The following is a 72,089-nucleotide window of genomic DNA, read 5'->3' as shown; positions in this document are numbered from 1 at the left end:
CTTCAGAAGTCAACACTCAGCTCAGATATGCCATGAAAAGTTGTAACATGTTTTTTTGAGAACAGAAAAAGTAAGAATTTTCCACTGTGATACAGAACTAAAGAAGGACAAAGGAGCCCAAGAGAAATGCTTTATTTTGTAAACAATGTCTGGTGATATAGCCTTCTAGGAGAAAAATCCCACACCTAACCCACTTTTCTGAAAGAATGAGTGAAAAAATCTCTCTGATCAAGATTTTGAATATAATGTAAGCCTTGAAATTTGTTAATTTTGATTAAGCCTTAACAAATTGAAAGATCCAGTTAATTTATTTCAAGAGAATTGTCTCTATGCCTTCAATATCACAGTCACACAGTCTTAATTTAATTAGAATGGAATCTGGAATCACCATGTTAATATCACAAGGATTATTTTGGCTTTATAAGATTATCCAGAAAATCAGAATGAGATTAAGTATGTCACCAACACACATAATCAGTGCTGCATGGATTATGAAGGGAGCAAACATCTTTCCTACCCAACAGCTTCACTCACTAAAAATAGTGCCTGGGAGAAATTTGGTGTTATATCAGAGAAACACTATCTCAAATGTGAGATTTTAATAGCACTGAAGAGAATGGCAGCAACAGAAATAAGTGAAAAGACTTGCTCCTTTATGGTTTACAGTTTCACACTTTCTCCCTCTACTTCTGGCTAATGAAAATGGGAACTACAGAGCAGTTCTTAAAATTACCTAGCAATAGAAACTACTTTTGCTGGTCTCAGGAGCCAAGGAGATTGCTATGGTGTTTTATGCACTTTATTACTTTAGAGATCTTATTTTGGCCTGTTAAAGGTCTTGGCAAGTCTTTAGTGACCTTCTTCACCAGCTGTGTGCATCAACTTCAGGATAATTTCATGTGTTCTATTAATAGCCACAGAATCTCAGAATTCAAGACTATAGGGCAAAGCTCTGTGCTCTTAGGAATCCTGGGTTGATTTTTCAAGCTGATGAGATGTGAAGCCTCAAAATGTATGTCTTTGTCTCAAACTCTTTATGGAGGGAAGGAATTATTTTAAGGCTTTGCAGGAGTTCATAGAAGCATAGAATAGTTTGGGCTGAAAGGGATCTTAAAGATTGTCTGGTTCCAACCCCCACTCTGTGGGTGGGAACACATTCCACTTGACCAGATTGCTCAGAGCCTCATCCAAGATGGCCTTGAACAATTCCAGGGATGGAGCATTCACAGCTTCACTGGTCAACCTGTTCCAGTGCCCCACCACACTTTCAACAAAGAATTTCCTTCTAATTTGCTTCAAAAATATCAGCTGGTGTCAACCAAACTTTGACAAAACAAAACATGCTGTAGGATTCCCCAGATATCTGCTTGCAGAGAGGTGTCTAAGAAATAATAGAGTCCTTTGCATGTTAAGTCAGTGGGTTTAATTAATCTCACTGTAAGGGATTCTACTGTTTCTATCCTCTCATTTCCCTATCCTTTGCCACTCTCCTCTGCATCAAGAGCACTGAGTTTAGTCATCCTGATTCTTTCATCCACACAACAGAGCTGATACTCCATCCATTTTCTGCTCTGAACCCTGGAAACCCACAGTGCTTCTGAGGGAAACATCTCTGTTCTGTGGAGGGAAGCAGCACTGTGATATGAGCAGACTCAGAGCTGCATGCTGACATGAAGGTGTTCGAGGTGGGAAATAATGAGATCCTGAGGGATGAGACATGAGGAGCAGGAGCTCAGTCTTTCCTGCAGGACTGTCTCTCTCTCTCCTTTCACCCTGTCAGCGTTCTTGTTTCTTTGGATCACTGGTTTCAGGTTCTGGGATGATCTTTCTCTGAATCAATCCATCATGCCACTATTATTTTCTTCTGCATAAAACAAATAAAAGCAAAGAGAAATGCTTTGAAGAAGTGCTTATGTTCAGTCTTGAGAGAGACTTAGTGTTCAAATACTATAGCTTTGATTATTGGAACAATGAAAATAACACCATTTTGTCTAAAAAGAATGATGTATAATAAATAGATGAGAAACTGGCTCAATTCTCTATTCTGTGAGATTATCATAAACTTAAAGCAGGGTGGGTTTACCTGAGTAATCATAAGATCTGACTCTAAAATATCTCAGAGAATTGGACAAAAGTAGTTTCTGGATTGATATATTCACTTAAATAAAACAGCAAGTTTAATACATGAATAGCCTTCAGAAAAATGAAACATTTTTTTTTTCAGCAACATAAACCTATTTTTAAAGCTGTTTTTTAATTAAATTGAACTCACATGCATTTGTGCACAAATGAACACAACTGAGCATTTTAAGTAAAAAACCTTGAACACTCAGAACAGCTAAAACTCTCTAAGGTAAATTGCTTTTTTTTTTTTTCTCTTGAGATAAAAATTGTGCTTAGAGCCAGAAAAAATATATAAAGAATTCAATTTGTTTAATTTTATTTCTATGTCTATATGAGCACTAATTTTCTTTTTCTTACTAGCCTCATCAATGTGACTGCAGTGCTAGAGGCAGAGAAAGTCAGGATGGAACATATTCAACTCAATTCCCTTGGCTCTCCTGAATGTCGAGAGGAGTTTCAGGTCTAGGGTGGACTTTCACATCCACTTTCAACTGCAGTAGGATCTAGAAGGCTCTAGCAAATGGCAGGAAATCAAAACAATGTTTTGCTGATTTTATACAGCAGATCACAGATTGGACAATTTTTTGTTATTAACTTTAACAAGTAGCTTTAATCACAAGATAATCTGCCCCTTTAATGGTACAATGACTACAAATGTGCATTCCATTCACTTACAGAGTTTTCTAATCTTCAGCATACTTCTACTCTTAACACAATCTATTTTAGTTGTGAAAAAATAAAAATATCAGATCACCTCTTTCTGATGTGTTGAAAGTTCCCATCCTCTTCTTCCCGGGTACTCCCTATTTCAATTTCAGTAGAGGTTTTCAACCCTGTGTTGATATCTGCCACACGAAACAGATGACACAGCATTTGCAGAGCCTGGGGAATCAAGAACCTCTCAATCTGCATCACAGTTTGACAGAACAGACACTTCCTTCATCCATTCCTGATTCCACACCCCAGCTTTGCTGTCTGCCACAGGCTCTCCTGGCCTCAGCTCAGTCACTCATTTCTATGGCTGACTTCAAGCTGAAGGGTTTGGGAGTTCTCCAGTGAAAGCTGTTCTGTATCACTCACTTGACATCTTTCTGCTTATGTTTTTGACTTTATTTTTTCAACTGATCCCCAGCTGTGTTTACCTTTCATGAGTAGAGTTATTTGTGAACTTATTGTGCTTGAACATCACCAAGTTTACTCCTTCAGGTTTTATTCTAGGAGTAGCATTGTTAATGTGTGGCTGTTGGAGGTAGTCCTCTGCCAGTTTGAGGATGTGGCTCACCACTTGGATTTTGCAGTCAATCACAGTGAGGTTGAAACAAGAAATGTAATCTATCTTGGTTTTGAAAAACAGGTGTCTGCTAAGGAAGGCAGGAGCCTCCCCTGAAATGGAAAATTTAAACCCCCTCCCTCCGAATTGCTATAAGTTTTAAATTAAGGAGCTCTCAGGCAAAAAAAAAAATGAGGGCAGGAATATCAGTTCTTTATTAGGGAAGAAAATAAAAATATAAAACAAACAATGCAGTAAACCAAAGGAACGCTAACAAAACAACCTGACACCCTGTGGGTCAGGGTGCTGGTAGCAGTCCAATTGGAATTGTGGCTGCAGCCCTCCTGGAGTGTCAGGTGTGGTTCTGCTGGAGCAGGGATCCTGTAGAAAGGGTGTATTCTTCCTCTGAAGATCCAGTGGAAGAGGCAGTTGTTCTTCTGGGAAATCCAGTGGAGAAGCCGTGCTGGTATTCCAGAATCTCCAGATTATATCCAGGTAGGAATGCTTGGCTCTTCCCTCTGGGCAGAGCATCTCACAATGGGATGCTGTAGTCCTTATCAGTCATGCAGTGACATTCAATGGCCTGCTATCAGCAGATGTCCCCTCCTGAAGGAGGAGTGATTGCGATCACTCTGAGATAAGGAAAGCTGCCCAATTAACAGAGGACACCTGCCATACAGATGGCAAATAGAATACATCTTGCCTTGCAATCTGGGACAAAATCACAAAGTGTGTTGTGCTGGACTAGAAAATTTAGACTATGCTACTGAGATTTTAAGTATGTGCTGATGCAGCTGACCTTGACTCATGTATGTGTTTAATCCCATTTCTATAGGAGATCACAGAATCATAGAACATCTTGAGTTGGAAGGGACACACAAGGAACATCCTGTCCAGCTCCTGGCCCTGCACAGGGCAGCTGAAAGAATCCCACCACGTCCCTGAGAGTTGTCCAAAATGCTGCTTGAACTCTGTCAGGTTGGTACTGTGACTACTTCCCACAGGGGAGCCTGTTCTAGTGCCCAACCATCCTCTGGGGGAAGAACTTCTTCCTTATTTTCCAACCTAAACCTGCCCTGACACAGCTTCATGCCACTGAGATGTCCCTTGCACCCCTACACTCCACAATCAAATTGTGAGTTGCCTAATGACCACTGGCTTCAGCAGGGCTCAGACTCCATCCCTAAAGAATGTAAATTAGGACACCAATATGCAGTTACACAGATGGCAGAACAAATAAAGAAAGCAACTTACAGTTTTTTACAGAGGAAAAAAAAGCCTTTAATTGAAAACAAAGAAAATAAAGACAATCCAGAATGAACTTATAATTGAAGTTTAATTGTCACTTTACATAAATGTAAAAATCCATAAGAAGAAGTTTAAGAGCAAGCAATCACAGTTAAAAGCACAACATGAGCATCTGGATCTTCCATATTATGGATAAAATGTTAATATATGATCTAAACATCACCTCTAATGTTTTCTAAACAAAGATAAATTAACAGGATCAATTTTCCATAGCAAATATTCTCCGCCTAACAGGATAATCTTTGAACACTAATAAAATAAACCACAAATCATATTTACTCTTGGGCTTACCTTCTTGCTGCAATTTAGCCTAGCTTGAGACAATATGGCAAACTCTATTAGCAAAAGCATAATTTACCTTTTTTTCTCCAAAGAATTACTTTTCTTTTAAGGTGGTTTTTGCATAGATAAATTAACTCTCAGAGTAAATGAATTAATGATAATTAATATTTACTCATTAAACTAATTTAATTAAATAATTAACTTAATCTGAGTTTCCCCTAATGCATTAATTTAGTACTATGAGCATTCATGCATTAGAAGTTACAATTCTGTATCTCTTTCAAGCCAATATTTATTCCTGGATGTGCATAGGTATATTATCAAATCTGTACATGATTAGAACATATCATACATATATGGTAATTCAAGGCCTAAGAGGATTTTCTGAATTAAGATCCCTGTTCCAGAATGATCACAAGTACTGCTAATGGTAGAAAGGCTATTCTTCTAAATATATTTGATTTTTACTCAAAATCTATTTGGAGAGCACTTAGTATGAATTTAAGGGGCTAGGGGAAGGGAAGAGAAATGGAAATTCCATTCCACATAAAAATGTTACTTTCTCAGTAGATAAAGGTCATCTAGAAAACTTGTTGAATAAATAAAAACCCTCTCTATAAAGAACTCTGCATACATTTACACATTCACAGATGACTGAAGACATCTTTGGAGGTTTTTTTGGGTAGAGATTCCTACTCTTCAGCTAGTCAGTTGCTCCAGCTGAACCTTTTCCCTGAGATCTAGGCAGTCAATCAGATCTTACCTGAAAGAAAATTAATGTGGAAAAGTGATAGTTTCTTTGAGTACAACTACACATTTTATCTAGGCAAACTGCCCGAAAACTGGGAAGGTCTGAAAAACAGGTGAGCAGAGACATGGCTAAACTGTACTGGTCAAACTTTCACAGTAAAAAAAAATAAATTGAAAAACAATTAAATTAGCTGGTCCTTTGGTTTCAAATGGGAAAAAATGTATATAAATTTTCTCTACCCAGATGCCAAGTCTGAATTCTTAGTGAAGCCATATAGCAAATAAAACAGCAAGAGACAGCAATGTTGCATGCCTTATTCAGAAGAAGATGGAACCATCTGTGTCCACTGATGGTGTTTCATAGTTGATTGTGTGTCTTAGAAAAGAAAACAAAAACCCACGGAAACCAACCCCAAAACCATTACAAAATCTCCTAGAGTTTAGATGATTAAGGGTTTGGAACATCCTTCATATCAGTAGAAGCTGAGAGAGGCTGGGACTCTTCAGCTTGGAAAATGAAAGGTTCAGAAGGATTTTATCCCTCTGTGTAAACACCTGAATGGAGAAAATGAAGATGGGGGAGGCAGACTTCCAGAGGAAACCAAGTAATACAACAAGAAATAATTGACAAAAAAAACCACAAACTAAAACCAAAACCACAAAAAAGCCCAATAACAACAACAAAAAACCCAACAACAACAAAAAACTAAGCCTATATCAAATTCCAGCTGAACACAATGAAACACTTTTTAACTGAAAGAGTGACAACAGTGTCACAGGTTGGCTGATCACTGTAGATTTTTCATCAGGGCACTGTCCTGCACAATCTGCTTTAGTTGACCATACTGGGGTAGGACATTTGGATTCTTGATCTCAAGAGGTCCCTTCCAATATCAATGGTTCTTTGGTTCTGTGATTCTGTCAATTACCTGTAACTTACTATATGGTAACTTCTGTGTAGCTTTCAAGTTGTAAAATTTATAGCTGCTTCCACAGAATTATTTTTCATGAAATATCTTACATTTGTCATCCTGATACCAATCTAGATAACACAATGAGATTAAATGGATGGACTTTCATTATCATTCCTAAAAATGTCATGTCAGGAGTATGTCAGGATTCCTGGAAATCCTGATGCTTGAAAGACATCTCCAGGCACTAAAATCTTTGGGAATTCTATTCCAGCTCTTCCTATGTGGAGGAATGAGGTCAAGAAGGCAATACCGTGAAGCCTTTCTCCTTACCTTCAGATGCAGATACAGACAAGCAGTATTCTTATAATGTTTTTATCTCTGTTGCCAAGACTAATCTGTATAACTGAGACACAGTGTAGACATCTGAATTAAAAGGTCAGTGGCTTCACCTTGCCTTTCCAGTAAATGGCAGAAATAATCATCCAGAAGACGGCTAAGATCACAGTCCCCTTCAGAGGGGGAAATTATTTCACCATCCTCTGAATTAACATTACTATGCCCCAAAACCACCTTGCTGAGGGTGCCTTCGATCCCACTGTCCACATCACTGACAAGGATGTCAAACTTTGCTGGTCCCAGCACTGACCCCAAGGGAACTGCACTTGTCCATTTGGCCCCTGAGCCATTGACCATGACCCTTTGAGTGTGACCATCCAGACAATTCCTCATTCACCAAGTGATCCATCTGTCATGTCCACGTGTTCAGTTTAGAGACAAGCTGGTTATGCAGGGCAGGGTCAGACACCAAGAGCCCTGAACACACAAACAGAAAAAAAATGGGGAGAATAATGCTAGAGGCCTGTGTGTACATGAATGCCAGAAAAACTGTTCACTGTTTTATTTCTCCTCTTTACATGATTGTTTTACATAATTTATTGAGTTTAAGAGCTTAAGTTTCTGCAGCCACTGCCTGACTGATGCTTCCTCTGATTAATACTAAATATAGAGGTACATCCCTGTCCTCAGTGGAAGGAAGAAAAACTATTTTAACACTTCTGTTTGAATCCATCATCATCCAGGGGTAGTGCATCATATATCATTGCATGCATGAGGCACTAGGAGTCATATATGGATGAAGAGGATCTGGCAGGCAAGATGTCTGATAAATCTGCCTGAGCAACATCAGTGCATTCAAAAAGGAACAGAGCAGTGGTTACTCATGCTGCAATTGTGGTGCAAAATGTATAATCCTAATTCTCTGCCTTTGTGACCTTGTAACCCAAGATGATGGACAATCCACCAGCAGGCCCATTTTCTTCTCTTAGGAAAACTGCAACAGCTGTCTCCAAAGCAACCTCCAGGAACCCGGCAGTAATATGTCTCCAGTCATCCTTTCACCAAGCAAATTACAGTATTCTGGACAGGCTAAGAAAGAGGCCATCTGTTACTCCTCCTGATGAAATATTTTGTCTGGAGACATTTTTTTACCTTGCATGGTGGCCTCAGAGTGTAAAGCATCTCTACCACACTTCTGTCTGTCACTGATGCATTGCTTCAGCTACTAACACCTCCTCTCCTCACATTACATCAATTTATATTTTAGTCTTTTTCCTTTCCTTTCCTTTTCCTTTCCTTTTCCTTCCCTTTCCTTCCCTTTCCTTCCCTTTCCTTCCCCTTCCCTTCCCTTCCCTTCCCTTCCCTTCCCTTCCCTTCCCTTCCCTTCCCTTCCCTTCCCTTCCCTTCCCTTCCCTTCCCTTCCCTTCCCTTCCCTTCCTTCCCTTTCCATTTCCAAGGAGTTTTGAGGGGGGTTTATTGTTTTGGTTTTATTTTTTCACATCTGACACTGTGAAGGCGTTAAATTATCTTGACAATACTTTCAGCTGATGTTCTATACTAAAGATTCTTCTTAAATTTGTATGCTTTTGGAGGTTTCACATTTTTAACACAGATTTCAGGGGAAAGAAGATCGAATTTCTAACATATTAATATGAATTGTCTCTTTATAACAGCATTTACCTCCTTTATTTTTTCCATAATTTCAAGGGCAAGCAATCTACCTCTTGTTCTTTTGGAAAAGGTGAAAACTGGTCACTGAATGAATGTCCTGCAGAATTGTTTAGAGGTGGTTTTCATATGATTTTACAAAAGACTATTAAAAAACACCAACAGAACAACAGAAAATAGTCTAATGGCTCCACACTTTTTTTTAATGTGCTAGTAGAAGTCTCTGCCACATACAAAAGTATTTGATTAATTCTCATTTGGTAAAAAATACTCTTCATTCCTAGCATCAGGTTCTTCTATGAGATATATTTTCTCAACATAATCCTAACAGCACATATCATAAGTCAACAAAACACAGAAGTACTATTTAGCCAAATAAAGGTGTATGTCAACAGCTGAGACATCTGCCCTGGAGAAATATAGAGAGAATTTTGCTTGGATAGAAGTACATGGTTTATCCTTCAACATCACACTAAATGTTGTCAGACTTATAATTTAAAAAAAAAAAAAAAAAACTATGAAGTATTACTTGCATGTGCACAGTGAGAGAGCCAGGGAAATATCTTCAATATCACACCAGACCCATCAGAGCAATGCCTGCTTCCTATCAGCTCATGAGCCTGGAGCCACTGAACAGCACAGGCAGATCATATTCTTCTGTTTGCCATAGAAGGTTTCATTTAATTCTCTGGGATTCTGCAGGATAATGTGTACAACCAGTTTTGCTGCTTTGTATCTGGCTATATGCATTATTCACTCGTGTCAGTCACCTGACCTTATAATACCTTGCTTTCAAATACATCATCCTCCAGAAATCCCCTCTTATGTGCTAAAATATGTAACTGTTCCTTCAAAACTCTTGGGTTTGCTCTTGAAAAATTAAGCATCTGAAGCTTTCCCAAGGCACAAACCAGGCAACTGCAAGTGATTCAAAGAAATGAAAGCAAGTATACTGCAATTTCCTGATCTTTGCATATGTCTCTTAACAGCAATAGCTTTTCAAATGTTCAAAATTTCAGCCAGTGATCTTGGCCAATGAAAAGTACTGAGGTTTACAGGTGACAAAAAAAGTAACATATTGAGTCCAACAAGCAATATGAAAAAAATCACTAAATTATTCTTATTCTCTTCTTTTCCTTTTTCTATCCTCAAATGACCTATTTTATTAAGCTTTGAAGCATATTACACACAACGTTTTTATTCTGATGTGTGACATATGCATTTCACCATTATTATAATTTTCTGTTTCAATAGTTTGTATATATGATAGAATCATAGAATATGCTGAGTTGGAAGGGATCCATCAAGATCATCGAGTCCATTCTACATATTAGACATTCTAGTTTGGAATAAATCTGCCTCTATCCTATGGTTCTGTGTTTAAAGGAGTGAAACACCCCTAGAAACAAAATATGCCGATTAATTCTATCTGTCTTGTCCAAAATGTGCTTATTCTGCTGCAAAACTGGTTTACTGTGTGCTGTGGGCTTTGGCCTAAGCCATAGCTATTCACAGAATTGAGGCTGTTAGGCCACAATTCATTATTTGTTCTTTAGTGAGGGAAAGATTTAAGCCACTGAACTCAAAAGGATTAAGCATGGCCTGAAAATAGAGCTGTTGGTTTAGTACTTTCCTAAAGAAATCCTTTATGCAATCCTCTGCTGTTCTGCTTTTATTCTCCCAACAAACAACTTTATCTCATGGTCATATTCTAACAAAGCATAATACTAATACATTTTTAATGTTCAGATTATCTACATTCTCTGTGATCCAGTTCAATTGATTCTTTAGATGAAACAGGACACTATAACTTCAGTTGCTTTTCTTTGAGTTCAGTTTCTCTATTTTTAATCATTCATTAAAATTTAAATGAGAAATCAACAATAATCTCATGCTGAAGGCCTGTTTTGTATGCATGGAAATCAAAGGTAAAGTGTTTATTGAATTAAATGGAACAGTATCTGGTTCTTTATATGTATTGATCTAGTAAGATAAGGTCTTAACTATTTTCTATTTAGAGAGTTCAGCATATTGTTCCAGTATCCCTAAAACTGATAAAATCAAGCAGCATGATATGAAATGGCAAAACGCCCATTGACTTTCAAGAGGGAAAGAATGTGAGATAGGAATCTTCTGTATATTGTCTGCTTTTGTCCAAGGGCTGAAACCATGTTAACAAGTAGTGTGGTGCAACACAGAGAAATATGGAAAGTGAAACAGCTTGTGAAGATTAAGCGGGGTCCTCCCAACCTATTTTTTTCAATTTTTTTATTGAAATCTACCTTGATATTAATTAATGGATTTAATACATGTTTGTGCTGTTTGAGTAAGTGACTGATAGCATGCTGAATTAATACAAATTGAACTGATGTTTAATATTAATTATTATAAACTTTCCATATACACAATTCTTTAGACATAAACCATTGACTGAGCCTAGGACTAAGTCTTGTTCAAGCTGCACCTATGCTCCCCCTGAGGAGGAATTTAGAAAACCAGGAATTCCTTTCTGGACCTCATGACTCAACAAGAAACTCTTCTCCACCTGTTTGCACCTTTCATCTCTATATAAATCATTCTAGCTTGATTCTAAAAAAAATTTGTACATTTAATCCATGCAGCAAATAATAGAGTGAACCTTGCCATCAATCTTTGTTTAGTCACGCTTTTACGACATATTAAAACTACCTCTGACAGTTATTCTTGAAGTAATCTAAATCACTCCTTTGTGACAAATTGGTCTAGTTGGCAGGATTTATGGCAGTGACACTGTGCTGTTTTCCCAACAAATGTCTGGGTAATTGGAGTCACCCATGAGGATCAATTTCTCTTTGCCCGAGACTTCCTTAAGCAGCTGAAGCAAGGTTTCATTAGTCTCATATTTTTTGTGTATATTTACTTCATTTAAAAGCAGAAATTACAACTTGTAAAGAGTTTGAAGAGCTGAAGGGATTGGGACAGACAAAGATATGATTCCTGTCATCATTCTTCTCTTATTTTTATTGTTCACAGAACTGTTGGAAACTGCTTAAACAAGTATATTGCCTTGTGGGACATTGACGGAAGAAGGCATGTGCCCAAAACAGCTTGAAATTTATCTAAAAACAGCATACAAGAAGTAGATAATAAGTTTTGATCATGAATCTTAAAAATCTACCTGAAGTCCTATGAGAATTAATAGGCATTACTCATTCATTTGGTGTAAAGTATGGATTACATATCTTTGTGTGCAAGGGATCTCTCAGGGTACCACAAGATCAAAAAATATCCTGAGTTTGAGGAGATCAGAAGGATCATCAAAATCAAACTCTGCACAGGGCACCCAAAGAATGAAGCCAATATTGTCCAAACACTTCTTGAGCTCTGTCAGACTTGGTGCTGTGGTGAAGGAAGGATATAAAACAGTTAAGAGTAACAACACTGCGGGGCAGTTTGACTCTAGACATGTGGATACCTTGATGTGGAGGATGGTATGGGCACACCTGGCCTGACTCTGCACCTGAAGGCAAGTTTGGCTCTGAACAGCATATCCCAAAGAAACCATCTCTCCTGGAGTCCGGGAGCACTCAGTGAGGGGTTGATATTTCCACAAGATATATTGCACTGCTTCTTTTGGACAGGCTGTTTCACATCACTGGTGACTCGGGGACTGCTGAGCTGCGTACATGAGCTCTTTCACTGGCTCAGAATGCCTCTAAGGTATTCTGTTCTCTGATTTTGGTCTGCTTATTCCCTCACAAACATTACTCAAAGACCGACTATTTTCATTGTTCTTAAACAGATAAGGCCACTTGAGAAGATCTCACTCCTCCAGTTATTGCAGGTATTTTGCATTGTGTGATAGAAATTTCTGGCAAGTTACGTATTATTGCCTCTAGCCCTCTTCTTATCTGGTTTTCACACATAAGCAACTTTAAGTATCAGTGTCTATGCATCAACTACAAAAGTAAATCAAATAGTTTTTCCTAACAATATAAAATTGTGTTGTATGATTCATTCCACAAATCCTTTAAGTCCCGCATTTGGTACCAAATATTGAGGGATTTTTAAAAAAACTTATACAAATCAATATATTCTCCCAGAATCATGAAGAAATCAAGATTTCTCTGCATAAACCAAATATTTGTGAAGACAGAAGATAGAAATTTAGCAAATGGCAGATTAGTAGCAAGTATTGACTAATGATGCACTCGACTAAACTTTTTTTTCAATCGATTAGAAGTAAGTAGTTTATTATATTTAATCAACCATGTTAATTACTGCATCTCTGAAATTTATTGAAAAATTAAAATAAAACACTAGAGGCTTGTAATACTGAAGGGAACAATCCAAAATGAGTGTTACATGAAGGCAGATTAAAGCCACCTAATACCACTGAGCCTGTTTCACCTGATAATTCCACATATTTATTAGCAAAGCTTGAGTCTAAACTTCATTCTGTTTTTTGCCACTGCATGAGCCACCATGTCCAAGGGTCTGACCTTTTTATTCCCTCTTAGTTACTGGCAGAGCTCTCACAGACTGTAATGTGCTTTGGATCAGGTATCCCAAGTCATCCAGATGATTGGCTTTTTGGCCTAAAATAATGGAAGTCTACCAAACTGATTTGTCACTTTTGCATGATGCTCACATATACTAATGAGTTCTGAAAATGTTAATTTGCTTTGTGCCCACTACTCTGTCAGAATAAAATAAGTTCAGAGCCAACAAATTTGCATGAGTCTAGTTTATTCTGAAAACATTTACATGTCATTAATACATTAACATAATATGAGGTTCACAGCATATTTAACTGTGACTGTGATGCTCATGATTAGGAAGAGTGGGCAGTAGAAAGACCACAGATTTTCTGCATTGTGGGGTTTATTTTAACAATCCCTGGCTTGCCTTGTATCAAGGGAGCTGACATCTTCTGCTGAAGTGAAAGCTGGAGATTACAATGCATTAAGATATTATTTTCCTGTGGGATCATCTGTTCTTACTGGTGATTGATATTTTTGAGTTGCTGGATTCAGCTGTCCAAACACAGGTGCTACTTTAGCTCCTCTGCATCCTGCCTGGCCTCTAACTCTCATTTGAGAAAAAAAATGTGTGTACCTAACAACACAGCATAAACAAACTGAGTACAACAAAAACTTCAAATAGGCATCATTGCCCTTGATTGACAACAGAGGAGAGTCCTGGGTCTTCCCTGTCTACAATGGAAGGATGAACACCTTGTTCATATGTCGATAACAATGCACTCACACCAGAGTTGAGGTCTTAATCTCAAGCTGAATCCTACCTATGGTTAATGTATAGCAACTCCCTGAAGATTCCTCAGCTTACTGTTGAGTGCCAAACCTAAGAAGCTCAAACAGCCAGAGTACATAAAATCTTCCTTTTGCAGAGATCTTCTGGCAGATCTCTAATGAATTTTCTCAGAGTAGAAAATGGGGAAATATTGGCAGTTTTATGCAGAAAAGGAACAGCTATGTAACTTCTTATCCTCACAGTAGAAAGAGTCTGATTGAATGACACAGTCCAACATCAGTTTTCACTACACTTGCTGTGGAGAGGCTTTTTTCTAGCATAGTTAAAGTGGTTTTTCTAAGCCACTGCAGAGCTATTCACCCCATTCACACAATTAAGGTATTTCACCCCAATTAAGCTGACTAATTACTGGATTTGAAGAGACATTACACTGACCCTATAAAACAGATTCCTCTCTCACAGAATCACTGAGTAGGTGAGGTTGAAGGCCCCGTGTCCATATCTCATTCTGGTGAATAACTGTTCTCTTTTTTTCTCTCAGGAAGCCTTTTACTGACTTGCTGCTGCTTTTCACTGCCATGAGCAGTTGTGAGGGGTCAATGAAAATCCTGGGAAGATCAGACACTTGCACTTGGCAGTGAAGGCGAAGCTGTATAGGCTGCTCTGAACTCCTACAAAAGCCTGGTCCACAAATTGAAGCTTGCTATTAGCAAAGCCTGACTCTTAACCATTTCAAGCTCAGTAGGAGGTAGTGGCCACCAAAGCATCCCTGCAGATCACACTTTCATAGCAGGGAGGGAATGGAAGTGATCCAGAGCAGGTCAGCCTCAATTGGCTCACCACTTTTCAAACTGAGCAGAGCTAGGATCTGACTGGCAGATCAAAGCAGCTCTGTGCACATGAACTGCATCGGGGGAATGGCCTATGGGACTCCAGCGACCAAAATGAACTAGAGGAGAAATTTAGCAAAGTAGCTTTGCTGGCAATCAAAACTATTTGCCTCTGCTATTTGGCAAACTTTGTGAGCACAGAATTCAGGTGGGAGGCTATTTTTCATCTTCAGCCTCAAGTCAGACCTGCTGCTCAGTCAGTAGGGCTGGCATTTTGAAAGTGTAGCCTTTCTGGAGGGCAATGAGCAGTTGTGTTTCCCTTGGCTGAACAAGACTTTGAACAGCAAAGGGCTGCCTGGCAACAGGATTGCTCCAAGCTGGCTGCATGATGTCAGCCAGGGCTGTGTGTGACATCACCCAGCAGCTGCCAGCCCTGAGATTATTGCAGCCATGTAATGATCACCCACTTGGATTCACAGCAAACAGCTCATTCATGCTCAGCTGCTACTTTTTTCCCCAGGAAACAAAAAAAGGCTCTTTGATACAATGATGGCACGGGGAATATCATCAGACTGCAAAAAAAAAAAAAAAGGAAAAAACATTTAGCTCCATAATGGTTTTTGGACAATGGTTTGGAAAATTACTCCCCTTAAGGTGCCAATAAAAATTCATCATCAAAGACATGATGAGGGAGCCCATCTTAGCACTACTCACTGCCAAAAGGTGCTTCATAGAATCTTCTAGTCATTGCAAATAGGGTGGATGTGTGCAGGTGGAGAGGGAAAAGGACAAAAATGGCTTGTTTTGAGCTGCCTGCCCTCAAAATGTAGCAGAGCAATTACTGCTGAGACTCAAACAGCAACAAACCAGAGTTTGTGGTTAGAGCTGTGGTGGCAGTTAAAACCAGTCCAAACCCACAGAGCTGTTTGTGTTCATGACCATGAAGAATTATGTTTGTATTACACACAGATTTTGTGATGATGGTATTTGAAGGAGTTTATTATTTATTTATTTATTTTTAATGAACAGCACTGGAATAGTTTGTTCTGGAAAAAACACTGCTGCAGAAATAAATTAGTGTAATAGATCACACAAACCTGATGATGTATAAGGTCCCTTCCAACCAAAACCACCATGATCCTAAATAATTTTTTCCCCATAAAATAAACCTCTAGATGTGTGTGTTCTTCATTAGAGGGCACCACTGATATCTGGAACTCTTTTGCTATTTTTGTCAGAACACTTATTCATAATTATTGAAGCCAGTGTACAAATTCCCCCAGTAAAACTTTGCTGATTTCTGGAATGCAATTTTTAATGTTCTGGTTATAGTTAATCTATATATGTGCATGCATATATATATGCACATATATACATATACTATAATCAGAAAATTAAAATCATATTTTGCATTATTTTTAGTTTTGCTGCAGTTTTACTTCTATAGGTTTGCATCAAAGAAGGTCAGGTTGAATATCAATTTGATTTTATCACCATCTTTCTGTTTAGCTTTTTTTTCATTATTTATCCATCTGAATTATTGCTTTATTTTTAAATCTCCTAATTAAAAATGTATTTTTTTTCCCAGTTATATTGGGTTTGTTTTTTTTGCCTTACCCTTGCTTTTTTTTTTAATTTTCTCCTAAATCTCTGGGGTTTTTTGCAATAACAAGTCTTATTTTTTGGCTTTTTTAACTAAGAGCTCAAGACATTTCAACATCAGATGCATGAGACTAATTTAAATTGAAAAGGAAAAGAGTAAAAATATTTTACCTTTGATAATGATAACAAAACGATTAAACATTAATTTCAGAACACCTTGAAACAATGATGAAGGGTGGTTAATCATTATATAATGATTTGATTGCACTTGACTGCAGGTTTGACTGGATTTTTAAAAGCTCCAAAAGATAAAACTAAAACCAGAAAACAGTGATATCAGAAATATTATATTTTAAATTATTTGCTATATGCAGACTTGCATCACATTATTCAATTCCATACAAAAAATACAGGGTTTACTGAATTATGTTCACAGTAATTCCTCCTGTCTGGCTATTTCATTCAAAGTATTGATAAAAATAGAACAGGTTGAACATTTTCCAGGAAAACAAATTTTTTAATTATAAAATACACTTTTTACATACTTAATTTGGCTTGCAGAATTTGCTTTTATTTTTTACCAAAAAAGAAATCTAGAAGTTGAATTGTCCTAAATTTCAGCTCATCTGAAAAGTCCAAGAGTTTCTCGGAGAGAGAATCTCCCCATGCTTGAAATAAATTATGGTAAAACAAGAGACAAAGTGACCAAACAAGCTACCTGTCCCTGCTGAGGGGGGGAGGCGTGTGGGATAGATTACATAAATCATCTGCACTAATGGAAGTGTATCATTAAATGATAGCAGTTAAAATTTCAAATTAGATTTCTGTGAAAAAAACTCACACCAACTCACAACATTACAGAATTACAAAATGACAGAATCTGATCCACCCTCCCTGCTCAAACAGGGTCCAAAGCATCCAGATGGTTCTGGAATATCTTCAGTGAGAAAGCCTTCACTGCCTTCCTGGGCCACCTGTTACAGTTTTTAAGCACCTGTAAGGTGAAAAAAAAAATTTTTTTATATGTTTAGATATCTTGTTCCCATTGTCCCTTTACCTGTCACTGCATGCCATTGAGAAGTGTCCAATCTCACTCTTTCATTCCCTCCTGCACAATATTTTTCCACTTTGTAAAGATTTCCACCTATCGATGCAGGATCAGGTACCTTGCTTCCACCCTAGCTCTGGGCTGAAACAAAGATACTTTAATAGGTAAAGCAAGAGCTGTATACATGTAACATATGAAAAATAAGCAATTTATTACTTCTCATCAATTTATTACTTCTCATCTTCAAGAAAGCAAGGTTTCATCACGCATTATCGTTACTTAGGAGGAACGAACCATAAGCTCAAATGTCACTTTGTTCCTCTGTCTTCCACCTCTCTTCAATTTATATGTTGAATTTACCAAATGGAATGGGACATCCCTTGTGTCACTTGGGGTCAGCTGTTCCTGGCTGTGTCCCCTCCCAATTCCTTTTGCACCCCCAGCACCTGGGGCAGGGCAGTGCTTTCAGGTGGTGGTTGTGATTATCAAGGACTGTGAGGAAAACTCTTCCTGCTATGGTCAGATCTCAAAACTTAAGAGTCACACATTCTGTGAGGTCTGGAGGCACAGCAATATGAGAGGCCCTGTCACTGGAGACTTCCAGGGTGTTGCACTGAAAAGAAGAACAGGACATGTTTGTACCTATTTTTACTTGTCATTAAAGAGCTGATGCTCACAATAATCCCATGACAGCATCAATGGTTATCACAGGATGTTTCAGGCAAAACTTATTTGAAGCCACATATAAATATTGTTCTTAAAACAAGTACATATAAAACAACTTGAGTTAATTTACCTCCCATAAAGCCTTTTCTTTTCAGTGATTGTACTCAAATTCTGGGTTTTTTTTTTTTGATTCTTGGATCTTAAAGCTCCTTGAAAAGGAATCAAGGTTTATCTTAGAATCATAGAATCATGGAATGGCCTGCATTGGAAGGGATCTTAAGTATTATGTAGTTCCAACCCCCTGCCATAGACAAGGGCACCTTCCACTAGACCAGCATGTTCAGAGCCCCACTCAGCCTGGTCTTGAGCACTTCCAGGAATGAGGCATCCACAGCTTCTCTGGGAAGCCTGTTCCAGGGCCTAATCATTCTCAAAATGAAGAATTTCATCTTAATATCTAATCTAAACTTGCTCTCTTTTTGCCTTTGTAAATAGTCTCTCTCAATCTTTCCTATAGGCTCACTTCAGGTACTGGAAAGCCACAATTACGTCACTCTAAGGCTTTCACTTTTCCAGGCTGAGCAGTCCCAATTCCCTCAACCTTTCCTCATAGGAGAGGCTCTCCATGCTGCTGATCAGATTGGTGTCCCTCTTTATTGTGGTAATGCAGGAAGAGGGATGACATGGATAAAGTCACTTCATTAGCAGTTAAGGCATTATTCTTGTGACCAAACTCCCTTTTCAAAATAATTTATGCCTGACCTATACCTATTTCATATAATTTCATAAATAGTCATTTCATAAGAACCTCATTAGTCTGTAAGGGATGCTAAAAGGAAATAATCACAGTACATATTAAGCATTCATTTTCTCTATCCTGTAGAGGAGACAGCTGGCAAGGAAGTGTTTTGATAAATCATGAAACCTAATGAATATGAAAAAAAAGAACCCAGATATTAGTTACAAGTCACTGTCATGTAAATAATCCATTTGTTTCATAAATATTGTCCTAATTGTCAGAAAGACAGCATGAGGCAAAACCCAATGTGATTAGACCAAGATGTAAACAAGAATATAAAAGATTGATCAAAAACTTTTAAAAGTTACCCAGAATCTAATAATCTCTGGATGTGACTTGCTCTGGGAAGAAGTGAAAATAACAAAAAAAAGATCAGAGAGGAAAAATATACTGGTCTTTTAATGGGAAGATGCTGAAGAAAAAAAATGTGAATGGCAGAGAAAGTAAGCAATGTAAAATGAAAGATGAATTGTCTTAAGAATGATTATAAGAAATTAGAGACAAAGTACAAAGGGAAAGGCAAGAATATTAAATAATTACCATCAGCCAAAATAATTGGGGAGAGGGGTGAAGAACTGGTTAGTCACTTTTTCGGTTGTGGAAAGGTAGGATCCTTTGAGAATGGTAAAATGACAAATCATGGAGTAAAAAAAAAAAAACAAAACACAAAACAAAAAACCTTAAGGGAAATGAAGTTTTTTAAAAAAACTGAATACTGGATTAAAATGAGAATCACATGGTCTTTCAATCGGTGTCAAAAGTCTTTGGAATAAGTCAGCTACTTGAACTGACTTATGGTGAGAATACAAAATGAGAGACCACTTATTTTTCCTCATGAAGATTATTCCAGAAATTATGTAGAAGAATATTTCCAAATATGACACTGATTGGCTGGCATGACCAGTCAAATGTTCATGATTAACAACATGATCAATCTACCTGACAATTATTAGGTGGCAAGGTACTTATATATTTTTAATGTATTTTACTTTCATGATGAGAAGACAGCACTGGCTCTGTACTCAGCAGCTGCTGGGTAAGGTGCTGAGTTGCTGTGGAACATGTGATTCAATGTCTCTGTGTGAGACTTTGGCAAGAGTGGTGTTTAGCCATGTCTTGATAGGGACTTTAAAGGCTTCAATTTCTGCCCTAATTCTCTTCCTTCCTTTTGCATTATGCTTCTTAGAACATGGACTCCCTGTTGCTATGCAAAGCATCTTAGCAGTTAGCTGCAGTTTTCCTGAATGTTACTGAACTCAAATAATTAATCATAGTAAAATGATATCCAGAAAGTTAATGAGGAAGAAAGGCTGAATCAGGAAGGCAGATAGGAAACTGTCTTTTGAATTAAAATTGCTAGAAGAGGTCAAACACAAATAAAACAAGGGGAAAAAAAAAAAGAAGAACAAAGAAAAATGCTGAAAATGTCCTTTAAATGTGCTATGAAATATACAGCTCCCAAAGAGAAAATGAAGAGAATGCCATCTTGGTGTGCTGTGGGAGGGTAGCACAGCTCTTAGGAGGTGGCATTATTGCTGTGAAAGGAGCTTGTTCTACCTCACCCAGAGCACTTTCTGCAGCTTGGCTGCAATACCTCAGCAAGAACGTAATCGCCCTTGAGCTAGGAAGAAGCAGAGCAGCAAGAATAATATCCTTGGAGAGGTGTCATAGAGAAAGGTTAAAGGAGTTTAGTTTAGTGCAATATAAAAAGAGACTTTGTAACAAAGCAGTTGAAGTTTCTGCTGCTATTAACAAGCTACCAGGCATGATTTGAGAACAGAAAAACCACAGAAAAATAAAGCTCCTTAGAATGGCTGAATATAATATTTAGCCTGTTAAAACACACAACACGCAACAGACCAGATGCTCATCTGGGGAAGCTTGAGGTCAGACTATGAATTGCATCAAATTACACTAATTTACACCTGCTGAGGATCTATCTTGAAATTCATTTGCCCTCAGAACATTCTTGTTCATATTAAACCTTTTCATTTTGGTAAATAGAATCGCTTACTAAAATGGATAAATAATTCCTTCAAAGTGACACACTGAGTAAGTATCAAGAGTTTTTTTCTTTTGTTTTTTTTTATTTCTCCCTTGGTGTCATGTTTCCATTTCTCCTGCTTTCATTCAAAGTCTGCTAAGCAGTACAATTGGGAGAGATCAGAATAGGGCTCTTTGATCAATCAGGTTTTAGACAGAAGTTGTGGGGAGACTTTTTCCTCTCCATGGAAAAGAAAGGAAAAGCATTCAAGTTCAAGTGTTTGGGGATCTTCTCAATGTCAGTTTCAATTTTGTTTATTTCTTTATCTTAGTGAAGTACTTGCATGGGGAAAAATATTTACTTTGGAAAGATGCTGCCCTTAGATCACATTTTCAACTGTGTTCTTACTTGACATGTTCTCGAAATTTAAGGTTAATCTGGGCTGACATAGACTTGGTTACAAAATAAGGCCTCTATATTTTCATTAAAATGTGTTTGATAGTGGTTAAGCTGGATGCAACACTTCTCCATCATGTATAATTTGGAAAAATTACTATATAGTAATTATTTCTTTCTTTTTCAGGAAATGTCCTTGAAGAGACCTGGACCTAGACCAACACTCAGGTATTTTTTTCTACCAAATCTTGAACTGAATGGCAGTCAAGAAAGTACATAAGTGTGGGAAATGAACAAAATGCCATGGAAACAACCCATGATTACACTAAAAGAAAACAGAGAAAGTAAACACATTAAAATCCAACAAGAACCTGAAAAGTTACTTTGTGAGATATTTCAAATCACCCTGTGCAAATACGTTAATTGTGTGGCTGGATTCTGCTATTCAGAACTGGCTATGGAAGTTCAGCAAATTCTACCAGAAATGAGTCTAAGGCAGCCTTTGAGCCCTTGAAAGTCTCTGTATATTGTGAAGAATGGACAATGTGCCTGTATCTATCAATGTTAGTTCAGAACTGAAGCTTCTCTAGGTACTGGAGATCAGCACACACTGGATACCCTGGGCTTTATTCTTCAGGTGAAAGATCAACACTTACTTTAGTGGACAGTTATCGAAGATCTGCCATCCACAGAATCCTAGAAATTTCAAAATCCCTCTGTCACTCTGCTAGACAAAGACAGAAGTCATTGTTTCTATTCACTCTGTCCAGCAAACTTGCAGTCAGAATCATGGATCAAGTTTAGGATTTCAGTGTGGATGTTCGGAGCACTTTTAAAATCTTCCCAGCTCTGGTGGTTTGCATTGACTAAGGACAAATTCAGTAAAATATTTGGGATCTATGCAAGGAGAGGATGAGGACATTTGGCTTGTTCAGCCTGGAGGAGGCTGAGGGACCTCATTGTAGTTACAATTTTCTCATGAGGGGAAGAGGAGGGGCAGACACTGATCTCTTATCTGTTGTGGGCAGTGACAGGGGTCAAGGGAATGGCCTCAAGTTGTGTCCAGGTAGGCTTAGACTGGATATTAGGAGAAGATTCTTCCCCCAGAGGGTGGCTGGGCACTGGAAAAGGTTTCCCAGGGAAGTGGTCACAGGACCAAGCCTGACAGAGCTCAGGAAGCGTTTGGACAATGCTCTCAGCCACACGGGGGGATTGTTGGGATGTCCTGTACAGGGCCAGGAGCTGGACTTGAAGACCCTTTTGGGTCTCTTTTGACTCAGGATATTCTATGATTCTATGAATCTGTCTGAGGATTCACTCTTTACACAGAGTACAAGATGCAGAGTCACAGATACTGTAGTTTACCTTCAGTCAAATCCACGCTCTCTCACCTGGAGTTTAAACTATGCACTCAATCCATGTTGTCAGTGAGGGAAAAAGTACCATCAGTGGAGGCAAAGTACCCTCATCTTTTGCCTCCACTAAACATACTTCTGATATCTCTTTTTTTTTTTTAATTGCCACAAATGCATTTGTATTTACATGCTATATGGCATAAAAAAGGGAGAAAGAACTTGCTGGTCAAAATAAACACTCTAAATTTTTGCTCATTGGTGGGCAATTTCAGCTCACTTTTGACTTAAATAGGATTATATGATTTACCTCTCTCTTAGAGCTTTTTCTCCTTATTAGTGAGACAATCAAAGCAACTGTTCATTTCAAAACAGGCCAGAGAAAAACAAACAAAAAAACAGAAGATGAGGCTGAATCACAGATAAGCACATCAACAACCAGCATATCTTGTATGTAATTTGAAATGTTTCCTATCCTAAAAAATGAAACTAGTGATGCAGATGGAAAACAAATGAATCCACTGGCCTTGAGTACTCACAGGCAACAATGAAGAAGACTAAATTTTTCTTTTTTCTCTGAATAAGCTCTGCTGCATAGACCAACCATGCATTGCTAACCATATTTACAGAGCTGATATGTTCAAAGTACGTCCCGTTGGGAAGCAGAGCATGTGGAATATGAACATTTACTATATGCAATTCAAGGAAAAGCAGCAACAGGTTGTGCAAAACATAAATCAAATTCAGAGAATTCTATTAGTAGTGCTGGAAAAATGTAGACAGCTTTTAAATGTGTACCAACTAAGGAAAATAATCACTTGGAGTTAATTGACTCTAGTTGAATACCTGGGGCATATGATCAGTTCAGAGCATTTATTTAATTCTTTTACGTTCCCTCCAGTTTCCTCCTTACTTGCAGATAAAAATAAAGCTGAAAACACAATGATGTCTATGTTCTTTATATGAGACATTCATATAAAAATATTCCATTCTTGCATTCATACATGGTAATAGAGCTGGGGTGCCAAACTTGACATAAGGAAAATTTCCTGCTCTTCTGAAATCTCTGTTTGTTTGTTTGTTTGTTTGTTTGTTGTGATTGTTTTGTTCTCTCATGTTTTGTTTTACTTTTGTCTTCTGAATATATTTCAAACAAAAATCTCTATGTGCTTTTTCATTTTTCTAAAATCTCCCTCATCTAAAGGTGCTTCCAACCATTCTTATTCACTGGGTATTGTGATGATGGGAAGGAAGAATCCTTCACACCAAACTGAATCTAAGACATAATTCTCTAAGTGGTTGAGGCAGCAAGGAAGGTACAGAAAGGGATAGAATCTGACAGAAATAGTGATATAAAATGCTCACATGTAGCCCAGATGTACACTGGCAGCTTGTGCTTACATATCACTTTACTATTCTGACCATTCTCATGGCAAGTGATTACAGACAAGTGGCTTTACTCTGTGTATAAATCAGAATAACTGATTTGGAGCCATCACATATAACTGCAGAAACCTTTCAGTCCACTCAAATCAGATTTTGGTGTCAGGACCATTTCTGTCACCTGGAAGAAAAAGCAGCAGAAAAATTTTAGAGGAATATTTAAATGTGTTCTAATCTAGTTACTCTCATGGTTACACTCCTTTTCTCTTTCTTTCTCGACTGATCTTCATCATGACTCTTAGTTGCATTGTTCCATTGTGCTAGATCCAAAATGGATAATAATTATGGAAGAGAGAGATTCCACATTCACAGTGGGGACTGCTGAGGTAACTTCAAGGGGGCTAAGGTCAGTTCTGTAATGCTGAATTTGGTGGTTTGTCAGAGGACAGCATCTGCAGCTTGGCGTTATCATCTATCTAGGTTTTCAGGAGTAAAATCTATAAATCCATGGTACTGACCCTGGAAATCTTCTCGTTAATTGCTGTTACTATCATCTGGATGATGCTTCCCAGGTATTTTGACACACCTTTCCCACTAAAATTTACTATCCTGTTGAAGTAGGTAGTCCAACCAGACCACTTTTTGATCAAGATAAGAGCTGTGGATCCCTCTTTTTCACAGGGTAGCCAGTAATTAAAAATACTTATATGCAATGAATGAAACCCTGAATCAACTCTACACTCTGATTTAAATCAGGGATGTTTCAACCCAACCTCTGGCATTCCAGCTGAACACATAGAAAATTTGATCAGTGAATATGCTCAGGTATTACTTTCAGAATATCTAACCATGTTTAAAGTGTGAAGCATAAATCTAACTATGTGCAAAACAAAAGGAGACTAAGTCTCTAATTTAATGACAGTGAAACCCATAAAGAAAAGACAAATAAAATCCCGAGCTTTGCCTGAAAGCATTTTCACACAAATAGCTTATGAAAAGTCACTTGAGACCAGACATAGTCATTCAGGTATCAGACTGTCCAATATTTTTTTTGCTGAAGCTGTTTCTGTTTCAGCAAGTTAATAAATATTCATCAGCTGAGACTGTAGGAAACTATAACAGCAACCATTTAGCACAGAAGGCTGGCTCTCTGTTCTTAAAATTGTGGGTCGCTGAAGATTATTATTTGTTGATTTATTTATTCACCTATGTGTTTTTATTGATTTATTTATTCACCTATGTATTTTTACAAGGTAGTGTGTTTTCAACAGGAGACAAATGGGAACAGTACACACTCAAATATCTCGTTCTATAAAAGTTCGTGTACTGACTTAATGTGCTAACTCTGGCACCTTGACACGGGCCTCTTATGGGGTCATAGCCTCCTTCAGCATCCCTGTGCTGCAGTGTGGGGTCTTCCCCAGGCTGCAGGGGGATCTCTGCTCCCCATGGACCTCCCCAGGCTGCAGGGACACAGCTGCCTCACCATGGGCTGTACCAGGCGCTGCAGGGGAATCTCAACTCTGGCACCTGGAGCACCTCCTTGTCTTCTTCACTGACTTTGGTGTCTGCAGGGGGGTTTCCCTCACATATTTTTACTCCTCCTTCTTTGCCTTTTGTTGTGCAGTTCTATTCCCCCTTCTTAAGTACATTATGCCAGATTCACTACCAGTGTCACTGATGGTCCTGGCTTGTGGTGGGTCTGTCTTGGAACCACCAAGGATTGGCTCTGCTGGACATGAAGGAAACTTCTGGCAGCTCCTCACAGAAGCCACCCCTGCAGCCCCCCCACTACAAGCAAATAGAATTTATTATGTTTTGTTTAATTTTTTAAAAACTTCTGAATAGTAATAGCAATATTAGTAATAGATCAAAATATGTTTCTTAGTAATCAATAATGGAATGATCAGTCATTATCACTTTACCATGAAAAAGATGGATCTTGGCAATGGATCTTGAAATATTTTACAGTGGAGCCTAAAATTATTTAATCCATGTAAAAGTTGCCAGATATACAGCAAAGAAAACAAATACCATGGTGACACCCAGAAACAGATGAAGACATATGAACCTTTCCATGCAAACCCAATACACTACTTGACTAAAAGGCAAAGATTATTATTTCATCTAGGTATCTTCTTTCAGATATTTTTTCTTTCTTCCTGTCTTTTTAGCTATTTAACTTCAGGAGAAGGATCAGTTTATGATTATTGAGAGGACTAAACTATTTGGAAGCTAATAGCCTTCTTCCCTTTGAAAGAATTACTAAAATTTCTGTCTTCTGAAAAGCATGAGTTAGAATCCTCCATTTCTTCTATTACTGTATAGAAGAGCCTGAGTAAGGATCACTAATTTTCCTTTCCAAAAAAATGCTTTAATGACTCAAGAGAAATATGAAGTGTTCCCATTTCCTTTTCTTTTTATTTGTAAGGAACTCATATAATGTTCTATAGGAAATATGTACTGTAAAGGAGGGGTGCAATGGTTGCTAATATATTTATTCCTTTTAAAAAATGTGTACACTTGTGTAAAATTTTCAACACCAGAAAGGTATCAAAGCTTTTTTATTGACTGAGGAGGACTTTTAATTTCACCACAGATGTTTCAGAATTGAAAACTTTTAAGAAGCATTTTGCAAAGTTGACATCCAGCAAAAATCAATAGTTCATAGATGATCTCACACAAGAATCACATCAAATCAATTTTTCATCTTGCATCATATTTTCAGGATGCTCCTTAAGCAATTCCAGGCATATTGAAAACATATTGATTTTTACTAAATGTGTAAACAAATTCTTTGAATGTTGCTGTATTGAGCAGGCATGCACTCTAGAGATAGATTCAGCAAATTAGAGAATAATGCAAAATTTTTGCACACAGGCAGCACCAGACAATGCCAGGTTCACCTTGCAGAACACATTTCTTTGTCACAAGGGCACATTGCTGGCTCTTTTTTGATTTGGTGTCTACCAGGACTCCAAGACCCTTTTCTGAAAAGGTGGAACATATAGTCAGTCAATCTAAGAAATCAGAGGTATTTGAATATGATATTTGCAGCATTATTTTCTACTGGATATTCATAACATTGTCTGTTGTAAGTTTACATGGGCCTTAAGGTTGACATCTTCAGACTTTTCAAATATACTACATGATTTCTGTATCCATTCCTTTGATTACTGCTTGCAAATGATGTAGAATGACATTCCCAATGCATCAAGAAGTTTCAAATAATAAGAATATATCCAATCTGAAAAAAATTTTTACATTTATTAACAGACTTCAATATTAACGTATTGTCAGGCTACAAAAATTATTCTTTATTTTTTATTTTTATAAGAAATATATGAGTGGACTATGAAGATGATGCAAAAATACTTCTGTTAAATATGAATTTGTTTATTTTGTTATTATTTGTTTAAATTTTTTAAACCTTCTGAATAATAATAACAATATTAGTAATAGATTAAAATATGTTTCTTAGCAATCAATAATGGGATGATCAATCATTATCACTTTGCCATGAAAAAGATGGATCTCAGCAATGGATCTTGAAATATTTTGCATTGGAGCCTAAAATTATTTAATCCCTGTAAAAGTTGCAAGATATACAGCATAGAAAGCAAATACTATGGTGAAATCTAGAAAAAGATGAAGACATATGAATACAAATACTTCTGCTTCCATTCTTTCCCTAGCATGCAAAAAAAAAAAAGAGAGAGAAGTATCTTTGCTATCTTACAAAATCATGGAAAAGATTGTTCTGGAAAATACTGAAAAACACCTGTAGGACAAAGCAGTCCTCAGTCACAGCCAGGATTTTCCCCATTTTAATGAGGGGAAAATCCTTCTTGTCAAACTCAATTTCCTTTTAAAAAAGGGTGACCCCCAGAGTTGATTGAGGAAAGGCAGTAGATGAAATATTTTTGGACTTTCACAAGTATCCTTATGGACAAAGTGTAGGACAAAGTGTATCCATAAGCTGGATAACTGTGTTATGGGATGAGTGAGCAGATGGCTCACAGGTCAGGCACAAAGAGTTGCAATGAGTTGGGTGACATCAGTTGGATTCCTGTCACCCGTGGGGTTCCATCAGGCTCCATCCTTGTCCTTGTGCTCTTCAGCACCTTCATTAATGACTCCAAGGAATACTAATTGAATTTGCTGATGACACTGATTTGGGAGGAGCTGTTGACTTCCTTAAAGACAGAGAGGCCCTGCAGAGAGACCTTGACCACCCCTTAACAAGGGCAAGTGCCAGCCTTTGCACCTGGGATGGGACAACCTGGGTCGTGTGGACAGACTGGGAAATGAGAGTCTGAAGAGCAGTTCTGTGAAGAGACCTGGGGTCCTGGTTGATGACAAATTGAACATGAGTCAGCAGGTCCTGGCAGCCAGGAGGGACAGCCCTGTCCTGCGGTCATCAGGCACAGCATCACCAGCCTGGCAAGGGAAGGGATTGTCCTGCTCTGCTTTGCACTGGGGCAGCCTCACCCTGAGTATTGTGTGAGGTTTGGGCACCACAGTATCAGAAAGACATTAAGCCATTAAAGACCATCCATAAAAGTGAAACAAGGATTGTGAAAGGTCTCGAGAGAAAGTCTGAGGAGGAGCAGCTGAGATCGCTTGGTCTGTTCAGCCTGGAGAAGAGGAGACTGAGGGAATTTCTCACAGTCTTCAACTTCCTCATGAGGGGCAGCAGAGAAGCAGGTATTGATCTTTTCACTCTTGTGATCAGTGGCAGAACTCAAGGAAATGGCCCGATGCTGAGTCAGGAGAAGTTTAGGTTGGATATCAGGAAAAGGTTTTCAACCCAGATGGTGTTCAGACACTGGAACAGGTGCCCCAGGGAAGGGGTCACAGCACCAAGCCTAACAGAGTTCAATAGGCATTTTGACAATGCTCTCTGGTGCATGGTGGGATTCTTGGTGTGTCCTGTGCAGGGCAAGGAGTTGAACATCCTGATGGGTCCCTTACAGCTCAGCATATTCCATGATTCTATAATAAATAGAAAACTCAAATTACGTTTCCCTAAATCCTCTACTTCTTACTAGTTTTGGATGTCTATAAAAGCTATAATTTTCAACTTTGAAAGAGTTCCTAGAGAGCTAATTGTGCTCAACACCTGCTTCTTCTCCAATCCTTAATTTTTGATGTTGACAAAGGTTATTTTCTACCACGGAGTACTTTCACCTTCTTCTGTAGTATCAATTTATCTCTCTCCCTGATTATGGAGAGACACTGCAATTGAGTAGATGAGAAAATGGGAAAATTTCCATGATTTTGGTGTTACAGTAGAAATTTTGTACAGACCATCCTGATGGGACCCACTGATTTTTTTTGCTCTGACCACCTTAAATGTTACCCAGTGTTTTGCAAACCTCACCTCTGAAAGCTTTGCACTCCCATGGTCTCCAATGCACACACTATAGCAACCGCTTTAATAAGTTGATGTTTCATAAAAGACACTTATGTAGAGAAAACGCCTGTACATTACTCACAAAGCTCTTTCTCCAATCATTCTTACAGCCCCCACCTCAATATGGAAGGGAGCAATCATACAAAGTAAAGAGCAAGGGATTTCTGATAAGAATTGCTTTGTACTGGTGCTGATTGGCTCTTTCTGACACCTTAAAGCTTCCCACATCAGGTAATGCCTTTCCTGAAGCCACTGCTGGGTCTGGTTGATAAGGGTACTTGAAATGCTGGCAGCTGTGATCTTGTTAAAAAGGGTCAAAAGAAGCAATCTTAGTAACATTTCAATGGTTGGATTATTGCTACTGAAGAGAGCAGTAAATGCCACTTACAACTAAATTTTCCACTTCATCCGAGATGCGGATAACTGTTCTTCTGATACCTTTCCCCCAAGGAAAGGTCTGTAGCAGTAGGCAAAAGAAAGTAATTACATATTTAAAGGTACAGCTGTCTTAGATAAATTCAGTGCAGTGGGACAAATATTAACACAAACCCATGAAAAAAGAAAGGAATTACTTACAGACATTTTTTTCATTCAATATATTTTAATAAATCAGGAAAACCATGTCCAGCAGCTCAAATTATTTGCTTAAAGTCAATGAAGATGAATAAATGTGTATTTTTAGGTTTGGGATTCTTTCTTTCAACTACAGCCTTGTTAAATGTCTCAATCTTTTCTCTTGTCATGACTGCTCAGATAATATAAACCTCCCTATCCACAGTATGTAACTGTATTATATTAGCATTTTCCTTTTTGTCTTTGCTTTTTCTTGGCTTTTCTAAACGAAAAAAATGAGTTGATCTCCTCTTTGACCAGCTATAGGGGGCGGAAGAGGGGAACATCCTGTCAGGATAAACAGGAGGCTTGGCTGCACAAGACAGACCCAGGAGAAATCCTGCTTTTGGAAATGGCACTGTGTACTCAGGCTTTGAATCAACAAGGTTGGTCAACTACACTGGGCAGATAATTTCTGACTCTCATAAACTGTTAAGCATGATCCCAAATTTTTCATATCAATTTTGAAATAACATCAGAAATTGTAGGTATTGCATTTTGTAGTAGGGATGCCCAGGATCTGAGTGGAGTTTCCACAATCAGGAGATTTTCAGGAGCACAGGATTGAACAAACTCCAAGCTGTTTGAGGAATTTCCAGAAGGCTTAGGAGAGAGACAAAGCCACAAATGCTCTGTTTGAATTGCTCTGAATTCTCATATTCTTTCCTAGTAATTTTCTGTATGGAAGCAGTTTCTGTGCAAGAAACTTCAGCTCACTGGATCTTACTCAATGCAATTTAGGGAACAGCAACACTGGACGATGTGGGCAGAGAGGCTTTAGGGGCTAAAAACACTGGATTGGTGTGCCCTTCTGTATCACACAAGACAGTTGTGAAAGCATAGGTGGGTCTGTCCCTGGCCTGTGTCTTTCTCTGAGCTGTGACATGTGGCCAGGGATGCTTATCTTGACAGATCAGAAGATTTTCATGCCAACATATGGAGCCACAATCTAAATATTTGTCTGTGTTTGCAGAGGGACTTGAACAAGGAGGTCATATTTAAGCACTTTCCAAGGATTATAATATACTGAGGACTAGAGAGAAAATTTTCTACAGAAGTAGGAAAATGAAATATAAAGAGAAGGTAAAAGTGTAAAGAGAATTTACAGAACTTTCTGAAGATGGAAAAACAGAGGTCCATATTGTATATTCAGATCCAGGAGAGGAGTTCCTGTTATGGAAGCTGTATTGCTAAGCAGAAGTATATATTTATTTCATTTTCATGCACTTAATTCTATTCTATGATTTCTTTCATTTTAGTTAACAAGCATTTCTGTATTCTAACAAAAAAAGTAAGAGTAAGTGTGGATATAAATATCAAGCCCAGTTATTGGGATGGCCCTTAATAGGATTTTATATAGTAATATTTCAGTGCAAACTAGTCCATTAACTGGAACCCTGGTGACTTCCCTACATAGAAACATATAGTCAAATATTTTATATTGAAATTTTTGCTAATAACGAAATGCAACCAAATTTTAGATTAAAAAGTATGCCTGCAATATATGTACATATATATAATATATGTATATATATTTAAATTATTGTACATTTCTGCAATGTCTTCAGTAAACAAAATGCCACAGATAACAGTTCCTTACATGCCTGAGGGTTAAAAAATTGTTTTTTGTTTATTGATACACATATTTTATGAAGTATTTCTTGCTATTCTGCTCTTTTGCTTTCTTTTTTTTTTGTTTTTGTTTTTGTTTTCCCCACCATGCTACTTTTTACTTCCTCTGTTATTTTACAGCCATATCTCTATATTGACCTGCTGATTGTGCAATTCATACTGTGACATTCCTGAGTTCACCACAGTTTGCTTAAATCCTCTGCAGGCTGGTAAACCTCCAGCTACAGCCACCAGCCTTTTTAGTTCAGGGAGCTAATTTAGTCAAACTAGATGGTTCTGAGCAGGTTGTCAGAGACACTGTATTGCTCTCCACTGACTAGTTATGAGCTGAAAATATTTCATCCAGGGGTACTGGTTCATTTCCCACCAATTTTCTCCATTCTTAACACCATCGTCCCTTCCCTCTCAACCACACATATTTAGAACACTATGTCTGAGGCTTATCCATGCATAAGTTAAATGCTAAATTAGTCACACTAGACTTGAGACTTTGTAAACAACAGCATCATTTTCTCTTTCATAAAAGTGAAAGTTATATGCTTTTCTAGACCGAAAACTCTCACTGATGCTTGTAGCTTGCCACAAGCTAAAACTGTCCTAAAACTGACTAATTTAGTCACTACATAAAATACATCTGTCCAAGCTAAAGCAATTTTCCCCACATTTTGTAAGATCATGTAGTGCATCATCTGGTGTTTCAAAATTCGAATTTGATGGCCAACAGGATAACTGGAATGTTTTCACTACAGCTGTTCCTCACACTGCAGTCTCTTTCCATTGTGCAGTGACGATCTGCTAGGAAACACAGCTCATATGTAAAATGATGCACTTGAGTGTACATGGTACTGCAGAGCAAAGAACTGAAACACAGTTAGCCTGCAGCACTTTCTGGTGAATTAAGATGTTACCATTGGGCAAGATGTCAAACACAGATCCTAACGTGGTCCATTTCTGCAGTACACTTACACTTTTCTTACAAAAAGCAAAGCAGGTAAAATGTGAATTTCAATTTATAGATATTGTGCAAAATTACTGGCTCTCCTCAGCCTGGTGTTCTGTTCCAGGAAGGATGCAGGGTTCCGGATCCCAAGGAAAGGACCCAAACCATTCAGTATTGTAACAAAACTCCTGGAATACCAACAGTACTGACAATATGATATGAATTAGGCAAAGAAATATAGATAGTGAATAAAATTGCTGCTCCTTCAGCTTTTGGGAACTCCACTCTCATGGAAAACCCAGGTGAGCAGCCCTAATGAGCAGCAGAGATCCCACCCATGGAGATGTTCACCACCTCTCTTTAATGCAACTCTGTAAATCTTATATGAAAACCAAAATACACATTTGTTTGGACAGGAATGTTTTTATCAAATGTTTTTACCAGAACCTACCTGGCTATATGTATCTAGAACCTTCCAGTACATCTCCCTTTATTTTTATATCTAGTGTAATCCTGTGGTCACTCAGGTTGGTTTGTGAGGATCTCAAGCCTTAGCAAGAAGGCTTCAAGAAAACTGATTCCTTCAATTCATGTGTTCCACAAAACTCCCATTAAACCCTCATCCTTCTTGCTGACTGACAAAAATACTGAAATATACTGGATATTTTAACCTGCAAAAAGAAGATGTCATCTGCTCCCTATGCAAACCTTCAAACATTAATGATGTTTGCACAAATATCTGTTTACTAATATATTAGCACCAACTGAATCACTGTGCATATTATCATGTACACTTCATTTAACTGCAGTCAGACCTTTCATGAATTTGTATGAAATAAAATATTAGTGAATAGCTAAATGTTTGCTCTGTCTTTAAAATCAGTAATTAAAATTTTCATACCATTTTGGGATAATAGACCAAGTTACTAGTAAACAAAAATTCATCTCATAGTGGGATTTACAATGTGAGAGTTTGTTATACCCTGACATCTTCTTCCAATAACTGTGATTTTTTTTAAATATAATTTTTGAAGCTATAGCACCTGGGGAATAAAGTTTCACATGAAAAAAGTTCAATTTACCATCTGTTTATGCATGAAAACAGATGGGGGCCTCAGACATGTAGGGTCAGCAGCACGTGTTTGACAGGATGGTCTTGTGTTGAAGATACTAATTTGGAATTGAGAGGGTCTGTGCTATTCTGTCTCCAACAAATAGCACAGATCCTGTGTTTCTGAATAGTCTTGAGTGAGTCAATCTCATCCTTCCTCCTCTGTGTCACTAAAATTCTTAATGATTATTTCTCACTTTTTTACCACTATAATTGATGAAGATGAATCCACTAGAATGGAAGTTGATAGCTAACTAAGATTTAGCGATCAAGAACTCATATTTAAAATGTGTTCAGAACAGAAGATGGTCCAAAATTATGAAGGGGATATCTTATGCCAAGGAAATAATCTTGGGAGTTTAACTGAGAGGTAAGACGAATTTATAATGAAGAACTTTAATGAAAATTCAGAGTTCTATAGAACAATTTATCAAGAGATGCTGGTGAAACTGAAAGTTTGCAATCAAGGGGCAGTTTAGGCTAATTCTCAGATATTTTATCCTTACCATAAAGCACAAATACAAGCAAGCAAATTATTTCTCCTTTCTTGCACCAAGACCAGCCCTGGCAGCAATACCTTACCTTACTGGTAAAGGTATGCACGTCAATTTAATATGCATAGACATTTCACTTAACCCTACATGGTATTTTAACTGACAATATCATCATAAAAATCACAGTGTGTCTATTAAAAAGACTAAGAATATCCATCTGACATTTTGTTAAGCCAACATCCAGGTCATCCTGAATTTCATGTTAGCATGACTGTGTAAAGATCAAACTTGGTAGTAAGTTATTCAACAACAAAATTCAAGATCTGAAGTAAAATAAAACTACTGGAAAACCCCCAAAAAAAAAAAAGGTGTAATAAAGATAAGAACAAAAGTTGACCAGTATAACCTGTTTTTTACAGCCTAATGAAAAATCAGATGTCTGAGGAAAACTGTAAGGGTCATGCAGCCTTTAAGAATGAAGAATAAGGGTTTCTCCCCTGGAAATCAAATGTTCTTAAAAGGCTTATTCAATGTCAAAAACACAACATCAGGGATGCCATTTTGAAAATCATGAGTTAGCCAAACATAAAACATTTTCTGAGTACAGTGATAACAGCAACAGCTTCAAATAACAAACCAGGTGACCTATGGGAACTTATACCACAGTGTTGTAAGGTCTGGTGTCTTTGTTTTGAAATTTAGAAGCCAAGAATCTTAAGCCTGTCATTCATAAATGCCTAATTTATGACAGTCACCAAGAAAAATTGACTGTGGTCTCCATCAGCAGTGGGTAGGATCCCAAATTTTGAAGAATACCTGTAGATACTCATTTGTTGTCAAAAAGAAAAAAGAGTGGTGACAAAAATGTTTTACTTACTGAGGTGAACACCCTGAATTACAGGGGTTAGTGATAGGATTAGCAGTGGTAGTAAGAAAATGCACAATATTATGGATTTATGGTAATATCAAATGGAATTTAGTTACTGTTGAGTTCTGATTAAAAATGAATTCACCCTCATAGGTAGAGCTTATTTCATATGTGTTGCTAAAACACTTTTTTAAAAATCTCTCTTTTTTGAACAATCTAAAGCATTATGTGGGAATACAATACTCCCAAAAAGGTGTCAAGCTCTTTTGAAAAGGAATAGACAAAAAGAGAGAAAGCAGTCCCAAAGTACTGCATAACCCAGTTTTCAAAACCTTCATTTGAGAAACAGAAGACTGTCAGTACTGAACTTACTTGTCTTGCTTTCTTCCAGCTCCCTTACTGACTATGGGCAATCTCTATATCTGCCTTTTTTCTTACTATCCTGAAGGAAATTTTATATAGACAAGGGACTCATTTTCATTTACCCTGCTGCTGGAGTACATCACCAAGCTTACACAAATTGTGTTTTTTTAGCTGCTGGTGAAATAGCAATGTAATTTTCCTAGGTATTTCAACACAGAAGACATTAAGGTTTACATAGGAAAAAAAAGTCTCATTCCTCAATTCATTCTTTCTATGCCTCAAGAAGGTATGGGATATAAAATGAGGGTGTTTTGCAAATCAAAGAATTGATGCTAAAGACATCATCCCCATGTCCCAAAGACATAAAAATCCTTGCTAAATATTCTTGAGGAACTTATACAAACTCTTCAAGAGAAATGAGAACCCCAAATATCAATCAGACCCTAAAAGGGAAGGATTTGTCTTTGAACCATTGAAGAGAAGAACTTTTAAGAGCATGCAAGGCTTTAGACTATAAAAAGAAAATGAAAATATCAAGAAGTCAAAACTAATGCATTGAGTGGAAACCAAATTTCTTTTTAGGCTTGGTATTGCTTTAAAAAAAATGCTGTGATAGAAAGAACTGAAAGAAGGTTGTTTCTTTTTTAAAAAACCCCTCTGTACTTGCTCTTGGGGATTTGTTTCAGCCACCCTCCTGAAAAGACACAGGGGGATAAAGGCTTTGTCATTTCTCTTTGTGGTACTGCTAAAAGTGGAAAATGTCCCAAATTTTCCCAAACTGCCTCATCTCTTTGTACCTTTTGTGTTCAGGGGCATGCCCTGAGAGATGAGGATTGACTGTAGCATGGACCCATGAACTAGGCTGAGGTCACTGGCACAGCCTCCTTCCCCTAGTTGCAAAAAGAAGTGAAGAAATTCCGCTAAGAAAGAGGCAAGGCTTCCTTCCTTCCTTCCTTCCTTCCTTCCTTCCTTCCTTCCTTCCTTCCTTCCTTCCTTCCTTCCTTCCTTCCTTCCTTCCTTCCTTCCTTCCTTCCTTCCTTCCTTCCTTCCTTCCTTCCTTCCTTCCTTCCTTCCTTCCTTCCTTCCTTCCTTCCTTCCTTCCTTCCTTCCTTCCTTCCTTCCTTCCTTCCTTCCTTCCTTCCTTCCTTCCGCCACTTCCGCCACTTCCGCCACTTCCGCCACTTCCGCCACTTCCGCCACTTCCGCCACTTCTGCCACTTCGTCACTCTGTCCTTCCTATCTTCCCTTTCCCTTGTAATCCCTTTTTCCTTACATTTTCTCTCCTCCACATATTGATCCATGCCTTTTTACTCCACTGGTGTTTCCCAGATGGAAGGAAGCAGCAGAATAGCAGCAGAAAACACTCCAGATGTGAGAAAAGACAGATATATCTCTAGCTTAGAATTTGCTGTAAAATTAAGTTGTAGGAAGTCCAACCATGGGAAGCCTGAAGATGTGTGATTGGGAAGATCTTCTTCCCTCATAAATATGCTTTTTGTTTTGTTTTATTTTTCAAAGTTGTGAAATTAAATCCTGCCTTCCAGGAAGGACATTGATTTTCTATCACCACTAAGAAAGCTTCTTCAACAGAGAGGTGAAAAAACTGGAATTTCTATTGACATATCACAATCAAATGAGAGCCTTTGGCTATTTCCTCCAACCCAGTGAAGCACTAGGGTGGAATAATACATCTTGCTGTATAAAAAAATGCTCTTAAAATATTGTTGCTAATTCCCTTTGGGGAGTTTGATCTGGAAGGGCCTCAGGTTACTGTATAGTCTTAGAAAATTTTATTTTTCTAGGCTTCTGTTTCAGGGAGTTCTGAGGCAAACCATCAAATTCCATAAAACAGTTACAGAACTATTAAGCAGTATGCTTACCATGGCTAATCAATTGTGCTCATATCCAGTCTCAAGATCCATCTCTTCTTCTTGACATAAAGATTTTTAAAATTATTCCAAGATTGCTTTTATGATTTCTTTCTTGTGCAACCTCACCTAGGAATCTTTTTATCACTTGGAGTAGAATTATAATGTATATAATTGGCTACCTACAACAAGACAAGTGCTTAAATGAGGGGCTCAGACTTTCTCATGGAAAAAAGTAGAGTTCTCTAGGAGGTCCCTGGGAACATTTTTTTTATTGATATAATTGATATACATGTATATTGATATGATTGATATATAGTATTCCTGTGGTCACTAACTTCAAGTACATGAGTCTGAAAAACTGCCCCTGCCAGGAAGAGTTCTATGCATGCCTTGTTACAGATCACTAAGTTATTGAAAGGCTTGCTTGAAGCTGGAGTCAAATATAATTGATGACAAGAGTTGAAAGAAACTTAAAGAGCATGTGCCAAAGTCACCCATGGGCCAGCTCAACTTTCTATGAAATTCACTGAAACCATAAAGGGAATAACACTTGTTCCCTTGTTTCAACCCCTGAAACATCCACAATGTGATGAACAAAATCAAAAAACTGCATAAAAAACAGAACTGAATTTTCTAAATCCTTAAAGTGCTCCCTACTATTGCAGCCATCTAACATTTGCATTTTTTGGCTTTGTATGTCTTTAACAAATGAAATTCTGAATGTCCCGATCAATCCAGAAGATAAGGAAGGGTTTTTTTTGGCATGTACACAAAAACATACACCATGGATTTAGCAAGCTGATCCTTCATCCTGGGCAGATGCCAGTTGTGATGTGAAAGCATGAGGTAAAAATGCAGGACAGAGTTTGGGAAGCAACCTGGGTTGTGCAGCTACCAATTGATTCCCAAAGGGCTGCAAGAGGGTTAACAGGACCACATGAGGAAATGACTAGTTACTGAGCTGTTTTACATTTCAGCACCCCATCCAGAATCCCTAGTCTAAATCAGCATTTACTGGCTGTGGATGTGGCATACTAATTTGTCAGATCTCACATTTTTTGTGAACAATAATCCTTTCTTCTTTCCCATTCTTGAAAACTAGAAGGCATTTTAGTGCAAGGCTGGAATTTTACTTCCAGTCTGTGCAGAGAAATGCATCTAGTGTTTGATCTTCTATTCATGTATCATTTCCCCTCCCACCTACTGTCCTTGTTGAACATGAACTTACAGGTTCAAGCCCTTTGGGCATGGGTGTCATGGTTAGCAACATGGACATTAAAGCTTAGGCATTGTGACAGATGTACCATGTTTTAGCGTTTACTTCAGCAGTAAATTGAAATACCTTAAGGAATAAATACTAACCTCAGACAACAGATTGGGATCCCAAATTGAATTCTGGAACTGAATTATCCTTGAAAATTGTTTCAAAACTTTCTTCTTCTTCATGTACCTGTCAAGACCCAAAATAAGCCCTCAGTTTTTCTTGCTGCAAAATTTTTCCTTGCTGTTAAAAGAACATTGAATTTTTATCACATCAAGTTTCTTTTGAGGGAGAAAGGAAAAGGCAAAATTCTGAGATTCTAAACTGCTTATTTGGCATCTGATACAATGAAGCTGACAAGATCTACAAGAGAGGAAGCCTACAGAGCACAATATGTAGAAGCATATTGGTATTCATTTATTTAGGTTGCTCCTCAGTGAGTCTGCTGATGTGATATGCAATTTTTAGAACCAGGGTAGGTGGAAAAGTGACCTGAGAGTCATAGGATCTGGATTTAAGGTAGGACTGCATTAGTAAAATAACAGCATTATGATCCACAAGACTTTTACTTAGCTGTTATCTGGACTACAAGGAAATTCAGATTTCTACACTAAGTTTTATATATAGATACAGAAATGGGGGAAAAAAGAGTAATGAAAACCCTCTAAAGGTTCCACTTGCTCTATGATTGTATATATTTAAAGCTAGATCATGTTGCTCAGGTCTGTGAAATGTTGGGTTTTGAATAGCTTCAAGGAGAGTCCGCACAACCCCTCTGGAGAGCCTGTTCTGTTGATAACTGCTCCCCTTGCAAAGGATTTTTTACTTGATTCTCTTGGAAATTCCCCTTTTATGTCTTTAACTGTTGCCTTTTGTCCTTTTATTGTATAGTTTTGAGCAAAGTCTGGCTCAATTAGTGGTTGCAGAGAACAGTTAAATGCCACTAGAGGAAGCTTTTCCAGCCTAAACCAATTCAACATCTCCTGGTACCCATTTTGCTCCAAACCCTACTCATAAGAGCTTCTTGCTCTAAATATGCATATCCAGTTTGTTATCATGTCTCTTCTTCTGGGAGCAGTTACATTCAGACACTTCCCTTTGTCCCAAGAGCAAGCTCCTGCATTTGGTGCTGCTGAACTCCATGAGTTTTCTGTCAGCTCATCTCTCAAGCTTGTTGAGAGCCTCTGAACAGTGGCCCTGCCCCTCAGGTCAGTGACAACTTCTCTCATCTTGGTGTCAGCCCCCGATTTGCTGCAGATATGTTCCCTCTGTCTGTACAGCTTAACAATGGACAGGTCAAAATCTCCAGCTCAGAGATACCTGAGATTCTACCAGAATCACAGAATCAATCAGTCAGGTTGGGAAAAACATCTGGGATCCCTGAGTCCAACCTTTGACTGATCACCACTGTATTAACAAGAACATGGCACTAGGTGCACATCCAGTCTTTTCTAGAATAGCTCCAGGGGTGGTGACTCCACCACCTCTCTGGGCAGCCCATTCCAATGTTTAAAACCCATAGTTTATCACTGAGCTAAACCAGGATCTGGAATCAGGATACATCACCTCAAAGAAGTTTGATCAGGAAAGTGTAAAGAAAAGCTTGTTCAGCTGCTGAGAAAATGCAGCAGCATTTGCTGTTTGTTTTGAAGTGCAAGCAGAACACCTTCTTTTTAGAGGTTAACCCTAACAAAACCCCTTGTGCCTGAATAATTTTAAACACAGTTTTTTCTCATTGCAACATGTTCTCCAATAAGGAGCCCATTAAGGCCAAGGAAAAAGTTAAATTCCTGTTGAATTTGCTTGACTTTATGGAAAAGTACTTGGGATTGATCAGGTCAGAGAAGGGAGAGAAAAAGTGAGAAAGAATATCTTTTTTGGTAGTCCTCTGGGAGAAAAGTAGTGTGGGTTCCTAAGATTGCTTTCATATTTTGCATTAAAAATGAAGCTTCATGTCTCATCCTTGATTTCAGAAAGGACAAATTGCATTCCTCTCTCTCTGTACTTCCAGTTATTCTTTCATGTCTCAGCAGCAGTCACAAGTAAATCACAGATGCCATGTGCTGAGCTTGTTCCTACTCTTGGCACTTGATTAACAAGCATCAGTGTCTGACTTTGGAAAGCAGAAGCCTAAGTGAATTCTTATGTAGGGATGTTGAAAAAGCAAACTCTGTGAGATAAACAGTCCAAATAGTCTCCTACTGAAATACCTTGAACATCTTTATAGCTTCTACTGGGGAAACTCCAAGAATTTGGAGTGGCTGCAGTGGGCCAGATTTTGCATGCCAAAACCTAGAATCAATCCGTTAACAAAATAATTATTTCTAGATAATTAGCTATAAATACATAGAATAATAGGAAACAAAAAAGAAAGGAATCATGGGGAATTAAACTTGACACTTGTCACCCATATGAAATTAAAAATGTAGGAATAGATGGGAAGGCTGTCTCAGGAGTAAACATTTCATGGGGAATGATCAGGAACAGTTGAAAGTAGATGACTGCTCAAATTCAGTTAGACAGACATACTTTATTTTGTTTTATGGAAAGTCCAGAATCTAAATCACATTTAGAAATGTGGCTGTCATCAAATGCCAATACCAAATAGCGGAGGAGTGACACGAGCTTTTACTCACTCCTTAATTATTAATAGCCTTGTTTTGTAGAAATCAGACTTTAGGAAAAGCCGTCAACTCATACACAGAAGAAATTCAGTGGCAATTCACCTCCCTGTCAGGCAGTGGTTCCCAGATTTACTCCACAGCTTGGGTTAGAATTTCTCTGGAGCCAGGGAACAGTTGCAAAGCAGAAGAGTTGTTGATGCTTAGGGTGGGATCTTGCCTCTTGGTGCACCTGAGACTCCTACAGTCCCGAAACTCTATGAACTATGGCAATTGACAAAATTGCTCTCTGGCTACTTGGTACAACCAGGTGTGTGTGTTCCTGCAGTTGTAAAGCAAGAATATTCAACCTCATCCCTTTACAAAAAAAAAACCAAAAAAACCCAATACAAAACAAAATAAAAATTAAGAAAAAAATAGATACATATATATGTATTGCCTTCAGTAATGGATATCAGCTGCTCAGTCCTGCCCAGTTTCTGGCCCTGCATCTTGAGACCTCAAAGCTGCCAACACTTGGACATAAGACCATAGAATCAGAGCACCATTTAGGCTTGAAAAGAGCTCCATGAACAACAATTCCAACCATTAATCCATTTAAACAGTAAGATTTTCACTCCAATTTAAGGTTGACCGACCCACTTGCTCACACCAACACATGCACAATGTGGGTCCCTGCTGTCCCCCTTAGACACACATTCTACTCAGAAGCTGGCTCTTGGACCCAGAACCCTCTCACACAGAGACACACACGTGCAGAAGGGTCCCTTGGTTGGTCTCTAGACATTTTGGACACCTCAGTAACTGACTAGAGTGTCCAAAAGGTCCCTTGATTAGCCAGCTCAAAGGCTGAGCCTCTCTTGAAGCCAGACCATCTCCATGTCAGTGCTCCTCTATTGCACATCAGGGATCCCATATCCCAGGTGCTGACTCCCTTTGTCTCTGAGGTCACAGGGATAACTGCTCCACTGTCCCACTGGGAGGGGCTTGGAGCAGTCCTGGAAGAAACTGGGACTCATGTCTAAGGCTGGGGCTCCCCAGCCTGCCTTTATGTCTCTGACTCTCTGTGCCAGTGGAGGTGAATCTTTAACCTTGTCATCTGTCACTGGTCACAGTCAATGGTCTCTCTGTTACTTCTGAGTAAATTCTGAATACTGCCAGCAGTGGGGAAACCCTGAACATGCCTGATTCTCTCCTTTAATGATTATTTTTTTGTCTGCTTTTTTCTAGTTGCTTTCTTTTTAAAAAGATGACTGTTTCATTTATTGTTCTGATGTAAACCCATGGTCAGAGAAATATTGAAAGAAAGTGGTATGTGAAAAAAACACCGACAAAACACAAAGCCACCAGCCCAGCTAAAAGCTTTTTAAACATCCAGTTAGCAGCAAGAGTTTATTAGTTTCTATAGTACATAATAAAACTGTGTGCATGTCTATTTATTCTTATCAGTGAGGTTTACAAGCAAGTATCATCAGCAGGAAGAACAATTGCTACTCCCCTGTTCCTCTCATTCCCCACTTTCATAAGTTATTCCTGTTTTGTCTTCAGCAAAGTAGCATTAGACTTTAATAACAATGGTATCAAAACCTTCAGACATTCTCAGCTAATTCATAACTAATAAATAAGGTACTTTATGTGCTCTGTACTACCATCAAATACACCAGGGGAGAGGGAAAACAGGGAAATTAGTTCCAATAAGTAAAAAGAATGGGTTATTGAGAAGGTGGCTTCTCCCCAGAAAGAGTAAATATTACTATGTGGCATAATTTTTTAAAATTATTTAGTAGTTTCTCTCCCTTTATTATTTTTCCTTACAAAATTACTCTACCAGCTAAACAAATGAAGGATGTTGCTAAATTGAAATCCTTACTCAATGCTTGATACACTTCAAAGCTTTAATATGTGAGGGTTTTTTTTCTCATTTCACCCTTCTGACACACACATTCTCCTTTCTGGTTTGTTTTTGTTTTTTTTCTGGAAGGAGTAACAAATATTTAAGTTACCCACACAATTCATCAAGATTAATTTGAATCCCTCATATCTTTTGTAACTACCTCCATCTTAACAATGTCATGGTAAAGGAACTCACTTTGCTTGACCAGTCTCTATATCCCAGAAAGACTAAATTAGCAGTTACAATTTTGAGGGGAGGAGAAACAGGGAACCAAAATGGTTTCACTTAAAGCAAAATATACCAAGGAAGCCCTAATGATTTTTGGTTTGGAGTACACAAAATCATAAAGGCAAAAACATGAACTATGTACATTTCAAAGAGTAAAAATATGACACACTTTTAAAAGCAGTCAAAACCAAATAAAAAACTAGTGTGTCCCAGACTGGCACCAAAATAGGATATTTATCTGACACTGAGACCCAGCAGAAGTCTGACACCTTTGAAATAAGATCAGAGATATGAACACCACAATTTTTATTGCCTTCTACCAGTCCTGTCACAGGAGGAACATTCCCAGGAACATGACTAAATTGTGAACATCAGCTTGTACAGGGTCTTCATTAACTAATGACTCCACCTGCTTTCTAAACTATACCTGTGTGAGCACCCAGTGTGACACTCTTCCCTTTGCTCTGACCTGTCCTGGGATCAACTTAGGATGCAGAATGCCTCTCTCATATATCCATTTCCTTTGCCTGTTCTTTCTCAGGTTGACTTCATAATTCTCATTTCCAGAACTCTCTGTATTGAATTCTGCAGCCTGGTTTTAGGTGTGTTTGTGGTCAGATATTAAGATCTTCTTATTAGCTGTTACTGCATAAAAATGAATTGGGGACTTAAGGTTTGGTTAGTCCTGCACAATGTTCACAGGCAAACTAAATATCTCAGCTCCTTTTCCAGTCAAAGGAGAGAAGCATTTCCTTCTTGGTGCAATACAGCTTCAAATAAAGTACTTGGTTAAAATAGGACCAAATCACTCATTGAGAAACTTAATATCTCTGCTGAAAAGAATAAGGAACAAGGAACAAGCTTAGCTGTAAATACCTTATTTAAAATGCAGTTAGTTGAAGCCCACCCTCATCTCCTGGTCAAAAAATGCTTTGTTCCAGATGTAGCTCCTTTCTTCTGCGGTGGCTTCTGGCTCAAAGCACAGGCCTGCAGACAGGCATAGATGAGCTGGCTCAAACTCTGGCACCACTAAAACCACACTCACTGATTTGTCTCTCCTGACATTTGGAATGGGTTAGTCCAGGTAGGGGTCATTTCTCTTTTCATGTCTCACTGATAAGGAAGGAAGCTCTGGAATGATGTGAATCCCTGCTGGAATGCAGCATAAATATCAGAAAGTGGCAGAAAATTTGCCTACCTTCTCATCCTTATGTGAAGAGACAAGTACACAAAACCTGCCACAATTAATCATCTGCTTCCTAACCAGCTTTGGTCAACCTGAGAAGCCTAGGGCTGTTGTTGCCCTAATTCTGTACAAGAAGCAGATCTATATTCCTATTTACATGCAAACTGGTCCTTCAAATTACTGTACTTTTTGCACAGATGAGAAAAGGGAGCCAATCTGATGGTTTAGTGACCCAGTCCCAAATTGCAGGGCAAATGATCTTTCACAGCAAATCTTGCAAGGTCCTTTCATTTCTCCCTGGAAAATTTAAATTCTTTTTCCTTGATTTTAAAAATAAAATTTACCTGTAAGGTCTTTCCTAATTTTTAGTGCAAAAAAAAGCCACCTTTTTTTTTATTTGTTTGGATTTTTTGGGTTTTTTTGGTGGTTTTTTGTTTGTTTGTTTTGGGGTTTTTTGTTTGTTTGTTTTTGTTTGGGGTTTTTTGTTTGTTTTTTCCCAACATTCCCACAGACTGCTATTGTCAAAATGCTTGTCTAGGTGTCATAGCTTTCAATCCTTGATGAATATATGCCAGTGTGATAAAAAACTGAATTGAGCTGATCATAGTCTACAGTTAGATGACTGTGCAGGCCCTTATTCCTGTCAAACATAATTTATCTCACAGACTGTGCCACTCAGTCCTTGAGCCACTTTGCAGCTGCTGCTTCATTTTAAGTGCCTCTCCTGCCCAAGAGAATTCTTCAGCTGCTAAAGAATAGCCTTCTCTTACCTTCACCCATCATTGCTCCCCTTTTCTGGATGAGTTCTAAAGAACTGTTGCATCCAATCCAGGATAAAATTATTATTTCCTGGGCTCATTCTGTTAGGCATGCTTGTTTCTTTATCATGTTCTGACACCCTGTGTGACTCTTGGGGTGTCCTGTGAAGAGCCAGGATCTGGGCTCTATGATCCTTGTGGGTCCCTTGCAACTCAGGTTGTTCTGTGATTCTATTCCACTCTTCTGCCTCCTCCAGGTTGTTCTGTGGGAAATAAATGAGCATTTGCCCTTAACATAAGCACAGCATCCCACCCCTGACACCAGGGACTGAGGAAGATCCTGGTGGAATGTTTTCCTGCAAGTCTGAAGGCTGTCCTGATCCTACATCATATTGTTCAGTGGCCCTGCACTTCAGCTTGATCTTGCCTTGATTCCATTATCATTTCATAAACACTACCAAGTTTCAAAGGAGGCATCAACTTGCTCTGTATTTCACTGTGGGCTCAAATTTCGCTTATTATTCACATTTCTTGCACATGGGTTTTGTCCCTGGCTGAATCCTGAAGTTGTCTCAAAGAAGCTGCATCCCTGATGTCAGGTTGTTTCAGTAGAGCCCATGTTTTTTTTTTTCCAAATGGATCCTTGTGCATTATGTATCCTAAAGCACCAAGATCAGTGGTTTTGTGCACTGATAAAAGGATAATGCCACCACTGAATGACCAGTGTGGCTTCCAAGGGTAGGCAATAAGCAACATTAACTTCATGCTTTGCAAGGAACCCAATGAAACTGTACCTTAGCCATCTCCTTGTGTGGAAAAATAAGTGCAGGCAAGAGCACACACACACACACACAGAAAGAGATTGTGTCCCAAAAACGCTGTAGGGCTCACAGAGCACACTAAGACTAAAAGCTAAATGGTGTAGGATCAGAAGTCAGGCCCAGAGAGGAGTAATTCTAAAAGCATGGAAGTAAGTGAACTAGTTTTTGCTCTTTAGCCTGGGGTAGCAAGTTCTCTTCCCACTGTGGTCCCTAAAGATATTACTGCTCTATAAAAACCACCAGGAGTTTTCACTCCACTTTTAGTGATAAGCTCATTTTTTTTTGTCTGAGGATGGTTTTATATAAATGTCTTGATTTTTGTTTAATGTGGAAAATTTAAAGAACCTTATACTAAATTTTAAAAAAATTGCATTCATAGCAATTAGCTCCTGCATTATTAGACTAGTCAAAACAAACTGAAACAGGTTTAACAATATTTTGAATGACTGCTATGACATATTTTATCATTCCACTGCTAGAATGAAAGACACATAATCACTATTCTCTCTATTTCTTCATAAGAATTTAACCAGGAAATCATTAATTTCATCATTCATTTCATTGTCTAAAGAGAATGGATAGAACTCACCAATCTAGATTGTACTTCTGGCAAATGTACACTGATTTTAAAATACTTTTTTCTCAGATTCCAATGTGTGCTTTGTTCAGAGTATGAGAACTTTTTCTTACTAGTTTCATTTCTGAAAACAAATGAACAGTAAAGAGCTATTTGATTTTTCTTAATGAACTAATTGATTTTAGGCAATTAGATGGAGACACTAACAGAAATAACTAATCAGCTAACTGTCTAGTATTTCCTATAAATTTACCCTTAGAATTCTAGAAAAGTTTTGAATTGCATTTCTTAATGTGTTTATCTTAATTTTTTAAACAATTCAGTTTTCTATGCAAAAAATATTAAAAGAAATGACCAGGCAGGTTCTTGCAAATAAAATGTCTTAATTTCTTTCAATATATATTTTTGCCTGAAACTAAAATCATTCATGAAACCTTAATTAAACCTTGTATTTCTAGATTTACTTAAGCAGATCCCCTTGTCCTTTTGCTTCTCTCTTTCTAGCTTAGTCTTTGTACTACTACCACAAAACACGCCAATAATCCACATAAGTATCACTTTTAAAGAACTCTTTGAATCCACTGAACAATTTGCCTGCTTAAAATTATTCAAATACTTATGCATTCTTCTGGCCTTAGAATATGCTGCTTAATTCAAGCAAGATCAAATCATCTGTGAAGTTACAACCAGGTTTTTTTTTTCTGGGGTCCTATCCAAATTTAATGATTCTCTGGTTCCCTGTGCTTCAAACAAAAGCAGGTAATGATCAAACTCTTTCCACTGCTGCAAAAGCAGCACAACTCCTTTCTCTGACCTTATTCAGATTTGAATTTTCTCTTCAAACACCTTAGTCCAAGGAACATGTAGCTGATGTATAATGAGTTTAAGACTTCCTGGATTACAGACTGAGCATCACAAACTTAATTAAAGTGAGAAGGATCTGAAGGATCTCATTCATTTTTAGAAATATCTTCAGTCTAAAATTCTGGAACTCTGAGATGTGGCACCCTTGGGATACAATTAAACACTCACCTCAATATGCTCTCAGAAGAGCATATATTTATAATTTCTAATATTAATATGCTTACAATTTCCTATAATATCATAGATTTACAATTTGCCTTACACAGTGGTGGTATTTTGGATTCTTTATCCAAAGAGACTGATATACCAATATCTATCTATTATATATATATCTATATAAAATATAGATATACAGGTTTATAATATGTACACAGATATATGAAAAGAATACCTTATCAGGTCAACTTTAAGGCAATTGATTTGACTAAATCAGAGAGAAAAATGTAAGATTATTTTAATAATGGCAGATAGTATCAGAGGAGCGCTTCTTGTATTTAAAAAGATTATAAAAATAAAGGATTTTCCAAACAAAAATGAAAAGCATTTGTTATAGTGCCATAGAGGCAAATATTAATCAAGGTATGAAAGGTGGAGTGCAAACAATAACAGATACACAAGGAAGTAGTGGAGCTCAGTGAATTGTGTTGAAACATTATTGAATACAGTCCTCCAATATCACTTAAGCTAAACATTATGTTCTCTGAAAATATAAAAAGGAAAGGAAACAGGATGGAGAAAAATATAAAAATAACATTTCTTATATCAAAATAAAACTTTTAAATATGTTTAAATAAGAGATCAATAATTCTGATTTCCAGAACATCTTGATTCTGAAGCTCTTCACAAGTTATAGAATAAAGAAAGATAATATCTCTATTTAATCAATCATTTGATAAGATTTAGAAAGGAATTTTTACGAAAACAATTTTTTATGATGGGTGAAGGCTTTTGGCCATGAAAATGTTTATAAATAAAGTTATTTGGATGAACTCATCTTGAAACTGCAGAATGCTAATTAGAAATGTGACTGTTCTGCAATTCACTTCCTTGAGGAATGGAATGGTTAATACTTGCAGTGATACTTATATACAACAATGCTTTTTATTCACTTTTTTTTTAAATACAGCAGCATTTTTTGTATTCTCTCCAGGCAGAAAATATAACTTTAGCACAGAAAATAATTGGTACATTATTCATGCTAGCCCTTTGGGACTGGTTTTCATTCTCTTTTAAATGTTACTGTTTAGCTAGGTTGCTTTTGAAACCAAAAAAAAATAAAAAAAAGGAACCATCTGCATTTTAAAAGTAGACTGCTGAGATGGAAACTCATGTATCCCCCTGACGGAGAGGAGACTTGCTACATCTATAACCAAAATGGTATTGAGAACCTTTTCTTTAAATGACAGTGGAATACAAAGAGAGTCGTTATGATTATTCTGTTTAGGTACAATTATATTATGTTTATATTTAAAACATCATTTCTCCTTGACTTTTAAAAATGTCACTAATTCATAAAGAGTGCTCGATGGTAAATTAGGATCTTCTGGAGAAACATTATATCAGGACATAAATAATCCACAGAGGACTTTTATCTGCAGGTGCTGAAGACATAGCCCAAATGTTGTGTCATCCTGGATCTGCCACTTATGAATAAGAAGGAAGTGGTTAATGATCAGTAGCAGACTTGTTTACAATGAATTTGTGGGAATATGTAAAACCTACTGCAAAAGAGTTCAGGAAAAGGACCAAAGATGTCTAAAAGGAGGGTTTAAGGTAGATAATGGGGGAAAGCTTGAGAAAACAAAAAACAAAAATAAAAAGGTGCCTATGTGACCAGGTTGATGGTCAGATCTCTTTTCTGATTGAGGATTGTGCCTTATCAAGTGGGTCTAGCCTGGATTGTCATTAAATTTTTGAATGCAACTCTCTTCCATGGGCATGAATTTTCTGTTTTGAGTGTAAGAAATCCATGCAGAATTCAAATATAATAGCCAACAAGAAGCAAATATCTGAGGATAGCAGTTGGAAGAGAGCAGCTTCTGAGCTGAGGACTGGGCAGAATGCATCAACCTTGATGGATGAACATTCCAAATAACAACTTTCAGACCTGATTGATAAAGGGGTTTGGAAGCAGAATTTAGCTACCCTGGCTGACGTTCCTGCAAGTGATGGTTGTGATTAGATAGGTGTAAATAAAGGCACTGTCTTGGTGTGGGTCTAAGTATGCTCAGCCTTGACCCTGTCTGCATCTGGAGCCACCTCCTGGAAGGGCAGAGAGGGGGATGTGGTGAAGCAAAGGTTTGTTAGTTCAGTCTCAGTCCCTGGAAAGCATATGGAGCAAATCCCCAGTCCCCCAGGATCATGTGCAGAGACACAAAGAGCAAGGTGCCTGGGAATTGCAAGTGGATTTGGCAAGAATTACACGTTTAGGCTGAAGAAGAGAAGACTCAAAGGGCATCTAATGGCTGTTTACTCTGAGCTAATGAGGGGTCACAGGGGAGCTGTGCTCAGAGGAGGATGTCAAAACATGGGCAAAGGTTGCCCAGAGAGGCTTCTGAGAATATTTGGAATATTCTTTATGATCTTCAACACTCAATTTTTTAAGGCTCTTTAGCAAATTGACCTTACCTTGGAACTGAGCTTAGAGCAAGAATTGAATTAGAATTTCCAGAAGTGTCCTCAAATCTGCATTTTTGATGAGTATATGATCACGATTGATGGGAAGTGCACTTTTTGGTGCCCCTGCCCATGGCAGGAGCGTTGGAATGAGATAATCTTTAATGTCCCTTCCAACCACCAGAACCATAACTCTGTACAGCACCAAGCACTAAAGAAAAATGCAGGAAGCCTGTTGTGGCCCTCATGGGTCACTTACCTTGTACATGAAGTCTTCTACCCAAGTTTCTGGTATTTCAACTTGTTTAACAAATGAATAGGCAATGGAAAATCTCTCCCTTAATTTCTACTATAATTACATTACCTAACCTCACCTTGGAGGATCTTTGTGTCCAAGTGTACTGAATCATGCAGCCTAAAATATTTTTTATGTTTTTTCATAGGTCAGATCTAAACTGTAATTGTGGCAGAAAACAAATATTATCTTCCTACTATTTACCTCTTGTTTTGGGAGATAATAAACACTTGCTAACTATTTGGCACATCCTGAAATTACTAATGTTGTCATTATACTATTGACATCTCACAGCCAAAATTGGGCTCAGCCAGAAGGGGTATGGCAGCAGCTGTGTAAAGCCTGCTACTCCTAATCTACTGCATATCCCAGTATATCCCATTTGCAAAGGAAACACTCTCCTGATTGCACAAGGTAGTGCCAAAATCCATGGCAAGCATCATCTTTCTAAAAAGCTTTTAAACTTCAAGAAATCTCATGAGGAAAAATGGTTTATTAGACTTAGCAGAACATTTTTATATTTCTACACAGTGTTTCTGTATTTTTTATGCCCCAAAGGTTGTTACCACATACCAATCAAACCAAATGATTGAAAAAATGAATCAGTTTGATCAGCAACTGGAACTTAGAGAAGTTGGACAGGAGAATGTACACAGGGAAGGCACCTGTGTATTTAGTCTTACCATGAGTCTTCAAAGGACAAGGGCATTTAGATCCAGGATATGACACCATTATTGCAAAAAATATTCTTTATTGCAGATAATATTCTGAATGTCTATAACGAAAAAAACCCCACAAATTTCATTTAAGCAAGGTTAATGAGATCTTAGTTGTAACTTTATGGGAGTTTGGATCCTTGGTGGATTTCTCACATCCCTCTGCTGCTCAGGTCCTCTGTTTATTAATGATGCTTTTGGTTCAGTTTTTTTCTTTTGTTTTTTTTTTTTTCCTTTGTTTTCTATACTCATAAGGCACTTTTTAAAGTCTTACAGGCACTATGCAAAGCAACTTTCTTCTATCAAGATACTTTATCACACGTGTCAGGGATGCTTACTCTCACATCACATATCCTCACTTCTGGCTTCCAAACTGTGCCAATTTGTGTTGGCACTGAGTTAGGTTAAACACAGGTCACACATTCTGTGTTACAAGGTCAGTGTCTTCTCAGTTCCTTTCCTGGCAACACTCTGCTTAGTTTGTTTTGGAGCTGACAGCACTCTTTGTGTATTCATTGCAATTTCTGTTGAGGAAAAATGTAGGAATTTCTGTCTTCAGGCTGGAATATAGATTTGAATGAAGAACAATTCACACAAATGAATTATCTAAAGATTTTAAATCTGCAAATTTCTGATTCTGACATGTTCTGAACTCTAGTAGAGGATATGCTCCTGATCACATCTAAAATATCCCTTGAAAGTCTGGGCTTTCAGAAGAACAGAAAAGGAGAATATATTGCTGCTAGAACCCTCTCAGGGCTTATGTGCACTTAGGAAAGAGCTTCTATATAGCAGTTACTCCTGGAAACCCTTAAGATCCAAATGAACCAAACAAAGTTAGCTGAGCAGAGACAAATATTACTCTGCATGACACAGAGCTGAAATATGCATATTTTCTTTCACAGAGATGCCTCATGCCCACAGAATCTTCACAGACTTCTAGAAGAAATACACATGAAAAGGTTAGCAGGATTAGGCCATGAAGGCACAGCTTTTCAGAGGTATTGTTTCTGTCAAAGAAACAAACAGAGAAGCTTAGAAGGGCAAGCAACAGGGGGAAAAGTTACAAATTATTTCCATCCACACAAACCTGCTGCCTTTCTGAAAGAAACTGAGATATGCCTTGAAATGTTGCAAAGATTTTACTCATTTTTTGATATGAAAAAATTTGAAGCTTCATGCAATACAAAACAGAGGGAGAGGAAGGCGAAAGGCTATAAAGGAAAGCAAAAAAAATAATCTGTTTCTATGTTAAACTTTGGAGCAAAGTATTTTTACACTATGCTACAGTCATTGCAGAAATTCATCAAATGTGAACATGTTCCCAAAACTTTCCAGTGAGATAATAAATGCTATACATTACATTCATCACAGAAACTGAGGAGCAAAGAGATTTGAGACCCAGTGAAGGGAATTATGAAATTATATCTATTAAAAATTTATGGGAAAATATCTCTTGTCAAACAATGGATGGCAACAGTATAAATTTGGAATTAGTGTGAGAAAATAAACTATTCAATGACAAAAGACCTAAGCAGAACAATTATAGTCTTGGGATACTAAATGTTCATCTTGACCCAGTCAGTTATTGCTGTTTGTCTGGAGAATTTGACTCAGGCTTTTCTGTGTGTCCAATCATATAAAAAACCTGCTTTTTCCACTGCTTCCTGGTTGCTGTTTTTTAGGGGTGATGACATCAATAATAGCCATAAATTTGATTCAGTAATATTAGGGTATCCATTTTATCACTGAGCATAGCCAATGGATGTGTTGCCATTTTTCAGTTATCACTTTTCTTTGAATCCACAGGTTCTGTAAAATAAAGTAATATCTATTACATTTGCAGCATGCCCTGAAACAAAAGGATAGAGCATAATCCCAGCAGTGGAAATAGAAAGGTTGTTTATGCATCAGAGGCATGTTGAAACATGAAAGTAAATATCAATAAGTAATGGAAATTGTTTTAATTTTTTTTTCAGACTATCCAATGCAATTCAAGACATCTCCAGTGCTGTAAACTTGGGATTTGAACATGCAAATCTTAAACAAGAAGTTACACTTCCTCTCACTTTTAATAAGGTAAAAAGATGTGTTAATCCTCTCCTAAAATACTTACCATTTTTCCTTAAGACATAGATATTGTATTCAGGATATGATGATGAAAGCATCCATTTTTAAATTTCAGTAGTAACTCAAACACTGAGTTTCTCTGGGTTTGGGAGATTTTTAGTAGCAGCAGAAATTTTGGTGATTTATGGTTCTCATGCCAGGTGTAGTAATATGACATAATTTTATGGTCAAGGGCTTGCAAAAATAGATATGATTGTCACTGTTACAATATTGTGGGGTGAACCAGCAACCAGAGTTGAGCTATTCATCCTAATGAGTTCATCAGAATATCTCTGGACATTGCTGGAGCCAGGTTTCCCCTAATGTCTCTCAGATGTGAGCAAAATTGTCTTGTAGATAAAAGGAGATCTCTGTGTTTCTGCTATGGTGATTTGAAAGGTATTTATAGGAAATGTCTGATAAGCCTTCATTAAAGTAACTCTAAGCACTTGAAATAAAAACCCAGTATCTAATTTCAGAAAAAAGTACAAGTGTGAAGGAATCCGTGTAGTTAGTGCAGATCTGCTTTCTTATAAATCACTGAAGTAGCCAACTTTTTGTTCTCTACTTTTAAATAAACACCATGTCCAATAAGTATAGATAATTATAAAGCAGTCATACTTCCATGAGGCTTTATTATCTTGCTCATATATATGAAAGATTATAGTCTGAAAGACAACTAATTATCTAGCCTAAAACTTAAATAAGTATATTGTAAAATAAAAATATATTACTCCCATTTTGTAGAAGGGCTTTTATATAAACTGGATGTTTTAAATAAAAAATGGTGTAAAAAGCAAACATTCACTCACAAGAAAAAAATTGACTAATTAGTGAAGAGCATGAAATTATAGGGTCTGAAACTTAAATGGAGGGGTTGCTTCCAGGAAAAAAAATTGCAGTCTGGCTGAAATGAAAAGAAGCAGGATCTGTCTTGATTTCTGACAACACTCTGTCATGAAAATTAAGAAAAAAATTTCAGCTTAATTTTTTTTTCTTTTTTTTTTTCCTTGCCCACATAGATTAGTACATCTCCTTAAATTATCTAGAGAATTAATCTGATCTGGCACCTCTAGATTATACTATAATACTAAAATATATTACGGCTCCACTATTTATCAAGAATTTAGAAATTCAGACAAAATCTGATTTCCTTTAAAGTACTGACATAACTGAAAGGAAGATACTTCTCCGTGACATTGCATGAAATGACAAGAGGCAATGGACATAAACTGAAATACATGGAATTCCATTTAAGCAGAAGAAAAAACCAGTTTTTAACTGTTAGTTGAGTGAACACTGCAACATCCAGCAGAGGGAGGCCGTGAAGTCTTCATCCTTAAGGACATTCTATCTCCAACTAGATACAAACCTGGCCAATGTTCTTCAGCCATCCTCCAGCAAAGCCTTCATACTGGTTCTGTATTTGTTTTTTATCTTAAAATTTCATCTCAATACCTTTTCATTACTCATTCACCAGATATTACTGAGGCATCCATCTTGGCTTGAACTGAACAGTTTTCAAGGGATGAGATTGAAATTTAGGCTTGAAGCCCAACTAAAACTTGGGGCTAAACTTCCCAGCTCCCTGATGGTAAAAGCATGGTGTTGATAATGCCAGAGCTGTGGGTTTGATCTCCCTATGGGCCATTCACTTAGGAGTTACACTTGATGATCCTTGTGGGTTCCTTCCAGCTCAGAATATTCTGTGATTCTACAGTTCTGTAAATTGAATGATCCTTGATCACAAGTTATATGATATCAGACATTATTTTTTGTGTTGATTTGTAGGTTATTTAAAGAAGTAGCTTGATACAATAACATGAATTTGGATTCAGAAAAATATATATACACAGCACAGCCACCATTTTTTGTAAGCATTATAACAGCCTACCTACCATGAGAAAGATATTTCTAATTTTTGATCTCTGTAGTAAAATGACTGTTTTGAACTTAACTAGTAAAATTTGATAGTGGTGTCAACTTCCTTTTTACATTTCCTCTAAGTCTGCCCTAACTAAGAGTGGGAGAGCAAACACAAACACACATCACACTGTTTCTGCTCTTGAGATCCCTTTGTCAAAAAGATGCCCCCCCCTAAGGTTTGATGAGGAAACTGAAGGCTGCAGGCTGTGACGGCTTGTTGTTTGTTTGGGTTTTTTTTGGTGCAGCTTGCTCTTTTCTTTATCAGAGTGAAATATGTTGGGTAGATGGTTTGTTGCTGTGCTAATCACCACCAGCTGCTCGTCACTGTCACACAGCTACAGGTGCAGCAGCTTTGCTGCTGAGCTCTAGGCCTTCAATCTGCTCTTCCAAAACAGCTCAGCAACAAAAACTTTTTTCCTCTCCTTTGTAAATATTCAAGGAACTCATCTGAAAGGCTTTTTTATGCAAAGTACATTATCCTCTTCAATCTCTCAGTATTTTTTTACTCAGGGAAAAAAGTACAGTAAGTTAAACAATAGTGGTGACTTGATAAGAAATTACAATCACTGTGTGTCCTGTTTGATAAATAGGTTCCTTTGCATGTTATTCTTGTCTCTCAATAGGGGTTCTGACAGAGGAAATTGAAGCAATATTTAAAGGACACATTCAGTCTCTCTCTTCATCCTAAAGGACCATAGCAAGGCAGCAAAATGGTAAACATGACTAAGGAAAGTAACTGTGTAAATCAGCAGGTAGATTAATAGAAGATAAAAATAGTTGCATATGCTACTAGATTAATCCTCCAAACAATATAATGGTAAAATATTCTGCTAGTATTTCTCCTGGCCAACGAATTAAAGAAAGCAGTATTTGTTCTCTGTGCAGGGAAAAGAGATGCTAATATCTAGTTTTATCCAAATAATATACAATACAATGTATATATGCAATCCACTTTGTCATAGGCAGCAATTTTGGGTGTGTTGCTGGCAAGTATCATCCCATTCCAGCTGAGAAAAAGATATCTATTAATATATACACTAGCCACCATCTTGTCATTCCAAACTGTCTGCTTCTAAACAGCTTTTTTTAGGATGTCTGTATGGGTTTGGCTAGTTGTGGTAAGTGTGATTGGATAAATACTTCTCAAAGTTATAACTTAATGAGAGTGTCTACTGTCCTGGTTTTCATTGAGATAATTTTCTTCTTGGTAGCTGGTATAGTGTTGTGTTTTGAATTTAGTATGAGAATGTTGCTAACACACTGAAGTTTTGACTGCTGCTCAGTAAGGTTTACTCTATATCAAGAACTTTCACTGTCTCATGCCCTGCCAGAGGAAGTGTTCAAGAAGCCATGAGGTAGTATGGCCAGAAAAGGTGACCTGACGTAGACAAAGGGATATTTCACACAGGAGAATCTCATACCAGTAAATAAATTGGTGGGAGTTGTCTGAAATGAGAAAGTTGTCTGGGAGCCACCAATTACTGATCAGGCACCAGCTGGGCATTGGTCAGTGGGTTGGTATTGAGCAACAGTATTTTGCATCACTTGTTTGTCCTGAGTTTTACACCTTCTCTCTCCCCTATTAATTTCTAGCATTATTATTATATTTTCATTATTATAATTTTATTTATACTTTTAATTAGTAACTCTTAGTATTTTGTTGTTGTTGTTTCAATTATTAACCTGTTTTGAATCCACAAAGTCTACATCTTATTTTGGATTCTCCTCACCACTGAGGGGGGCCAAAGAGGTTGTGCAGTACCTAGTTGCCAGCTGGGGTTTATCTGTGACATTTACACAATAAAACCTTTCACAATTAGAATAATGGGATTTGAAGGTTTGGAAGGGATGTTTAAGATCATTGAGTTCCAAACCTCCCTAATGTGGGCAGGGACACTTCCCACTAGACCAGGCTGCTTAAGTCCTTATCCCACCTGGCTTTGAACATTGTCAGGACTGGGACATCCACAACCTCCCTGGGCAACCTGTCCCAGTGTCTCACCACCGTCACTGTAAAGAATTTCTTCCCTATATCTAACCTAAATTTCCCCTCTTTCGCTTTGTACTCATTACTCTGTGTCCTATCACTCCCATCACTATAGTTTCTGATGAAGATTCTCTCTCTGACTACCCTGTAGGCCCCCTTCAGATACTGGAAGGTTGTTATGAGTTCTCAATGCAACCTTCTCTGCTCAACACTAGCAGCACTTGTTATGTTGCCAACAATTGAATTTCCATCCTGTTTACTTGTTGTTATTAACTATATTTTTAAGCATAAAACTAGGTGGTCTTTGTTGCTGGTTTTTTTTCCCAGAAGAAATTAATTTTAGGGGATTAGTAGATCAAATGAGGGACTAAGTGCTAATTTTTTGTTTGTTTGTTTGTTCTTTTTCTGGCAGAAGGTAACTGATGTGTTGAAAATGCCTGTAAAATCACAGCATGTGCAGTACCAGATTCCCTGGAAGCAAGGTACTATTTGATGAGCAAAAGAAAGAGCAACTATTTTGCAAGTAATTTATGAAGACCTTAAATGCCCAATGAGCTTTGTTACTTCTCCATAGCAGTGGAGAAGGAGTCAGTGGGGGAAGAAGACACACACCAAAAAAACAACTAACCAAGAAAACACAAGATTATGAATGACAATCAAAAAGGAGCATTTTTTTAGTCCTAAAGTAAAAGGCAATATGAAATGATGGTTGTCATATTATATCAGATACTGCCTTACTCTTTGTGTTGCATTTTTGGTGATGGCGTTTTGCTGTGTTTTGTCTCCTGGACATGCTTTTAAAATAAAGTATCAAACTCTTTATAACAGTTGTGTAATTCACTTAGTTGAATGCCAGACGTTTCTTTCAGAAATCCTGACAACACTAATCAGAATGAGAGGCAGACTAGACCTACAGGATCATCAGCTGCCACTGAAGATAGGATAAAAAAAACCCCACAGTTCAAATGAAGAGTCTTTTTTCTTTCTTTCTTTCATACTTGCTAAAAACAAAGCAGAGGCATTGATAGAACAAAGAGGGGAAGAAAAACCCACAAGAAGCAAAAGTATTTTGAGAAATTAATAGTGTGTGGAAAGTCTCATTTTAAGGAAAAAATCACAACAGCAAGAAATTCAGTCTAGGATCTAAAATTCTTTCATCCATCTGTCACTAATTAAAAAGACTGTCAAAGAACATATGGTCTGGAAACTACAGGGAGTTAAAAAAGAAAACCAAAGGAGCTGCACTAAGAGTGCACTTAAATAACAGTTTTCAGTAAGTACCTGACAAATCCCCAGAAAGGTAGGTAAAGGACAGGAGGGTGACTTGGAATGCAGGACCACAAAGAATTCAACTACTGTCATGAGTTTCTTTCTTTTTTCTTATATTGCAGATTTCAGAAGTGATAAAACACTTCCCTTGGAAAATGCAATGGTGACAGGCTGAGGGAAGCCAGACTCCTTCTGTTAGTTTGTATGCCAATGTTTTTCCATGAACATCATCCTTTTATAATTGCTTTTGTTGATCATCTCTTCTTCTAAATTTTGCTGACTGCTGTATTAAAACACCATGATTGACTTTTTCTATGTCTTTATGCTGAGTTCATTATTAAAGAGTTTAGTTTTCAAGAATTTAAAGCCTCTTACTTTTTCAATAATAATGATCTCTAATCTCTTAGGATTGAGCAGCAAAATGAGAGAAGATAATGCAATATTTTGGTTTAATAAATAACATTATGTGAAAAGTATTTCATTTGGAATTTTAGATGAATATTTTTTATTACCACCACTTATCGTAGACAGAATCTAGTTCAGTAGTCACATATCACTTTTTCTTTCTTTAGCATTTTGCATAATGGTGTGCATCCTTTAACAGCAAAATCATACCTTCCTCATAATTCAATCTTACTGCATTTTGAGTTTTATAGGAGGAGTATTACATTACTCTGCAATTTATCTTTTCTGCTTCTCCTCCTCAGAGAAATCTTCCACTCCTTATCAGCCCTTCTTCCATGTTCACTCATATTCCTAGCAATTCTCCTTTCTCTCTGGCAGAATTTTGTCGGGGGGGGGGGGTGGGGGAATGAAACATGGAATATTCAAGTAATTGGTCTGCAGGACATGCATCCTTATCTAAAATGTTTTTAAAAATCCACTCAACCCTCAAAACTCACTGTTTTTCCTAACCATAACTCTTTATCTGGAAACGTCCTTTAAATTAAATTCCCTGGTTTAAAACCAAATAAATAAATGATTGAAAAACTAAGAGCAATCACCTTATTTGCTTAAAAGCATTTATTTTTCTTAATAATGCTGAGAAACTACTGGCTTTATAGGCTTTTTGATGATTAAAACATATAAAAGATCATTGCAGAATCAAAAGATTATTAAATGTTAAAAAAATATACCATATTTGGTACATGAATGCTTCTTCAAAATTTAATTCATGAAATGTGATGAGTTGCACTTTTATTTTTCATTTCAGGAATTGCTTCCAAAATCTCCAGAAATCTAAGCTGTGAACACTACTTGCAGTTGAGCACATCCATATGTAGCAGATCCTTTCTTATATGTTCTCAATTATCCATCACTCACAGATTGCTGGAAACCGAGGAAGTTTATACAATAGGGGAGTGAGAAGGGAAGATGCCACATACATTTCCTCTGTTCTTATGCATTTCCATAGGCATTTGCTGCTGGTAAAGAACATTTCAAGACAAGACAGAACTTTATGATCTGGTTCAACAGAGGTGTGACTTTCCCCTGCTGCTCTTCTCCCTAGATAGATACCACAGACCTAAAAATATCAAGTTCACAACCAACTAGTCTTGAATAAGAACATGGAAAAATACCAATGGGCTTTGTCCAAGACCCTCAAATTCTCAAAACCTTAAAAATGTACATTTTTGACAAAGATAATTTCTAGTTTCTGTCTTTTACTCTGCCTGTACTTCCTAGAGTCCTTAGGATCTTCACCATCCATATAGCCTGAGACCCTCACATGCCTTCCCATCTATCTAGATTGCTATAATAAAAAAAAAGAGGGAGAATAGTTTTATTTAATGTCTCTTGTCTAGTGTCGCCATTTCCATTGACTGGTTCTGCTTAGCAGAAAGATGGGTCAGCAAAGGTGGCCAGATTGCACACAGACCATAGCCTGGAACATGGAAATATATTGTCTCTGGTATAGCATGCTGGTTTTAGTTAGAATGGAGTTAATTTTCTTCCCAGTAGCTAGCACAGGGCTGTGCTTTGGATTTTTGCTGGAAACAGTGTTGGTAATTCTGGGTTGCTTTTGTCTGCAATGCTTACACAGCATCAAGGCTTTTTCTGCTCTTCACTCTGCCCCACCGGGGAGGAGGCTGGGTCTGCACAGGAGCTGGGAGGGGACACAGCCAGGACTGACCCCAGCTGACCCCCAGGATACTCCAGACCATAGGGGTCATGTTCAGTATATAAAGATGAGGGAGAAGAAGCAGTGGGGGGGTATTTGGAGTGATGGCATTTGTTTTCCCAAGTCTCCCTTATGTGTAATGAGGCCCTGCTGTCCTGATGGCTGAGCACCTGCCTGCTCATCCAAATTAGTCAGTTAATTCTTTGTTTTGCCTTTTTTAATATGCATAGCTTTCACTTTACCTATTAAACTGTCTTTTTCTGAACCTGTGAGTTTTCTCACTTTCATATTTTTGACTCTGCCCCATGTCCTACAGGGGGAAAGTCAGTGTGTAGCTGTGTGGATCTGACTTCACAGCCAGAGTCAAACCACAACATAGAGAAATGTACTCGTGCCCCCACTTTGATCCTAGAAATAGTTTTTTTATTCCATAGTAAAACCTTGATTTTTTCTTCATTTTCACTGATGTGAATTACAGATCCCAATGCAGTGATAACGAAGACTACCCTCTAAGAAACACCCTGTGTAAAATGACCATCTGCTTTAACTTCCCAAGGTAATCTTTGCTCCTTACATTTGACTCTGAATTTTTGAATAACTTGTCTTTGTTCTTCTTTATTCCCTCACTTCAAGGTGTTTTTTACAGACCAGGGATTTTGCTTGCCACTTCCCTCTGAACCCTGCTCATGGTCAAGCACACCAAATTCATAATCAGAATTTTTTCCTAATACCATATAAATTGCTTTCTGGAATTCAACAGATTGCTTGAGAGCTTGGTCCTCTGCACCTCATCAAAAGCCAATTTGATCTTGTATTTGAAAAACTAGTAAGATTGTGAATCATTGCTGAGATTTTTGAAAGTGGGACCTTTTAGCTTTTGTGTGATGTGTTCAGCCTTGATGAACTAAGGTCTGAATTCTTTTCTTCCTCAAGTGTACTTCAAAGCAGAGCATTGCATATGAATCATAGTTCAAGGACCCTGATTATTGAAATAAAACAATCACACATCAGATTAAAATTAATTTAAACTAAATTTTTCTGGCTGGGTTACAGGAAAGGAGGAATTCTGCCATTTTTTACTCATTTAAGAATGCTTTTAAGCCCTGCTGTGATATTTTTAACATCAAAACAGAAAAGGTAGGGAAAAAATGGGAAAGAAGGAAGAAAAATTGAGAAAAAGTCCAGAATGTAAATAAAAATCTCCTTTTTTTGGTAGTTTTTTTTTTTGCGTGTTTGTTTTTGTTATTGTGAGTTTTTTTTTTCAAATCTCCATGTCTTCTGGGTTTTATATTGGTTATTGGCACAGTAAATGGCTAATCAAACAATTGAATGGGAAAGTTTCCAACCAGACCATTAAGATATACATATAAGAGACATGAGGAAATCAGTGCCCTCTTTGCTCAGACATTTGTGACCAGAGAAAGGATTCAAGAGGAAGTACCATCAATGGATGAGGGAAGAGTCAGTGATTTTTAGAGACAAATCAACCCCTATAAAGATGTGATATCCAAAAAGATACATCCAAGGCTGCTGAAAGACATAGCCAATGTCCTTGAAAGCCACTCTGTCAGCAGGTTGGGGAGATTTGGGAAGATTCCTGGTGAATGCAGAAAAGGACCTATCACACACCTTTTTCAAAAATTTCACACATTCCAGAAGACTAAAGGACAATTACTCAAGTGCCAGGGAAAATCATGGAGTGAATCCTTTTGAAACACTTTTCTGGAGACATAAAAATCAGAGTGAACTGTAACAATTAGCATGAATATATCATGGGTAAATCTTGCATGACCAACCAGATTGTTTCCTGTGATAAACTGTCTGTGTCCAAGGGAGGCGTGGTGTGCATCATTTGCTTTGATTTCTGAGAGTCTGTTTCTCAAACTTTTCTGCTTATTCAAGTGAACATATCTGGGCAGCCAGATGGATAAAGCACAGGTGAGGTGTCAGAGAACTGTTGTTGCTCTCAGAGAACAGTTGTTAAGGGACCACATTCAACCATAGAATGGTTACGAGTAACATAGATGTCTGTCTTGGGATCTTGGATCTTTCCTGTTTAACTCCACACAGTGGAGTAAGAGATAAGGTGAATATTCTGTGATAGTTAAAGGGTAAAACCTGTTGAACAGCAGATGGGAGTGAGGAATGAGAAAAACCTCAGAGGAGCTGCCCTGCAGACATCAAGGTCAGGGAAGAAGGAGGGAGAGAAGGTGCTCCAGGCTTAGTGAGAAGGGCTGGGATAAGCCAAGATCAGAACCCACTCATGCTGCGGTGTTTCCTACTTTAAATTTTCTATCTTTCAATAATTATGTATTTTTCATGTCAATGGTTACTTCCATTTACAAGGATTACAATGATCTTGCTAAAATTATTTCAGTTGTCAGTAGAAAATCTAATCTATAAAGAACAGACTAATGTCTATTTATAATAACAAGTCTACACCCACCTAGATAACATACCTTAAAGTCCTGCTTTTTTTTTTTACTTCCAGCAAGGAGAAATTTCTCTTCTCTAGATAGAACCAGAGAGTGTCATTGCACTTGTCATTGTTATCCACTCTTGAAAGAGTGAAACTGCAGTTGTAACTGTGGAATAACAAAGGGAATATTTTCACTGACAGAGCAGGGTGTTGCAGGATATTGGTCATTGGCAGAAGACACATGATTTGGCAGCTGGCTTGTTTGACTGGTTTTGCTGCTTCATTTTCATAGTGTTTACATATCCAATTGCTTTTTTGGCGGAAAATTACCAGCAAACTGGGATGGATTTCTGGCTGATTTAAAGAGGTGTGACTGGAATGAAACCACTAATGGTTCAATCCATCAATTACAAATCTGGCCTTCTTTAATCTCAGCTGCTCTTTATTTTTCATGGGAGAAAAGCTGCTAATCCCCAAAAGGTTATTGTCTCCTCAAGGTCTGATTCTGAAGTACAGATCAGCTCACATACAAATGTTTCACAATAATCATAAAACGAAGTTAATTTCCAGAATCTCCTAATCACCATGGTAACACACTCAGGCAAGCACAACTAAGAAATGGAGGTACCCTGAAAGATTTTGTCTAAAAAGCAAAAGGTCATTCTCTCTCTGACTATAGAAAGGATTTTGTGGATATTTTCATGGATTGTTTTCAAGCCTAGCTTTTTTTCCATGAAATGGCTCTGGAACCAGCATGTACTAGAAAATAAAGAGGTAGCCATTCCATTTCAAATATCCCACTAGTATTAAGTTTCAAAATTTTACATGTAAAGTAGAATCTACCTTCTTCTTCCAGAAGCAGACCCACAGAGCTAAGGCCACATTCTTTGAAGAGAGAATGCTGAAAGCACCCATGTCAAATAGAACCTTGTATTGCTAAACAAATCCTTTTAATTTGTTGAAAAGTGAAAAAAAAAGCCAGCAAAAATAAAACCAGAAATTTATTTGTCACATACTTGACACTTTCTGCTTCATCTTCTGAGGCTACAGTTATTGTACTTGGAGCTCTGTGGGGCACAGCTTGCATCCCAGCCTAGTGGTCTCTAAGTGTGTCTCTGTTTTCTGAAATATTGCCAATGGAGAGGTCTTCCAAATTTTTCAGCAATATTGTGTGACTCATGTGAACAGAACACTTGCCCAAAGTTGCATATATGCCTATGATAAAGAAACTCTCATTTTGCTGTGAGAAATAACACAGTGTGTGCAAACAAACCTGACTTCATTATGATGAGTTAACTGATGTTGCATAAGCCTTCACAAGTCTTTACATTTTTGTTTTGTTTGGGTGGGTTTTTTTTAATCCTGCAGACTTTTTTCTGTGACAAATAGCTAAAGAATTTTTATGGGGATTTTTGTTTTTGTTTTTATTTCTCTCAGCATTAAATGGTATAGCCTAGTAAATTTAGAAGCCTAAAAGGAAATAAAAGGGCGTAAGCTTCTTGAGCAGTCTCTTCCTTCTTGGGTCACTTTCATTAGTATCTTTTCTACAAGACAATGGTGTCACAGCAGGTGTGAGGTGATCTCTCAGATAATCTCTGGGCATTAGAAATTTTCAGATCATTTTTCCATTTCTTCAGAGTGTGGGTTGGAGAGGGAGGTTTGTAATTCATGATTTACAGACAGCTGAGCACCATACATGTTAAATTATGGCAAGTCACTTTATACATTACAAAATACTGAATGCACAGTTACTGCTAAAAAATGGATCCTGCACAATTGTAAATTATTGATAACATGTTTTCTGTTTTCTGCTACATTTGCACACCATCCACACCTTGCCAAAAGACAAATGCACCTATTTGAGAGCTAACAAAATAGCACAAAGGTAATGACTGCAGCAGTTGCTATGCAGCTGGGCCTCCCCAGATTGCATATACTCAGCAAACTTGCTCAGGACACTACTGTGTTCTTTTTAGGTGTAAATTGTTCTGAGTAAAGTAAAGAAAGCAAAATATTCCTCATGCAAACACAGAAAAAAAAAAAAAAGGATGACAAGCCTGTTGTTTTACAGCAGCACAAAGTACTTCTATAATTTGTCCTACATTGTCTTTTCTCTGCCACTTCATGACCAGCTTTAGTACCTGCATGTCTTCCATGACTTGTATTCCTCTACCCCTTCCATGTTTGCTTCAGTGCAATCTGCTACCAACTCTCTGTGCTTTACCACTGTACTCATTAAAGGGAGGGCTGGCAAAGAGTGGCCCTTTCATCCTTTCTGTGCTACTGCTCTGCCTCAGCCATGGAGCTCTCATTACAGATTGAGAAGGACAATGTGAGCACAGAAAGCACAATGCCCATTCTCAAAACTACATTTATTTCCTCAGCTTTCCTTCAGGAAACAAGTTTATTCAGTGAAATATTTGGGATTTGGTAAGGATTTTTCTTTTTCCTCTTCAGATTGTGAACAGAGACCAGAGTTTTAGCATTGAGGATAAACCAAAAAACAGCTCATAAAAATGCTTTTCACTTTTAGATATGTTTAGTTTTCTTGAATCTGACACCTATATAGCACAGCATCAAATATCACATAAACTGAATCAAAAGTCAAGCAGCAAACTGACTCCAAATTTCCCCTCTTCCTACTCTTCCCTCTCAGGCAGACTTGCAGAATTAGTAATTTCAGTTCTGTCAGAAAACAAAAAAAAAAAAACAGAAAAAAATCTGTGTCCATGCACAATGAAATTACAATAGAATTAATAAAAAATAGTCTCAGTTTCAAAATTTTTGAGTTTAAAATGACGAAAAAAAACTATAAGTGCATGCAGGCAAAGGAATTCAAAAACTGTGACTCATTAGTCAGGAAGAAAGCATGGAAAAAAAACTCTGAAACAAACACTGAGAAAGTAGACAGGGAACAAGACAATGATTCTTGCATTTGTTAACAGATAGAGACAGTAGTAGAGCTACACCAGGAGGCAGTCCAAATTTATTTCAGATGGGAGGAGGTAAACGTTTTCAATCTGACCAGGTCACTCCTGAGTCCTACTGAACTCTAGACTGACCTTCTTCAGTTCTCTTCCCTTTATGTACTACAGCCAAAGAACACAAAATATGTATTGACAGCTTTTAGCAGCCACAGTTCTGCTGTGTAGAACTAAGTAATTTTCACTGCAGAAAAAAAAAAAGATTATTGAGCTGGGCTTTTTACAATTATCTGAAAAAATGCAATCTCACTTCAAAGAAATTATTGTATGAAAATGAGGCATGTGGTTCCAGGTAGCTGCACACGGACAGACTGGAGAACACAAGAAAATACTGAATAATATCAAAGAAATCACCCATCATGGACTGCTGCCAGTATGTTCCACCTTCAAGTACAAGGCTTTAGCTACAATAAATAAAATGTTTATCTTCCTGCACACAAGATAGCAACCTTTCAATAGATTCAGTTAAACTCCATTCGAAAATTCAGTTCAGCTCAGTTCTGTCCTCTTCCATTCTTTCTATTCTATTCTATTCTATTCTATTCTATTCTATTCTATTCTATTCTATTCTGTTCTAGTTCTAGTTCTAGTTCTATTCTTGTCATTCTTATTTTTATTCCTTCAGACCATCTTTCTAGTATATAAAGGTTTTTCACAGTGCTTTAAATGATACAACTAACTCTCAGGTCTTATTTTTTTTCTCCACCACCCCCTGGGAAAGAAATACCTGTAATGATGTGACTTATTTTGCTTTGTGTTCTCATTTCCTTCAGATGCAAGTTGCCAGGTATTGTTAGAGAAAGCACTTAGAGGGAGAAGTGGTGACACTTATGACAGTTCCAAGTTCCTGAAGTGAATTACTTCACAGCCTTGGACTGCCCCTTGAAAATATTCCATTTTTCTCTCATTTGCTCTCCTGCACCTGCAGACAGCTCCTTGCACCAAGGGATTAAAACTGTCATCCAATTCTTCAACTCAAAGATTCAAAGATTTAGGTGATTTTTTTTTCCTTAAGTATCCTAAGCCAAGAGCAGGAGTGCTTTGAAGAGAACATGCAAGACCTTGAACTTCATTCCTTTTCTAACAAAAGGCAGTGCAGAGCAGAGTGCTGCCTGTATGGCTCTGGAGATGTACTGTGCTAGCATACCTTATTTAATATTTTTGAAGTATTGTAAACCTCATGCCCTGGCAGGCCAAATTGTCATGGAAAACTGAGAGGTGAGGAAAACATGAAAACTCATCATCCATTTGGATGTGAAATAGCCTTTTACTTGGAACTGACATCTGTAGTTGAGACAATGTGGGTGTGAGAAATCCATATGCACTGAGGAGAAAACTTGCCAGTATTATGAATTTTCAAAATTTTAAAATGTAATTTAAACAATATTAAAAATAAAATTGCTTTTTTTCCCCTCCCTTCTGTTTTTTAAGCTGTTAGGGTTTATTTGTTACTAAAAGTAGCAGAAATAATTCCATTACTCTTCCACTGATTTAGTTTACACAAGCTTCCAGGAGAAAATATGTCTATTTTTATAAATATATATATATATATATATGTATAACACACACAATCTGTGTGTGCCTTTGTATACAATGAGTAGGAAAAATATCTATCAGGAAAATAATATCTGAAACAAGCAGGGTGATCAGCTGGGACTGAAAACTTTGGTTCCAAGACCCTGCCTGTGTGATTCATATTGAAGTACAGTAAACTAGAATCCAAGCAAATGTTTTTCACAAAATACTCTCTGGCTCTGAAAAATTCATTTTTTCTGTTGCAAAGTGAAGTCAAAACTGAGAGCAGGAAAGACCCAGTGAAATGGCTTCTCCTCTGATCAATGAATTCTTCTCACTTTGCCTATTCTCATCAGATTTGCTGCAAAATCAATGCACAAGACAGCAAAAATGAACTTATAAAAAGCTAAAGATAAATCCCATTTTATAGATTACAAATGTAAAATTTTTCCTCCTATCTTTCCATCACTCTCTGAATAAAAGGATTTTAGGACATTTGAAACCACTGTTAATTCTGCTGATTCAAACAGATGGTGTTTCATTACTAGCTATTCATTTGCACCACACTGATGTAAATAACTGTACTGTGCAAATGATCACCAAAGCAGAATTGACGCTAAAATTTTATAATTTTATAACTCAAATTATCTAGACTTTAATATGAAAGTAGTCTCTTTTAGGTATCTTTTCTGACATGCTTTTGGTTTTCAAGTGGATGCTCACCATAACATTTGGAAAACTCAATCCATCAAACTGATTACTTGAAAATGTTGATTGCTTATGAAAATGCAAACTTCTTACATATTTCCAAATGAAGAAGTGAAAACTACAGGAGTGACATAATTTACTTTCAAAGTCTGTCTCAGAGAAATTTCTCTGAGAAAACACATGAAACTGAGATGAGAGTTTAATTTTCAGGTAGAGTGTTTTTTTTCCTTGAGGTTGTAATTTACGACAATTTTCTATAGATATTGGGTTTTCTCATCTATTCTTCTTCAAGCAGGGCAAACTGCCATTTAATCTAATCTGCCACATTTATAAGTTTCCTGTTAAAGGAAAAAAAAACAAACAAACTAAAAGCTTTTAAATGCTGATAGTGTGGTAGTGTGTCCAGTTTTCTTCTTGTTGAGATATCTCTAGAGATAAGGTGCTCACCACTACACTCTGAAATTGGAATGAAAAAAAGACCCATTATGTGGTAATTCTGTGTCACATTCACATTCTACTGGGTACAAAACTAGAAAGTCAGATTTAGATTACATCAAGCCAGGTAAAAATTTGAAAGGACTTTAGACTCCCCATCCACTTTGGTCCTTTTTAAATAATATTGCATTTTATCTCCAGATTTGCAAACTCTCCCAGACGAGGAGAAATTAAATGAACAAAACATGGAATAAAAAGAAGGAAGTCTAGTCCCCATTTTCATCTCTCCATTTGGACAGATTTTCAACATTTTCACGTTTTGATCATCTAGACTGTTTGGCAAAGTTCCAAATGCTCTCTTAGAAGTATTGGAGTGTACTTCCTAACCATGACCTTTACTGAGTGTGGTATTTTCATTTGATCTACACTGGGTGGTCTAGCATTGACAAAGGCTGCCTGGGGAAGCAGTTGAGTCACCATCCTTTGAAGGATAGCGGGGACATGGTTTAGTGGTGGATTTGGCAGTGCAGGGCTAATGGTTTCATTTGATTGTAAAGAACTTTTCCAGCCTATTTGGTTCCACGATTCTATAATTCTATGAGTCTCTATTTTGTCAATATCAAACTTGCATATATTCATGACCCAGCCCTGCCTGTCCACCATCAACATAATCTCCATTTTATGTCTTTCATCCTCTTCTAGAAGTCCCTAAAGAGATTCCCTTGATCTCTCCAATATGTTTTCATTGCAAAGAACAAGTTGATGATTGGCAGCATTTTTAAAGTACTGGTAAACCAGGTCCCACATAAAAATGTCAGAATATGGGAAGTTCGAGTATAATCTTTGACCCAGTACTCATCTCCCAGAATTTTTTTTAGTGAGTGTTTTATTTTAATTTGGTCCCAATTATATTTTAAACAGCCAATTGACACACATCTCTTAAAAACACATCAAAGTTGCTGGCGTGAGATTATTTGTATCTACTGTCTACATTTTGTGACAGACAAATCATTTACCAGCTCTTCCCCAGCCAAGATGAATATTCAACTATGCCTACTCAACATTTATGACAGGAGTTGCTTTCTTCTGATGTACTTTAAGATACATGAAATAATCAAAAGTGTCTTGGCACCAGCTTTAAGCCAAAAATCAGTGTTTCAAATGGAGGAAAAAACAAAGACTAAAACCAACCTACATGATGGAAAATAAAGCCAGATTTCTACAGGTCATGTCCCATGAGGCAAAGTGGATGTAAATTCCTTGGTTTTAGTCAAGCCTGTGTAGATTATCCCTCATTACAGAGCATCATATGTAATATAATATTGACATCTGGATGCTAACAGGCACAGTGACCCACCAGCTGCTTAATTTTCTCATGATAGCATGTGCTTTATGTCCGGGAACAGTGATGTCTGCCTGTTCCACAAGGTTTGGTGAGCCAGGAGCACAACACTGTAGCAAGGTGGGTGGGAGCATGGACCACCCTCACATGGGAGCCAGGGGCAGCAAATCAGGCTCAGACCCAGTTCAGGGCTCACCCAGCATGTTTATTTTTTTTTGGTTTATAGCCAAAAGATGGCTCAGGTAAAGTCAGAAAGGCAGAGCATGGGATCCAGGTCAGAAAACCAGGCATAATGTGAATGCTGCTCATCAATAGATGTTTCTGAGGCTTTCAATAGCTCTTGTCAGTTAGATTTTTCTCTCATGTTGTTTTAATTTCATGACCACACTCTGCAAACTGTTTTGACAAAGTTAGCAAATGAAGTTGTTCAGTTCACAATATCTGCAATGAAAACACAAGACTCGTAGGTGATCACACCTCATTTCACACAGCAACTGAGGAGCTGTGAACCACCAGCCTAAGAGGCAGCCTTGTAGTGACAGAGAATGAACTGTAAAAGATATTATTGTGAATTGTCTCTTTGTCTGATATATAGGTTCACAAACTATAGAATTGACTGTAAAGTGACATACCAATTTTTTTTAGGAAGATGTGTTTCCTTCACTTGAAATTCATGTATCCAAAGAGATAATCTCTGTGTTAGGACCCAGGTACCATGCTACAAGAATGCCCTGACCACCTCTGAGTGATCTGGAATAAATTGCCAGTCTCACTTGTAAAGATGTTTTATTTGAAATAATGTATTTACTTTGTATTGATCTTAAAGAGGATAATTTTATAACCTAGTGATTAAGGACTTTACACTGCTCTTGCACTACTTTGATGCATTTCATCAAATGATTTTTCTCCTTTATGAGTCTATATATCTATATTTAATTTATTTGTGATCTCCTTATATTAATTTCATAGAAATTGGCCCTGTAAATGTACTGTTGAATTCTTCCTAAAATTCATGTATTTATTTCTCCAATTAGAACAAGGACAGCCTAGAGTGATCAGCTCAGTGGAATTGTAAAATTCTGACATGATGATACTGTGGTTTAGCCCCTGCTGGCAGCTCAGCCCCATACAGCCACTTGTTCACATCCTCCCAAGGGAAAGGGGAGGATAAAAGTGAGAAAATTCATGTGTCACAGACATGTTTTATGAAAAGTCCTTTCCTTAGGATTTTTTCTCCTGAGAAGCTGTGAGGCCTCAGGAACAAAATGTAAACAATGATTATCTGCTGCTGTGGAATGCAACAGGTGGATCTGTGATTGGTCTCATGTGGTTGTTTCTAATAATAGACAATCACAGTCCAGCTGTCTTGGACTGTCTCGGTCAGTCACAAGATTTTATTATCATTCCATTCCTTCCTTTCCTCGCTGGCCGTCTGATGAAATCCTTTCTTCTATTCTTTTAGTATAGTTTTAATATAATATATATCATAAAATAATAAATCAAGCCTTCTGAAATATGGAGCCAGATCCTCATCTCTTTCCTATTCCTGAGACCCCTGTGAACACCACCACATTCATGGCTTTAAATAAAGGCAGTTGAACAGGTAAAGTAAAAGCTGAGCATGCCAGCAAAGCAAGATAAGATTAATCCATCACTTCCCATGGGCAGGCAGGTGTTCAAATATTCCCATGAAAGCAGGGCTCTATTTTGCACAATGGTGTACCCCTTTTCCTTCTTCTTTCATCAGTTTTTATGCTGAGCACACGATGTCAGATGATATGGGATATCACTCAGGGTCAGTCAAGGTCCTGTCCTGGCTATGTCTCCTCCTAACTCTATGTGTTCCCCCAGGCTTCTAACTGATGGGGTGGCATGAGGAGTAGGAAAGGCCTTGACTCCCTGTAAATACTGCTCAGCAGTAATGAAAACATCCCTGTGTTAGGAGCACTGTTTTAGCACAAATCCAAACTCATACTAGCTACTATGAATAAAATTAACTTTGGATATATGCAAGACCTTTGTTCAGGCTGCCTGTTTCAGGGTATATTCAGAAATTGACCAGAGTGCAGGGTTTTTTTTGGTTGGGTTTTTTTTTTTTTTTTTAATTGTTAAAATGTATTTACTTTCTGTCTACTAATTATTTGTATTTGTGTTGCCTTGAACC

Source organism: Molothrus ater, chromosome 1, assembly GCF_012460135.2.
Source record: "Molothrus ater isolate BHLD 08-10-18 breed brown headed cowbird chromosome 1, BPBGC_Mater_1.1, whole genome shotgun sequence".
In the NCBI taxonomy this organism is placed as follows: domain Eukaryota; kingdom Metazoa; phylum Chordata; class Aves; order Passeriformes; family Icteridae; genus Molothrus; species Molothrus ater.
The sequence above is the reverse complement of the archived record's forward strand: the minus strand, read 5'-3'. Positions refer to the sequence as shown.